The 70,319-nt window shown below is 57.8% G+C and overlaps 2 protein-coding genes across 3 annotated transcripts in view; both read right to left on the bottom strand.

Annotated features, from left to right (window-relative positions):
- The window catches only part of PUF60 (poly(U) binding splicing factor 60), a 19,679-nt gene extending 17,660 nt beyond the window's left edge, over nucleotides 1-2,019 (bottom strand). Inside the window, exons 1-2 of one of the 2 annotated variants that reach the window (XM_079533572.1) lie at nucleotides 1,927-2,019; nucleotides 104-193 (exon numbers count right to left, since the gene is read on the bottom strand). In XM_079533572.1, coding sequence (XP_079389698.1) covers nucleotides 104-193; nucleotides 1,927-2,004 — 168 coding nt within the window. In that variant the 5' untranslated portion in view covers nucleotides 2,005-2,019. The remainder of the gene's footprint in view (nucleotides 1-103; nucleotides 194-1,926) is intronic. The other variant, XM_079533573.1, reaches the window with a different exon arrangement.
- A 13,309-nt stretch (nucleotides 2,020-15,328) lies between these two features.
- NRBP2 (nuclear receptor binding protein 2) lies at nucleotides 15,329-45,047 on the bottom strand (the record flags this gene model as incomplete). Its single annotated transcript, XM_079533626.1, has 18 exons — nucleotides 15,329-15,397; nucleotides 16,179-16,234; nucleotides 17,056-17,119; nucleotides 17,482-17,535; nucleotides 22,370-22,505; nucleotides 22,679-22,729; nucleotides 22,851-22,953; nucleotides 23,088-23,220; nucleotides 24,201-24,296; nucleotides 24,649-24,704; nucleotides 25,241-25,324; nucleotides 25,563-25,586; nucleotides 26,156-26,250; nucleotides 26,325-26,365; nucleotides 27,121-27,210; nucleotides 27,595-27,696; nucleotides 27,864-27,986; nucleotides 44,931-45,047. The coding sequence occupies 18 exons, from the start codon at nucleotides 45,045-45,047 to the stop codon at nucleotides 15,329-15,331; spliced, it is 1,494 nt and encodes a 497-aa protein (XP_079389752.1).
- Nucleotides 45,048-70,319: the final 25,272 nt, after the last annotated feature.

Genomic DNA, 70,319 nt, shown 5'->3' with positions numbered 1-70,319 from the left:
GCTCCGGGCATGCCTCAGGGCTGTGCTCTGCTTCTAAGTGTAAAAAGAACTCCACCTTGTTGGGGAGAGTAAGACAGAAAGAGCATCTGGGAAGGCCTCTCACCTGCAGGTTGGTTAGCTGTTGTTGCTGGTGGGCGATGGTTTGCTTCACCAGCACACTCTTGATGCTCTGCTCCATCGCATACTTCTTTGCCTACGAGGAAATACAGGCTCTGTAATCACCAGGCGATACCACAGAACACGGAACGACGTCCGACTTCACACCATCGCTCCCCAGAACCACACAACTGGCTGCCAATGGTGCTTTTTGGTGCTCCAGCCCTAAGCACTACGGCACGGTACGTTAGGCAGCAGCCAGCAGCTCGCTAACGTCTCGGTCTGCATCTCGGAGTTGCAAGCCCTGAAATACAGCATAATGCTTGAGCAGAGGGTTGGATGGACTCAATCTGCAGCAGGCGCAATGTTAGGAAAGCAGCATGCACTACACACTCAGTATTTCCCCTCTTCCTCCCTCTGCCCCTCAGATCCCACCGCAGCACCTTACCTGCTGGGATGAGGGCAGCACAGATTGCCTCCTTCAAATCCTTTCCACTCAGAACATCTGGACAAAGAGGTTCTACGGAAGGGAAAGGGGCTCCTAACGCCCGTGCCCAGGCTCTCGGCTATGCGCTACCCCTCCCTCGCCTCATTGCATCTGTCCTCTTCCGACTCGAGGGACCCACTGCTCACGCTCACTGAAATGCTCCAGCATTCCAGCTCCTAGCCTATGGACACAAAGCTGATTCCTCTTTTTTCTTTTTTCTTTTTTTTTTTTTTTCTCTCCAGTCTTCTAGAACTCTGACAAGGCCCAAGCGTTACACCAGCGGTGTCAGAATGGTGGCTTTTTGTCAAAGGAAACCTAACACCCACAGATGTGCCTGTGCTCACGGGCCACACACTTTCAGCCAAAACCCCTCAGGCACCTGCTGTCCATGGCTGCACGTGTTTGGGAGGTGCCAGGGAACAGTAGGCTCTAAACCGTGGCTTTGAGACGCGTGCTTCGGTAACCTGGAAATGGACAAGGGGAGGATGTACATCTGTCAGCTACGGAGAAGCCAGAGGAAACGAGGCCGTCTCACACTGTGAGCCAAACACACACACAGGCAGCTTCAGCACAACGGGAACATTCACATGAAGCCTACGCACAGCAACGCCAGGCTCACCTCACCAGGATGCGGAAGGCGCCTACCCCACAGCTCCCACACCCCCTGCTTTGCTTCTCTTTCTCCCCTTTTCCTCTCAGCAGCAAAGTGGGCCGCAGGTCGGCAGTAAAGCTCCCCACCAGCTGCACAAAGCGGGTCCAGGAACAGAGCCGGACTGAAGTTTCATCTACATTAGGGCTCGGGTGGGACTGCAAATTGCTGCGTGCTGCTGGGTGTCCTCATGTGGAAAGGAGGATAAGGGGACAATAGATATCGTGTGATGCTCCTTGTGTGGATGAAATGAGAGAGCTGGAGCATATCAGAATCCCACTGCTCGTGGTGCAAGGCTGCTCCTCACGGGAACTCTGTGGCGGTTGCACATCGTCTCAGAATTGCAGTGTGATCTGAAGGCGTTACGATTTGGGTTTATAAAAAAACAAATTACAGCTCCTACCCCGATGGTAATTCCAGGATGTGCTCTCCAAGAATCATCTTTAAACTGCAAGCTAACCCAAGCAATCCTTGGGCGCAATGCTGAAGGTGTGAATGCACAGGGAGCACACGTGTTCCCCCTGCGCGCTGCTGGCAGGTGAGCTCTGCTCTTGTAACAATAAAGGCGTGTTTCAAAACACAGCAAAAAATAGCAACCGTCAAGCAAATAAAACTAAACCAAACACGTGAAACCAACCGAAGAAGAAGAAGAGTGATGGAGTGCGAGACACAGAGCGACGTGGGGTAAACTCACCTTCTGGAGGGCCTCCTGCTGCTCGGGTGTGAGGGGGGGGAGCCCCAGTTTGGCTGCTGTGCTTTGACCATTTTCCATCTTAATGGACTCCGTACCCTAAGGAAACAGAAAAGCACTCGTGGAAAAGCTGTTCTAACAAAACCACGCAGATTTTGTATTTCCAGAATGCCAACGTGCCAGTGCTGGCTAAAAAGCCTTCCCAAACCTGCTGGTGCATCATGGAAACCTGCTCTGTGACAGGAACGCTGAGGCCCCTTCCCACGGAGCACCATCCAACCCCAAGGTGACAAACAGGTTGGCAGCTCAATCTGAACAGTTCCCCAACCGTCACATTTGCAACAAAGAAAAATTAAATAGCTCCCAGCCTTCACTTCTACCACCTCCATCCCACCCCGCGCTCCGTCAAACATCATCACCATCTCTCCATCACTCCTCACACCGCTTTGTTACCCTCAGTTTCTCTTCTTCAATGTTCCCTCCGTTCTCCACATTAAAACACTGCTGTAGGTCCCGAGTCACACCACCACTGTTCTCAGCCCTGCTACGATGCACATGAGCTGCACGTGCAAAGTCCCTCACCCAACACAGGAATAAAAGGAGCTGCTGGGCTCCTGCACTAACTTCTCATGGTATCACTGATGTATGAAATCCTTCTTTGGGTTTAAGGCGCCCTACTGCCTTCATGCCGTGTTTTATACCAAGCTTCCTTCCTGTGAAACAGCCAACCCACTGTTTTACCACGTCAGGTAACAACAAGTCTCCCTAAGGCACACACGGCTCACACCTCCCTGCTCAGCACCTACCAACTCGTGTTCTTAACACGTCCCCTGCCCTCGCAGTCCCCATCACATCGCTGCTATGCTCATCATTAAAGCCTACTGATGCGTACCTCAGTTCTGCAGTTACAAATAAAGAACGTGCCAGCGGTCTCCAACAACAGCAGTACTGGGGAAAAGGAAAAGAAAAAGAAACAGACCTGCTCAGGTTCACTCAGTAAAACAAGAGCAGCTCTCCTGGCACAGCAACAAAGCCGTCCCATGGGAACAAACAACAGTTTGGATGGAAGTAACCAGCAGCTTAGCAGCAGTACTGTTCCTTCTGCTCACCTGGTCCCATTCCCCATCCATTCAAACCCAGCGCTGACTGACAGTGAAGAGTTTTCCCCTGCAGGCACAAACGCTTCTGACACATCGGGGTCCTCCCCACAGGAAGGATCTCACTGATGCATCGAGGTCTCACGGCCCTGATCCCAACACAGAGACCAGCTAAGAGCTGCTTCTTGGGATCGCCCGACGCCTCGCTCTGCCAAAAGCAAAAGATCCACGCCGCATCTGCACGCAAACTCTGCACTTCTCTGCGTTCTCTTTATGCCTCCACGAGCAAAGCAGTGCAAGCAGGCTGCTGCTGCAGCTCCCTGTGAGACGCAGGGCTGCGTTGCAGCCAGCACCAGGGCTCAGGCAGGCACACACTCGTCCCCCTAAGGAGCCACGCGCACTGCGAGAATGCTCCAACACTTTAACCAGCCAAATTCCTTCCATGGCAGTGATGGACACCACCTCAACACTAATGCAGCTCCAGTACCTTCGTGTTCTTCTCAATACAGGCTAATGATTTGATTTTTAAATTGCCATGGAAATAACAGAGGTTGCCAAGTTCAAGAGATGAACAGCAGAGAGAAAGGAAATGCCACATATCTGTGTTCTCAGCAGACACCCTGAGGTACAGAGCCAACACAGCCATCCTCGAGCCCTCCGCTGAGAAAGGTGGAAGAAAGGCCCCTCGGCTCAGGGCCTCCTCTGCATCCTGCTCACCTACAGAACAGCCAACTCCACCTGCGCCCAGAGCAGCTCAGACACAGCAATCCTTAACACCAGTGCCACCAAGTGCCTCCCCTGAGGGCTGGCACCCCCAGCTGCACCCCAAGGCCCACTGCTCCACTCACAGCCAGCACAGAGCTCTGCACCAACAGTTGGGGCTGCCCCAGGACTGCAGCTCCCTTCTCCAGAGGCAGCGATGCCACCCGTCCTCCCACCAGCAGACCTGGGGGAAAGCACTGCTAATCGGTGCTTAGCCAGCTCATTAACCAACTTCTTGTTTCTTAACCTGGGCATAAAGAGGGGTGGCATTCCTTCTAAGACAGACTTCTAGAGGTGTCTGTGCCGCGTGCCTGTTGGTGTTTAGAACACATGTGGGTAATGCCCTCAGTGATGCTCCGACTTCAGGCTGGTCCTGAGGCAGCCTCGCAGCCAGACCCACCCCTGCTGTAGGCCTCACTATGGGGACCATTCCAGCCTAGCTGACAGCCACCAGAGCACCCTGCTGGACTGGGGATTCCTTCCCACGAGGTAAACAGTGCTCATCTTCCCAACAGAATCCTGCTCACTCCTTGTGCAGAGCTGCTCTGACTTCCATTCACACAGACACACCGCACCATGGCAGAAGCTGCTTTCCTGCAGACTCAGAGGAAGGAGTGAGAACGGACCACAGCACCGCAGCGCCACAGCTGCAGCCATCCATCCCACACGAGGACTGCACCCTGGGCCTGAAGCCACACACCTGCCCTGCTCTGCTGCTCCTGTCAGCTTCGCCTGCATCATTCCTTAAAGCAGAACTCAGCTCCCCTCCCAACCCAACTGAAAATTCCAGAATGGACAAATATCCCCACCTGCCTGGCAGCAGAGAGGTACCAGGCTGAATGGAGCTCCCTCCGCATGCAAAGTGCTACCAGCATAAAAATTACCACGGAGCAAACCTCAGATAAGGACACAAAGCATGAACGTAAGCCATTCACCCACTGAGCAGCCACTTCACCCACTGAAAGGTTCCTCCCAGTTCAGCCACCAGTCTCAGAGGACCACTGAAGGCTGCCTGCATGCTGCCTCCCAGCAGGGCAGCAAGCTGCACACCAGGACAGCCAACAGAGCTGCAGGGTGAGCTCACTGACATCCAGAGATGCCCTAGGTCATCCATAGAATGCTGCACAGCAGATCCTGACCGTGTCTCAGCCTCGAGCTCATCCTAAGGGAGTTGTGAGCATTTTCTGGTATAACAGACATCAAGCAGACGTGAAATAAACTCTCCTAATGTAAAAACCCTCTGCACGAATGCTGGGACACAACATTCTGGAGTTGCAGTTGCTTCACTGGACCCCGTGGACACAACACCATGAAATAACACACAGAGACCTGGGGTGAATTAAAAAGAGCAAAAAGAAAAGCTGACACACAAATAAGAACAGAGACAGTTGGAACCACTGCAGCCTCAGGAGCACACGGCTGATCAGAAGGAAGCACTGCAGGGCCCACACTACAACTGAGAACAGGAAGCAACCAGCAAAGCCATATGGCAACGGCGATCTGTGCAGGGCAGGAAGGCTTCGCCATCTCCAGGATTAACTGCAACCATGGAACACTGAAAAAAAGCCAATGTGCTTCCCAAGCATGTGAGGGTAACAACAGCACCAGGAAAAGCCTCTGCACGATGCAGGTGGAGCTGTCAGGCAGCAGTGGGACAGCTCTGGAAAAGCAGGCTGTGCTTCACACCGCACCCCTTGCAAACTGCCTCATCCAACAGCAGAGAGCAACAGGAACATGTGTCACACTGCCAGCAGGAGGGAGAATGCGAGCTGCCTTCACAGGGAGAGAAACACAGAGTATACCTGGTGCTACGGACGCTGCTTCTGAGCGCCGCGAGGCCTTTGCCTGGTTTGAACTCCAAGAGTTCAGGCGCATCTCCTGGAAATCTACTCCAGGGCTCAGAACCTCCCTGGAGTACAAACACACATAAGAGAAAACAAAAACAGAGGCTCGTTTATTTTAGGAACCGTAGCAAGTGAGCGACACAGGAGATGAAATAAGGTAGGAGTGGAAAAAGGACTGATGGGTGGACAGTGAGGTGGGTTGAGAACTGGCTGAGTGGCAGAGCACAGAGGGTCGTCGTTGGTGGTGAAGAGTCCGGTTGGAGGCCTGTAAGCAGCGGTGTTCCTCAGGGGTCTGTGCTGGGTCCAGTCTTGTTCAACATCTTCATCAATGACCTTGATGAGGGGATGGTGGCCACCCTCAGCAAGTTTGTGATGATACGAAGTTGGGAGGATTGGCTGACACGCCTGAAGGCCGTGCTGCCATTCAGCGAGACCTGGAAAGGCTGGAGAGCTGGGCAAAAAAAAAAAACGGATGAGGTTTAACAAAAGCAAGTGTAGAGTCTTGCATCTGGGGAGGAATAATTCCATGCACCAGTACAGGCTGGGAGATGAGCTGCTGGAGGGGAGCTCTGCGGAAAGGGACCTGGGTGTCCTGGTGGACGACAGGTTGCCATGAGCCAGCAGTGTGCCCTTGTGGCCAAGAGGGCCAATGGCATCCTGGGGTGCATTGCACAGAGCGTGGCCAGCAGGTCGAGGGAGGCGATCCTCCCCCTCTGCTCTGCCCTGGTGAGGCCTCACCTGGAGCACTGCGTCCAGTTCTGGGCTCCCCAGCACAAAACAGACAGGGATCTCTTGGGAAGAGTCCAGCGGAGGGCCACCAAGATGGTGAGGGGCCTGGAGCATCTCTGCTATGGAGAAAGGCTGAGTGAGCTGGGTCTGTTCAGCATGGAGAAAAGGAGGCTGAGAGGGGAGCTGATCCAGGTCTGTCAATATCTGAGGTGTGGGGGGCAGAATGGCGAGGCCGGACTCTTTTCAGTGGTGAGTGGAGACAGGACGAGGGGAAACGGCCGGAAACTGCAGCATAGGAAATTCCGCACAAATATGCGCAAGAACTTCTTTACAGTGAGGTGACGGAGCACTGGAACAGGCTGCCCAGGGAGGTGGTGGAGTCTCCTTCTCTGGAGATGTTCAAGACCTGCCTGGATGCTGACCTGTGCGACCTGCTGTAGGGAACCTGCTTTGGCAGGGGGGTTGGACTCGATGATCTCTGGAGGTCCCTTCCAACCCCTACAATTCTGTGATTCTGTGATACTTGAGGAGTAATTCGCCAACAAGAAGCTTCACTAAAAATACTTTGTTATAGAAGTGGTTATTCCTCGCTCTGCTCACATCAGCGGCTGGAGGGCTGTCCTCATCACGGCTTGCTCACACTGCACAGCCCCACAGCGTGAGGCTGAAGAGCCACCAGCCCAAGGCTGAGACAAAGGCAGTGCTTTCATGTGCACGACAGATTTAACTCCCAGAAAAGACCTCAACATGCACAAGAGCCACCACCTCAGCTCAAGAGCCACCACCTCAGCTTGTGGCTCACAGCTGCAACTCACTCTGCAAGCCCTTGTGTGCGTGGCACCCTTTCACTGCTCCTCACCCCAAATTGCTGCTACCAGGATGGGAGCACAGCCTGTTGGCGCCACAGCAGGCAGTGCAACGAACGTGCTGCAAAACACAAAGTGTGCAGCACATCCAAGGTCCTTCCATCAGCACTGCCAGGTGTGCTACACATAGAGCAGGCAGGCATTTAAACCTCCCCAGACATCCTGTGCCCAAAGCGCTTCAGTAACCACACGTTTGTGTGAGCAACATCTGTTTCATTGAAGCAAAGAAGGAAAATCTACAGCATGCTTCAGTGATGCAATCTGGCAGCGTACTCAATTCTCCCGGAGCTCCAAACTCAACACAAGTCCAACTTTTGCAAACACAGTCCTCAAAACACACACACAAACACAAAGGAGCCACGATCCCCTGACACAGCTCTCACCATGTTTTGTAAACGACTCCCAGCTGCACCACAACTGAGCCATTAAAACCAACACTGCTCTGGGTGTTACCTTCACACGCAGCACGCACTGCCCTCCTGACCACCATCAGGGCAGATGGAGGTTGGATGTCAGGGGAAGTTCTGTGCTGTGAGAGCGGTGAGGGGCTGGAACAGCTGCCCAGAGAGGCTGTGATGCCCCGTCCATCCCTGGAGGTGTTCAAGGCCAGGTTGGATGGGGCCCTGGGCAGCCTGGGCTGCTGTGAAATGTGGAGGTTGGTGGCCCTGCTGTGGTGGGGGGTTGGAGCTTCGTGATCCTTGGGGTCCCTTCCAACCCAGTCATTGTGTGGTTCTGTGATCTCAGCCCCTTGGCTGCGACTGCCCAATGGAGTGTCAGTGTGCCAGCCACGAAGCACAGCAGCTGGGAGGACAAGGCCCAGGGCTGGCTGCACGGCAGCATGCTGGGGCACCCAGAGGTACTTCACTAAGGCAGCATTTGCAATGAAATGACATCAAGAGCCAACAGTCCAAGCTGCAACGTGCAGGGACATTCCCACAGCACTGCTCTCACAGCAAAGGTCTGCATGGTGCAGGTGCACCTGCTGCTCTCCAGGCCCTAAAGAACAGCTGAGAAGGGCTCAGCGTTGGGCTCTCAGACACTGCTCAGCCTGAGTGACACGTGGGCCGTGGCAAGAAAGGAAGAGATGCCAATACAGACACCATGCCATGTGAAACACTGCGTCACCTGTCTGCCTGTCCTGCAAGCAGAGACATACGGCCTACAGTAACAGCAGGGATGAAGGGCTCCAAAAGAAGTGCTGAGAAGTAAATGCAGATGGAGGAGAAGAAACAGCAGAGCTGCCCCAGGTAAACAACAGAAACACTGTGGGTAAGGAAACGCCCTGACAGAGCCTTGGTGCCAAATGACTGCATGTGGCATCAGAAAGTTAGAGCTGGAAGATCAGCTCAGTACAAAGCCTGTGTCTACATGAAGTTCAGGTGTGGGAAATGAGGGTCCATTTTCTCAGTGACACAGAGATCAGGGAAAGACCAAGCTGGGGAATGAGGGATGGAAGAAGCCAGATGAAGAGAGATTTGTCTGCTAAAACGACGTGATGCTTACATAAAAAGCATTCAACAATGTGAACTGAATGCCTGGTAAATCTGTGGCACCAGATAAGCACGCGATGAACACGAAAGCGATCCGACATCGTGCAGCTTTCCCAGGATTTATAGGACCCAATTCAATCTCCTTAAAAGATGTGTTGCTTTTGACAAAGGAACATCCCCTCCTTTCCATTTTTTACTGTTTTCCCAAGTAACTGCTTCCAGTACAACAGCAGAGCCCATACTCTGAAAGTCCCCACTCAGAAAGTAAGCTGGGAACAAAACCTGTGCTTGCAAAACCCCAGAGCTCCATTTGTTTGCCTGCACTGAACTTATTTTTCCTTCACTCTCCAGCCTTTCCAGCCAGCCACCAAATCTCAATTGGCCCTGAGCAGAAAAGCACTGCGGCTGCACTGAGAGAAGCAGTTTGTGCAGCAGCACTGGCCTGACCCCAGGCACATCAGAGCAGCCTCCCTGCCAGCACAGAGGGGAGACCTGAAGCAGCCAGAGGCACCAACACCAAACTCAGAAGGAAAGGTGCCACTGATCACACAGCACGACTGACAGCTGGGATGTTTAACTCAGTCTGGATCTTAAGGACTAGAAACAAGTGTGGGTCAGTACAGACACGCAGTGCCTCCAAGCCCAGTGAATTAACACTGCGCTGGATGGTCGGATCCGGCCGGTTCCCAATAAGATCGGAACAAAACTCACATAAAAACCACACAGACCATTAAGAATCCCTTCATGCCACATCCACACCTCTGAGAGCTGCATGGAAACGGGCCTCCATCGCCCCCCTGGGCAGCCTGCTGTAACTCACGAGCGCTCTGTTTGTGAAGAAGTCACAAACCCAAAGCACGGGCGCCATTCCTCATCTCCCATCCCTGTCACAAGCTCAGGTGTCCCTTCAGCCCCAGGACTGCTGCTGCCAATTTCTGGCGTTCACCCACACATCAAAAGCTGCCTCCCAGCTGCTGCTGCCATGGACAGCCATTAGAGGAACCTACATTGAATTGAATGTCATAGAGCCAAAGTTAACTCTCAGTGTTATAAGAGTAACACCAGGATCATTAAGGCCGGCTTGGGCTCCTCGCAGTGCTTTGTCTGCGACAGGATTACAGCCCTCTGAGTGGGAACTGATGCTGCAAGCTGACTGACTTCAGCTTGAATGCTCAGGGTTACAAGGCAACAAAACAGAAATAATCCAACTCCTCATGCTTACTGCGTGCTGCTCCCAAGAAGAGTCAATCCAAACACCAAATCTGTAGGCAAGCGACCCAGGAGTTGATTTCACAGTGTGAAATCTTACTACTATAAGTAATATAAATAGGTAATGCATATCTACATAGAATCTCTGGAACAATTCCATTACTTTTCTGTCTGTGTTGTAAGGTAATTTCCAGAATGGAGCTGTGGCTCTGACAGCCTGACTGCAGCCACCCCACCACTGCACTGCATGCAGCAGAACCAGATGGAGGCTTGCTGTTTTAAAGCTGCCACGTTACTTTCCCATTGAAAAGGTGTATGTTGCTGTTTCAAAACATCCAGGGACCAAAACATGGAGGGACAGCAGAGCAATTGGCTGAAACAACATGCTGGGAGACAAAGGACAGTCATTGCCTCAGCTCTGAGGGAGAACTAACGTTTTACTCTCTTATTTCCTGAGCAATGCAACATTCCTTTCATTCTTCATCATCTTAGGAATCAAATTTAGCTTTACATGCTTAAAGCTTGAATGCCCATCCCCAGAATTAATTTGGCTAATTGCCTAGCCTAACGAAGACCTCATTAAACAAGACAGGAATCAAACTGTGAGTTATTTGTATTTACTGCTGATTCTGAGCGCCAACATTCATGAAGTCAAACAAGGAGGGCTCTAAGAAACACCTCCTTCATAGTACAAAGGCAGACCCTCGTGTGGGCTCAAGGCTAACAGCTTTAGAATCAGTTCTGTTCACAACAAAAAACCAACGTTTTAAAGAAAACGACGGCGGGGTGAGGAAGCAGAAAGCACAAAAACACTGCGAAGCATCCCGCTATGTCACACCAGTGGTCCAGGCAAAGCTGTGAGCATCAGATGGTGTCTGGGGGGCACAGCACCACGGCCACCCCTTGGGTAGCTCCCCAGCATCCAGTTTTCACACCACGGGTTCCCCCAGCGGTGCGACACAGCAGAGGTTTCATGTTTCCATTTCACACAATTCCATTTACAATTCTGTATTTTGCAAAAAACAAACACAAATCAGTCCAAGAAAAGCTGAACGGCACCTGAACGAAGCATTTAACTTCCAAAATTTGAGATTTCGCTCACATAGGAAACAAACAAGCCTCTGAAACAAGACTTCTGGTTCCACACCGCATCAGCGGTCTTTCCTCGAGAAGAAATCTACTGAACCTTCCAAAAACACGACGGACTCCTACAGTGATCGGCGGGGCTGGGATCCCTTCGCGAGCAGATAACCTGGCAGCAAACACAAAAACACCGACGCCTCAGCGCACGGAGCCCCTCCATCAGAGCTAAAGCCAACAGCCCAACCTCGGGGCCGTACCCTACGAGGCCCTACCCTTCCTCAGGGCGGAAAACATCCTAAAATACGCTAAAATCCTCTCATGACAACGGCGAGAACTTAATTCCCCAACGAACCTCGAGCACCGGGAGCGACGTGCCGGCCCGCAGAGCCGCAGACCCGGCCGGCAGCGCAAGGACAGGCCGCAGCGCCGGCCTGATTCAGCGCGGGGCGAGCAGAGGGCCCCGAGCAGCAGCCGGGCCTCGGAGAGCCGCAGGACGGCCCGAAGGAAGCCGAGCCGAGAAGGGCCGAGGCGAGGAGAGCCGCCCGCCAGATCCGGCCCGGGTCGCACGGAGCAGAGCCGGCGCGGGCTGAGACTCACCAAGGAGATGGTCGTTGTGGCCGCCATCTTGTCCACCCCGTCGGCGATCGGCACGAAACTCTCGCGAGAACTTTCAGGAGCGCTCAGAGGGGTAACTCTCGCGAGAGGTCCTGTAGAAAGACTTGGGAGAACATCTCGCGAGAATGCGGGTGAGAGCGGGCGGGACGACGGAGTTGGCGCCAGCCTCGCTCTGCTTCCGCTTCCGCTGCCACCCACCCGTGGCAGAGCGCCCCCTGCGCGTTGGGCGGAGCGCTGAGCCCGCGCTGGGTGTTGTAGGCGTGCGCTGGATGCTGATGCGCGACATGGGGCAGCTGCAGCACTGTGACCTGTGCCGTTCTGCTCTTCCTCTCGGGTGGCCCAATCTTTTATGCACAGATTTAAATGCATGGGCGAAGTCAGACCAGTAGAAATGCCGTTTCTGCCGCAGAGGGTGGAAATGCCACAGGAGTTTTAGGGATCCTTAAGGTTCTGATCAACGATTCAGAAAGTTCAAGCCAATAAAGCTTCCCGAAAGCCGTGCGACGACTTGACATCTCAGTGCTGATGGTCAGGAAGTTCTGCACTGCAAAGCATCTTTTTTTCAGCTAGCAGAAAAGGTGCAACGTCTGAATCAGAACACAAAACCGATCGGCCTTCTTTCTAGCCTGAATTTGAGAGCAGGTAACCACTGGCAGGCATTCATTACTGAGGCTCAGCCGATCCCTACACTGTGCAATTGCTAATGACTGTAGATCTTCCAGAACACCTTCTAGTAGATCTAACAGATCTTCTAGCAGATACTGTGCAGGATGCAGAGCACGTGGCAGCCGGGTGGCCAAGGAGGCCGATGGCATCCCGGCTTGTGCCAGGAACAGTGCAGCCAGCAGAGCGGGAGGTGCTCATCCCTCTGTACTCAGCTGTGGTGAGGCTGCACCTCAGCGCTGTGCTCAGCTGGGCCCCCACTGCAGGCGAGACACCGAGGCCCTGCAGCGTGCAGAGAAGGGCAGCGGAGCTGGGAGGGTCTGGAGCACAAATCCTATGGGGAGCGGCTGGGGGAATGGGATTTGTGCAGCGTGGAGAAGAGGAGGCTCGGGGGACCCCTATTGCTCTGCAGTGACCCGGAGCACTCAGAGAGGGAGGCTGTGGTGAGCTGGGCTCGGCCTTTGCTCCCGCATAGCAGCGACAGGAGAGGGAATGGCCTCAGGCTGAGGCAGGGCAGATTCGGGTTGGATTTGGAAAAACTCCTGCTCAGGAAGCTGCACTGGGGGGCGGTGGAGTCACTGACCCTGGAGGTGTTGAAGGAACGGTTCGATGTACTGGGGACGTGGTTCTGGGGGCAGTGATAGGCGGGAGGTTGGGCTGCGTGATACAGATCTCTTTTCCAACCTTTGTGATTCTGTGATTCTATGTGCCATACCACAGCTATGATACACGGACAGGAATTTCAGGCATTGTGAGCTGACAGACCTGACCATCGGTGCCAGGGACACATCCCCCCCTTGTCTGGCAGGACTTTTGTCTGACTTGCAAACACGAGGGCAGCATTTCCATTCTTGTGCTGGTGACAGCTCTGCAGAGGCGGCCATGCACGTCTCTCTGGATGCTGAGCTGTGGGCCTGCAATACTCCTGCAGCAAAGGAGGCCCACGGCCACCTGGGCTGCCTTGGGAAAGCCTCATTAACTGGCTGAGGGAAGAACCCTCCTCTGCTCTGCTCTGATGAGGTTCCCTCAAAAGCACAGAGCCCATGAAATGGAGCGAGCCCAGCGCAGACAGCCTAGATGGCAAAGGGCCTGGAGGGTGCACGGTGGGAGAGTCTGAGAGCTGGGATGGCTGCACATCAGCGTGAACAGATGCCTGATATGTGGGTGAAGACTCGTGGAATCACAGAACAGGTTGGGTTGGGAGGGCCTTTAAAGTCCACAGAACGATCGAGTGGTTCGTATGGGAAAGAACCTTAAAGATCATCCAGTTCCAACGCAAGAAGCTGGAGCTAGGCTGTTCTTGGTGGTCCCAGCACCGGGGCAAGAGGCTGAGCAATGGGCCCAAATTGAAAAACAGGGAAATCTTTTTTTCACTGAGGTTGGCTGAACACTGGTTATCTGCAGGTTATCCAGGCAGGCTGGATGTCTCCACCCCTGGGGGTTCTCAGACCTGACATGGCACTGGGCCACCCAGCACTGGGCTGGAGGACCGCACAGGGCGGCCCTCACCAACCTCAGATCTTCTGTGGCGCTGCAACTGCTGCCTGACGTGTGCATGAAACACCCTGTGGCTGCCAGTTAACAGACTTGTAACTGCTGAGTGCAGCCAGCAGGAGGGAGATCCATCGCTCAAGCTGAGCTGTAATGACATTCAGAATTGAGAATGAGGGTGAAGGGTGCTAAAGAAGAGCTCACCGGCTGAGCAAGGAAGCAGCAGCTGGTGTATGAAGGCACTTCTTAGTTTGCAAAGGCAAGTGCAAGCTTGTTCAGGACAAAGCAATTTCTGCATCACGCAGCTGAATGCTGCTTTTCCTGCAAATGCCTTCTCTATCCAATTTACCCGTCTTTGCTGGGTCAGCGTTGAACTCGAGGAAGCTGCTTCACTCTTCTTAACTCTAAGAGTGACCAAGAGACCACCGGGTGCTCGCTCAGCAGACCAGCTCCTGCCATGAGATAAGCTGCTTGCAATGGCTTTATTGATTTGTCAGTTCTGTCAGGCTGGCACAGCGCAGCACGACTGGGGAACACGGCACAAGTGTCAGCTCGGTACAGCAACGCAGCACGGCGGCCCCAGCCACACAGCCAGTGCAGCACCACGCGGCACGAGGCGGGCGATGGAAGACTTGGCACAGCGCAGCGCGGCAGCAGGGCTGCTCACAGCACAGCTTTCACTACACGAATAACTTCTATTGGTGATTTTTACCAATGGAACCCGATGGGCAGCAGCTACGATCGCGCCTTTCTACGCACAAGCGATGGAAGTTCCGAACACCCCAGGACACGCAGGGAAGGAAGAGACATAGGGGTTTTTCCCCTTAGGATACCATAAGATTTTTGAAGGCCGTGAGACAAACAGCAGTGAAAATGGTTCTGTTCAGCACCAGTGACGTTTCTGCTGTTCCCTGTGTTGGGATCCAGCTGGGTTTGGGGTTGCTGCAGTTTCTTCTCCTGCAGCGCCAAGTCCAGCTCACAAAGTCCACCTGTCAGCTTACAGCAAGATGCGAGCTTCTAACTGAAAGGCATCACAGCGGTTCAGCTGTGTGTGGGAAACCTTAACAAAACAGCAGGAAAAGGAGATAGAGGATGGAACGTGGCAGATGGCAAACTGCGCTGGAGCTTTCCTCCCTTCTGCACCCATCACCGGCCGGCAAAGAGGAAAAAAGAAAGAGCTTTAGGACCCGCAGTGAGAAAAGCTTATCACTCCCAGAGGCAAATGCATCAGTCTGTGGGACTCTTGCAGCAGCTCCACATCTTCACAAACACCATCAGCGCTTCCCCAGGCCCCACAGCTACCCTGGATTGTCTCTCCAGGAGCAGGGGCCGGGGCACGTGCTGGTGCAGAGGCCATTCCTTGTGTTACAGCTGGTTGCTATTCCGCTTGCTGTTGTCTTTCCACGCCACAGCAAAGGCATACAGACTCTCACGGACTGCAAAGATTCAGTCTGGAGTGGCCCCGCTGGAGGAGTTGGTTCCAGAGCCCATGGCTGCTCCTTGCTGGGTACGTGCCCGTCCCCACAGCGCAGGGACCCCACTGCCCCAGGGGTGACTCACAAGGGAGGAGACCGGTGCTTGTGGAAGGCATTTTCCAGGAAGTTAGCCAGTTTCTCACAGTCATCCTAAATATAGAAGAAAAAGCAAGCCGACAGATTAGTTTGCCACGCTTTTTCCAGCACACAGGAGAAAGCACTCTGCTGTTTCAGTTCCAAGCTGTGCAGTTGCTGTGCTCAGGTGAAGAAAAGAAGGAAGCCTGAATACACTTTTTTATTTCCAGGCCTACTCACATTTATTTTTCAGTGAGTGAAGCTAACCCCTGCCTTGTCTGATGTCAACATCCAGAATGAGAAATGCTTCAAAGCTTTGCCTACAGCCCCAGACTCCCCAACTCGTACAAAACAGAAAAATAAACGCATTTTTCATTTTCCCCACACTCCTTTGCCCTGAGGCCACGCTGCCCAAATGACTGCGCAGCTCTGCGTTCCTCCTTGAGTCCGTCTGCAGACACCAAGGAAGAGCCTGGAAGAAGCAGTGCTGCTGTAGGGCACTTCTGACAGGGAGAAGTTTGCAAAGTGACCTGAGAGCAGCTTGGGCTGCTGGGTCCTGGCTGCTTCTCCCTGGCACGGCTCAGGCTTTCACATTCAGAAAGGCAGGGAGTTGATGCAGCGAGTGTGGTGAGCTGTGACTGCTAGATGGCTGACCCTTCAGAACAGCAGGAGCAAAGTGTGGAGCCCAGAAAAATCAAGCAGAGAAGCACTGAGCAAGGGCACGAGTGCAGCACAGAGCTGCAGCCTGGGCCCTGTGGCCGCTCCTGGCTGCAGATGGGGAATAAGGCAGGAGGCATCAGGCTGTGCGGCACACAGCGCGCGCGCTGACAGTGGCACGGCGCACGAGCAGCCTTACCTCGTGGATGAACCCGTAGTGCACCAGCTCTGTGGCGAGGTCCTTGGAGTTATCAGCTGCAGAGGGAAGGAACAGTGAGAACGTTGGTGCATCCCAGCTCGTCCCCTCCCAACAAAGCACACCTCTCCAGCCCAGCTGCGCCCCGTTGCGCATTAGGGGCACGCACTGCATGCTGCTGCTCACAGTTCTGAGAACGCTGGGGCCAACAGAGCAGAGAGGGGAGTGGGTGAGAGGCAGGACTGAGCTCCAGCCCCACATCACACAGCACAATGCCTTGGCAGTGTGTCACTGGCAGGTCTTTGAGCTTGCTATGGTTGGGCTCAGCATGAAAAGGAAGCGGGCCGCTTCCTGCAGGTAGGAACAGGAGGAGCTGGCGGAGCAGCAAATCCTAAGCGTCAGTTTCCAAGCTTTGTGTTTTTGTTCTTCCTGTAAGGGACTCCAGCTGTGCAGCCTGCAGAGGGCTCCTGCACACCTTAGGAAGGAGCTGCTGTGTCAGACTGACCCCAGGAGAAGTGCCCTGCCCCAGGGCCATGGGGTTCCCCCAAGAGAAGAGCGCAGCAGCTCCTTGGAAGGTGCTGTGGAGACTGCCCCAGAGCTGGGAAAAGGCAAAGAATGCACTCATTCACTGGGATTGCCCCAGTCACACATCTCTGGGTTCGGTGCACGCTCCTGATGGCCACGGGACTCACAAAGCTCACTTCAGCTGCAGGTTGGCACCGCGTGCCAAAGGGAACAAGAACGGTGCCACAGGGATATGAAGTTTGGTCTGCTCTCCCAGCACAAGGAGGGGAGAAGAGCTGAGTGCAAGCACAGTCTGTGCCTAGCCCTAACCCCAAACCTGACCAGGGCTTCATGACCAAGAAGCAAGGAGACCTACTGGGCAGCAAGTCGTAACTCAGCTGTCGGTGCAGCTTGTCCTCCAGGATCAGCAGGAGCGTGAGCTGCAGAGAGAAGAGAGAGCTCTGTACATTCATTGTAAGAGACAGTAGCAATGCTGGAAGCTGCTGGCAGGGTGAGCAGGGGGATGCTGGTCAATGCCAACATGTGGGGTGTCTTTGGGGCACAGTTTGGGTGACTCAGAGAGATGCTCTCTCTGTTAAACTGGAAAGAAGCAGAGCTAAGAGGTGTCCAAAGACGTCATGGACTGCTGTAGCTTTGCTCTTCTCTGGGCTTCTTTTGCCTCGGACAGAAAGTTGGTGGGACCCACAAAACCTGTGGGTCCTGCAGCGAACTGAGACCAAGCTGTGCCGTGCTGCAGAGAACAGATGCTGCTCGTTGCATCCTGGTGGGGCTGTGCACTCACATGCCACTGAGTCTTGTCCTCATTCAGCTCCATGTTGCATTGCATCTGCACCACCTGGAAGAGGCCAAAGTGAGCGTCAGCCTTGAACTCCCCCAGGTCTGCTTTGCTCCTGTTTTCCAAGCACATCTCTCAAAATCCCACTTAAAACACAGCTACCAGCCTGACCTTCTCCTCTGCCCGCATCTCCAGGTGCTGCTCAGAACAGCCGAGGGCTCACTGAGCCCAACAGCCGGTCACAAACTGCCATCAGCTGATGAAAGGTTGGGTGGGAGCCCTGCAGGAGGTGCATTTCAGGGGCAGCATTACATCAGGATGAATTCCTCTGCTTTATTTGTCTGGGTGGGTTTTCCCCTTGAGGCTCTGCCCAAACTCTTGGTTACTAACTCTTGGTTAGTGCTGTGCTTTAGTTCATGTCCCTGAGGGATGACAGCTTCTTAAATCAGACAACAAACCAAACCGAAATGTTAAATACTACTGAAATGGTGTGGAGTTCCTTTTGGGAACGCTGCATTGCACTGCAGCACACTGAAATTAAACAGACCAGTACGGCTTTCCCTTAATAACTCAGCTTCAAGCTCCAGCACGACGACGCACCCAAGGCGGACGCCCCTTCCTTACACTGAGTAACTCCACAGATGCTTTGTTTGTGTGCAGAACTGCCCCACATCCTGCACACATCACTGAGAACACCGATGGTAACTGAGTGCATCGCTGCCACCTGCTCCCAGCTCTCCCTCCCCAATGCCCACAATCATCATCCTGTGGGAAGGGACATCAGGAGCTCTCCAGACCCCCCCCCCCCCCGCCCAAAAGAAGGCAGTGAGATCAGAGGAGGCTGCCCAGCATCACTTTGCTGCCCTCCTTTGAGCTTGCTGCAATTTATCGGTGTCTTTCTGTGTTGTCCAGATGCAGAACAGTGGCAGCGTGGATGTTCCATTGCTGAGCACGATCCGACTCAGCTTATGCAGTTTTATTCACAGTCTGCTGCATTCAGACAGATCTTAGCAGTCAGAGGGAACGAAGGCATTTGGCTGCTGAAGAAAGCAGTGCTCTGGGGAAGCACAGGGAGTTCTCACCCTGAACTCCTGACCTGCTCCAGCAGCCGTGCTCCCTCTGAGATGGACATTTCCATCAATCCTCACCTCCTGTAGCTGACTTTGTGCTTTTGATGCAGCTCAAATATTTGGTTCCAGAGCAGAGGAGGTGATGGCTGAGCTGGGAGCTGTGCAGGAACCGCGCGTCAGTGCTGCCTGTCTCATCTCCTCTCACTCTCACTTCTCTTTCTCAACTCTTTTTCTGCTTTTCACATCTCTTCTGCTTGCTAAACGGAGCGGTACAGATGGAGGCCTCCATCAGGCTCCTCCACTTGCAGCACTGGAACCTTGCACCATGCACCCCTGAGCGCCTTCTGCCACCTTCCCCAGCCTGGCTGCTCTCTGATCTCATACCAAAGAGCTGAGCCTACAAACAAGTGTGTGGGCCACAGGAACATCCAATGGGTTGATGTGCATGCCATAGCCACGGTCCTAGGCAAACTGCTCTGGGTGGCACAGCTTGAGGAGGGAGATTGGACACCGAATCTCAACTGTGATCCCACGTGAAAACACACAACCAATTGTTCAAAGCTCTTAGGATACATCGGAGTCGTGCAGAGACCATGAAGGAGTCTCCTGCCAGCCCAAGCTGAGCCACTGAATCATGGAAACAATGAGGTTGGAAAAGACCTCCAAGATCCCCACGTCCAACCCCATCCCATCCCATCCCATCCCATCCCATCCCATCCCACCCCACCATGCCCACTGACCATGTCCCCATGTGCCACGTCTCCACCATTCTGGGACGGTGACTCCCCAGCCTCCCTTTGCAGCTGTGCCACTGCATCACTGCTCTTTGCAGGTGAAATGCTTCCTAACGTTCCTAAATCGCACAGGACAGCGATGCTATCTCCAAAGTTCAATCTAGGAAGCACTCTGCTCCACACAGGTTCATAATGGAGTGAGGAAACATCTCCCTGCAGTGCATTTAGCATGCCTAAAGAGGCTGGAAACTTCCACTTAGATTAACTGTAGTGAGTGATAGCTCATCAACATGGGTTCTTGATTGTGCTGCAACACCTTTTGGATACGGAGGCAATCATAGAATCACGTAACCCTAGAATGGCCTGGGTGGCACAGAAGCACAACGCTCACCTGGTTCCAAGCCCCTGCTGTGTGCAGGTTGCCAACCAGCAGCCCAGGCTGCACAGAGAACCCACAGGGTGCCATAAGGATCCAGAGTGAGCCACAATGATCCATAGGGTGCCACAGAGATTGATAGGGTGCCATAGGGATCCATAGTGAGCCACAGTGATCCATAGAGTGCCATAGGGATTGATTGGGTGCCATAGGGATCCACAGGATGCTACAAGGATCCACAAGGTGCCATAGGGATCCATAGTGAGCCACAGTGATCCATAAGGTGCCATAGGGATCCACAGGGTGCCATAAGAACCCGCAGGGTGCCATAGGGATCCATAGTGAGCCACAGTGGTCCATAGGGTGCCACAGAGATTGATAGGGTGCCATAGGGATCCACAGGGTGCTATAAGGACCCATAGGGTGCCATAAGGATCCACAGGGTGCCATAGGGACCCATAATCATAGAATCACAGAATCCCAGCATGGCCTGGGTTGCACAGGAGCACAGTGCTCACCTGGTTCCAACCCCTGCTGTGTGCAGGTCGCCAACCAGCAGCCCAGGCTGCCCAGAGCCACATCCAGCCTGGCCTCCAATGCCTGCAGGGATGGGGCATCCACAGCCTCCTTGGGCAACCTGTGCCAGTGCCTCACCGCCCTCTGGCTCAAAAACTTCCTCCTCAGATCCAACCCAAACCTCCCCTGGCTCACTTTAAAGCCATTCCCCTCGTCCTGTCACCACCCACCCTCGCAAACATCACCCCAGGCAATGCCTGTAACCAGCAGCACCAGCACCCTCTGCGTGGCACTGAAAAGGTGGCTGAAGGGCAGAGCTATTTCCAAGCCCACCCATCAGCTGAGCTCCTGTGCTCAGAAATGCCGCTCAGGGCTGCATGGGTGCCCTCAGGTCCGTCCATGGGCTCGCTGGGCTTCCCTCTGCTCCTCCCAGAGCAGTCAGCGCTGCGGTCACCTTCCTTTGGCCCTTGCAGGTTTGTCCAGATGCAAGATTTCATGCAATGAAACTCAGATGGCCGCTCCCCTCTCAACCCCGCTAAAATCAATGCGTGTTTTTTCACCAGCTGCTTCTGGTTAAGCCAGACCACGCACCTGCAGAATTGGGGCACTGGATGAAAATGCTCCATATGGCAAACGCAGAGGGGGAGACAGCATAAATGCTTGGGTTCACGCTGACGTTCCTCCACTTGATCCAACTGAGCAGCGCGGCGCTCTCTAAAAATAAGCCCGGAGCGCTATGAATAAACCATAAGTTAAGTGCTCTGAGAGCTGATTTACGGCTGCGATGGAGCCCAGAAGAGATGCTTTGTAGGAGGCGTTTCACAGCATCTTGCAGGAACGAGAACCAGTTTGGGGCCTGCGTAGCATTTTTAACCTTAATTCAATGCAAGCATGGAGTTGCACTCCTAACATCCACGGCAATGCGGAGTGCCACAGGCGATCGACGACGAATGGCACGATAGCATCAGCGCAGGGAAACACCCCGCACAGGGAATAAGGACAAGAACGTTGTTGTAAGGAACAGAGGTGCACACAGAGCTATGCCTGATCCCAAAGCCCTGCAGCTCAGCAGAGGGAAGCCAGCTGAGCCGTGCCGTGCCAGGGCTGCGTCCTGCTGACAGCAGCCAACCCTCCTCTCCCCCTGCACTTGTCAGCAAAGCGCCTCCACTGCCTCCAATCTGGGGCTTCCCGTAGAAGACGGCGATGAAATGGAGTGAGTTCGATGGAGAGATGGCAAAACCGTGCAGGGCTGCAGCACTGGGAAGGGAGGCAGAGGGAGCAGGACTTGCTCTGCCTGATGGCTTTGGGGAACCCGATGGCAGCCCACCTATAGCTGTGGGGTGCTGAGAGGACGGAGGAACCGGGCTGTTTGCAGAGAGAAAGGAGAGAAGAGATAGACCTAACCAGGGACGTTCTGGATGGAGCCAAGGAAATCCTTTTTCTTGGTGACAATGTTCAGAAGTGGACCAGGGGCCCACGGAGGCCATTGGATCACCATCCCTTGAGGATTTCAGGACCCACTTGGACTCCTGATGTCCCTTCCCACCTGAGCAACTGCATGGCAGAATGGGACCCAGCACTGGATACCAATTTAGGTCACGCAGCAGTGATTAATCCAGGAAACCACTCCTGAGACCAGAAGTGGATTCAGCACTCCAAAATGCCGTCAGAGTCACGGTGCCCACCCTTCCTGCAAACAACCCTGGGACAAACACACACAAAGCCCTTGAATTGAAGATGCTGAGTGAAATCCAACAACGTGGGAGACAGAGATGATCTCACAGTGTTTGTTCCTGGCACCTGGAACTGACTCCAGGACACTAACAACACAGGAAACGGTGAAAGAAGACTTTAAAACTAAGCTGCCACCACAGGATCACTGAAAAGAAGAGCTGAAAGGGTTCAGGATGCCAGCCCAGAGAATCATAGGATCATGAAGGTTGGAAAAGACCCCTAAGAACACCAAGACCAACTGTCAACACAACCCCATCGTGCCCACTCACAGAATCATCAAATCACTGAGGTTGGAAAAGAACTCCAAGATCCCCACATCCAACCCCATCATGCCATCCCCCCATGCCCACTGCCTGCGTCCCCAGGTGCCACATCTCCACAGCTCTGCAACACCTCCAGGGATGGAGACCCCCCCTGCTTTCCTGTTCCGACACCCACTGTGGTTGTACCTGGCCTGACCTTACCTTCCTGGTCTCCACATCAAAGGGCTCTGGCGTAGGGGTTTTGGCTTTCTGAGGGTCCTCTGGGGGTTGAGAGAGTGCCCGTGGGAGGGCGTGGGGTCTGGAGACAGCGAAATTCATCAGAGGGTAAATCCCATTCCTGGTACAGACACAGAGAGAGGAGACAACCAAGTGAGCCCCGTCCTCCTGCCGCACGCTGAAGGTCTGTTTGTCCATGTGGAGAGCCACAGAGGGGCTCAAACGAGCGACTAAGCACGGTCCTGCCAGTGGGATGCTCCATGTAATGGGATCTGGGGACGTCCCAAAACCCACCTGACGTCTTCTAAGAACTTGTCGAGCTCAAGGAACGAGACCTCAGAGTACCTGGGAGGGAAGGATGGGAATGTCACTGCGAGAGCAGGGCAGCAGAGCAGCACGAAGGGCTGACAGCGTGGTCAGGGTGGATGCAGGTCCCGGACTCACAGCTTGTGCTCCAAACCCTCACCTCCACTGTGCCCCGGGCCGACCCTCACGCCGGATCTCTGCCATCACCATGTTCAGGTCCAGCTCCTTTATCTTCTCCTCCACCACGTTCTCTGGCATCAAATCTAGGGCAGAGCCAGAGAGGGGCATCAACCGGGAGGTGCTGCAGGCTGCCATCCTCCAAGGCTCCTCCATCCCCCCAGCTCTGCGGGGACAGGAGCACGAGCTCAGTGGGGCAGGGCAGCCTCCTGTTACTCACACTGGTTGTTGATGAAGCAGTGTGCTGCCAGCAGCTTCAGGGAATGGACCTCGAAGAGCACGCGGTGGAAGAGGAGGCTGTTGGCCGTCGGCCGCTTGTCGGGGTTGAGGGTCAGGCACGACAGAATGAACTCCTGAGGGTCAAACACAAAGCATGAACTGGCAGCAAAGCCCCATTCCACGTCTGTTCCAGTGCTTGGTAACTGCTGGCGAAGAAATCGTTCCTAATATCCAACCTGAACCTCCCCTGGTGCAACGTCAGGCCGTCAGCTCTCATCCTACCCTACCCTACCTACCTGGGAGAACTGTGGAATCACACAAGAGAACGGGGGGAATAGGCATGCACACATGGTGGAATGTTTTGGGGATGAACATGGAGGGAAACAAAAGACGCGTGCTGCTGTCTGAGCCCCGTACTGGGCTCATACTTCAGCCTGCCCTGTCTTCTCACCAAGACCTGTCCATCAGATATTGATAAGCGTTTATCAGATCCCCTCTTGGCCTCCTCTCCCCCAGGTGCACAGCCCCAGGGCTCTCACACTCCCCATCAGGAGATGTTCCAACCCCTTCCCGTCTCTGCACCCTTTGCTGGGCTCTCCCAGCAGTTCCCAGTCAGCCCTGAACTGGGAGCCTCACATTGGGTGCAGCGCTCCAGCAGTGCCCCCCCAGAGCAGAGCAGAGTGGGGAGAACCTCCCTGCCCTGCTGGCCATGCTCTGTGCAATGCACCCCAGGATCTGCTGTCTTTTTGGCAATCAGGGCACACTGCTGGCTCACAGTCAGCCTGCTGGCCACCGGAACCCCCAGGTCCTTCTCTACAGAGCATGCACACGTGTCTGCATGTGCACCTACTGGGATCTGGCACCCAGCCTCACTGCTGTTCCCAGTGGGACAACGTGGGGACAAGATCTCATTATGACCAGCCGTGGGGACAAGATCTCATCATGACCAGCCGTGGGGACAAAATCTCATCATGACCAGCCGAGCACGAAGGTGCCCTTCAGCCTGCCAGACTGCTGCCCATGCTCCCAGGAGGCTGCTCCAGGGCCACCTGAACCATGTGGGTCCGGCTGTGTCCCGGTGGCTCCGTCCCACAGCTCGGCTGCCCGTACTCACCCTCATGTTGGGGTCATCCAGAGAATGCCGTGCCCGCATGATGGCCTCCTCCGAGACCCGCGTGTCACCGTTGGTCTGGATCTCCAGCACTGCCATCTGGGGAAGGAGGAGCGCAGCTGTGTCTGCAGGCAGCCAAGCCCTGGCTCAAGTCCTCGGGGCCCATTTCTCTACCCCACTGCTGCACAGGTGACACCAACAGCCCCACAGCCCCCTCACAGCAGCACTGAATGTCCCTGTCCCATGTGCTCCTCCTCCCTGGGGGTGCCACAGCTGAGCCAAAGCAGCGGTGGATGCTCTGCTGAGCCCAGCTGAGCCTCCACCTCCATCAGAGACCCACAGCCAGGTGTGGGGAGCTCCCGGGCAGCCAGCGGGCCCCACGAGGCACAACCCTGCCCCACAAGTGGGGATCCCGCAGGTTCCCAGGCTCTGCAGCAGCCCAGCCCCGTACCTCCAGTGCGCACATCCCAAAGGAGAAGATGTCCACGGCTGTCCCGTCGGCCTTCTCTGCAGAACCAAACCAGGAGCCCATCAGCCCAGTTGTGGTGGGATTTCTCCCCCCTCACCGGGAGCAGCTGACGTCCCCACCTACGGACCCCTCTCCCCACACACTTCTATCTGTGCCTGCTTCCCTATCCCGCCGCCCAGAGCTCTACACAAACCTTTCCAATTAACTCAGAAGACCCGAGACAGGGCTCATGCTGTGTGTGCACAAGGCACAAAGGCTCCGCGCTCCTCTTTCCCACTCACTGCAACGCTTGACATGCTGCTGAGCGCTTCTGAGCCAGAACAGCGATCTGAGGTCGTGCTGAGACCTTGTTCTGAATCACCAACATCCAACCCTCAGCCCATTGCCATATTCTCCCTGTGGGCACAGCTATTCCCCACAGCTCCGCACTGATCAGTGCCTCATTTCACCTACAGTCACAAGATCTTTTGGCTGAGAGCTTTAGTTCTAAAGGCACCAAACTACAAACCCGCAGCGGCCAAACACTGAACCACAGCCCTCCCACAGCCTCCTCCCCAAACTGAGCCCCACTCACGGCCGTATTCAGGGGGAAAGAAATGCAAATTGCGCAGCTCTTCCCTCTCGATCCGAATGGGGCTCCGCAGGTCGTCTGGAAGGGCTGCAGGGGGATGAGAAATAATCTGAGGCACGGCACTGCAGTGAGCACAGATGGGACTTTGGAGCGTGTCCCTGCCTGTGCACACAGCAGTGTGGACCCACTCCCCCAGGAGATGCCACCGCAACGGCGGTTCCCCCTCCTGCCTGCAGCCCCAGGACCGCTCCTCGGTGCCCAATGGGGACAAAACCCACCCGGTGATGAGATGGATGTGCTGGAGGGGGAGCAGAGGGACACTCACCGTTGGCAAACACCCGGTGCCACACTGCCGGTCAGCGCCGATGCCAAAGGAGACAAGTGAGAAATGTAGAGCAGGGGACACAAACAGAAGACAAGGTCACACCACACCTCAGAGCCGTAGAATCATTAAGGTTGGACGAACCACTAAGATCATCGAGTCCAACCCCGCCCCATCCCCACCATGCCCACTGAGCACGTCCCCGAGTGCCACATCTCCATGGCTCTGTAACGCCTGCAGGGATGGTGACCCCAGCACTTCCCAGGGCAGCTGTGCCAATTTCTGACCCAGCGTTTTAGACTGCAGTGGGGACCCAACACTGAGCACAGCACCGAGGTGCAGCCTCAGCACAGCTGAGTACAGAGGGATGAGCACCTCCCGCTCTGCTGGCTGCACTGTTCCTGGCACAAGCCGGGATGCCATCGGCCTCCTTGGCCACCTGGGCACGCTGCTGGCTCATAGTCAGCATCCCCAGTTCGTTCTCTGCTACAGGGGGCACTGCACACGTGTGATGCTCAGTAATCCATCAGGGGACTCTCCGCTCTTACCCCTCCCCACCCCATTCCCAGTCCCAGAGCTTCAGGGTCGCGTCCTACCGGAGCCGATCTTGATGAGCCCGTTGTGCTGGATGAAGATGGTATCACTGGTGAGGTTGCCGTGGATGATGGGGGGCTCACAGGAGTGGAGGAAGCTGAGGGGCACAGAGCTGCCCTGAGCACGCTGCCCAACGCAGCCCGCGGCGGGACGGCGAGGCAGAGAACTTACCTGAGAGCGGACAGGATCTGCGTGCACCAGCGCTTCCAGGCCTACGGCAGAGAGCAGAGCTGTGTGAGACAATATAGGACCCCCCTATCGCCCCGCAGCTGGGAACCCGGCCCCCCCGCTGCCCTGCAGGGACCACAGCTCGAGGATGAGCCACGCGCTGTCCCAGCCGTCGCAGCCTCCTTTCCAGCCCTGGTTCAGCAAACACCATCAAAGCTGAGAACCTCAGTGCTGCGATCCTCAGTGGCAGATGCAGCTCTGCAGGGCACCAAAAGCCATGGCAGTGTGGACACACGCACCGCAGAGGGGCAAAAGCTCGCCGTGCTCATGGGGTCCGTGCACACGGTTTGTGCCAACAGTGAATCCCAATTCTACAGCTGCACTGCTGTGGCAGTGAGCTCAGACTTGGGGGAGAGCAATAGAGTCCAGCACAGATCCCAGAATCACAGCTGGGTGATGCAGGAAGCGACCAGGGGATCATAGAGTCATGGAGGTTGGAGTCCCCCAAGATCGTGTAGTCCAATCTCAACCCATCCCCACCTTGACCATGTCCCCAAGAGGGCATCTCCATGGCTCCTGAACACCTCTGGGGGAAGATGACTCCCCCGCTTCCCTGGGCAGCTGTACCAACGCCTGACCCTTCTGGAAAGAAACTGTTCCTAATATCCAACCTGAACATCCCTCGGAGCAATGGGAGGCCACCGCCTCTCATCCCATCACTGCTTTCTAAGAGACCTGAGACCCCTCCCAGCAGGCACAGAGCTGCTCCCTCCCGTGGATGCGCTCCTAGGGACCCTACCCTGGCATTCATGGCCTTGTGGTTTTTCTTGGTTTTCTTCAGGAACTGTTTCAGGCTCCCCGAAGACACATATTCTGTGATGAAAATGACCTGAGGGGGGACAGAGGTGTCGGTTGCTGCCCAGCTCACGTGCTGCACCGCGTGAGGCTGAGCGTCCTGCTACGTATCCTGGGGGAATCACAGAATCGTTAAGGTTGGAAAAGACCTCCAAGATCATCGAGTCTGACTGCCAACCCTTCCCCACCCTGCCCACTAAACTATGCCCTGGAGTGCCACATCTCCACGCTTCTGGAAACCTCCAGGGATGGAGACTCCTCCCGGGCAGCCCATGCCAATGCCTGGTCGGTTTCAGAGAAGAAATTTCTCCTCATTTCCAACCTGAAGAAGAGGAATCCTGGGAGCAGGGTGAGCAGAGGACCCCGGGATCCCACCGCCATCCCTCCAAGCCTGGCATCCGACCCCCGCATCCCCTACCCGTGCCTTCGAGTCCTTCACATCCAGCCAGTATTTATGGAGCTTCACGATGTTGGGGTGGTCCACCAGCACCAGCTGCTCAAACATGGTCTTGATCTTCTCCTGTATGCAGAGAAAAGACAGCTGAGATGGCAGCTCTGGGGGCACGGCAGGACATCACAGAGAGCACAGGAAGGTGGGGAGCGGCTCCAGGTCGGGGAAAAGCTGCTTTTGGAGTACAGAAGACACAGGGAGCCGTGGGCACATTCCTCACCACCAGGGGTGATTACCTCGTGTGCTTTGAAGGCCTTCTTGTCAGTGAAGAGCAGCTCATTCCACACCACCTCCACGCCTTCCTCCGTATCCATGGCGAGGAAGGTGCTCTGGATGCCCGGCATGTTGCCCTGGTTCACCTGCAAGGCACAAGAATCTGTGAGGCCGTCCATGAGTGCGCCCTGCCCGCAGCTCCCACCCCACGGACAGACTCACACCCAGCACTACATGGATGTGCACAGATCTCCTGTTCCACGATCCCCGTCCACAGGACGCTCAAGCTGGGACACGGGGAGCACCCAGCCCACTGCCTGCCCTGCCCGGCCCTCAGGACTCCCATTCCTGGGGGCTCAGGTCCCTGGGACACGAGGGCACAGAGCAAAGCCAGACATTGGGAGCAGCTCCCAGCACAGCAGGATGTCACCGTGAGAGCCACCCAGCTCCAATTCACACCCCATGCGGACCCCGCATCCCAGCAGACATCGGGGAACGTCCCACGCTCTCAGCTGATGGCTGCAGACACAGTGGACAAGGCAGACTGGAAGGTCCAGACTAACCAAAGGCCTCATCAACATCAAGGAGGCTGTGGATGCCCCATCCCTGCAGGCATCCGAGGCCAGGCTGGATGTGGCTCTGGGCAGCCTGGGCTGCTGGTTGGCGACCTGCACACAGCAGGGGTTGGAGCCAGATAAGCACTGTGCTCCTGTGCACCCCAGGCCATTCTAGGGTTTCTGTGATTCCATGATCTCAGGGTGACTGCGGCCACACCACAACCAGGGGTACATCTGATGAGCTCCCATCCCCTGAGCTGTGACCCCACACACAGCAACTCTGCCAGGCTGCAAACTGCATCCAGCATCATCATCAGCGACATCAGCGGTGGGATGGAGTGCACTCTCAGCAACTGTGTGGGTGACACCAAGCTGTGGGGTGCGGCCGACCCAACAGAAGGAAGGAATGGCATCCAGAGGGACCGGGGTGGGCTGGAGGCCCACAGGAACCCAGGGAGGCTCAATAAATCCAAGTGTGAGGTCAGCACCTGGGTCACAGCAACCCCGCTATCAGTGTGAGCTGGCAGATGGAAGGGCAGAGCACGGCCCTGCCGAAAAGGATTTGGGGTGCTGGTGGTTGGCAGCTGGGCTCACAAGAATCACAAGAATCACAAGGTTGGAAACGACCTATAAGATCATCCAGTCCAACCGTCTCCTCATCACCATTGCCACCACTAGTACTAAACCACAGCACGCAGCTCCTCATCCAGACGCGTCTTGAACACTGCCAGGGACGGTGACTCCACCACCTCCCTGTGCAGCCATTCCAGTGCCTGACTACTCTCTGAGAGAAGAAGTTCTTCCTTATGTCCAACCTGAACCTCCTCTGATACAACTTGCGGCCATTGCCCCGTGTCCTGCTCGTTGCCTGGGAGAAGAGGCCAAATCCCTCTTCACCACAACCTCCCTTCAGGAGGTTGTACAGTGCAATGAGGTCTCCCCTGAGCCTCCTCTTCTCCAGACTAAACATTCCCAGCTCCCTCAGCCGCTCCTCGTAAGGTTTGTGCTCCAGACCCCTCACCAGTTTTGTTGCCCTTCTCTGCACACGCTCCAGGATCTCAACATCTTTCCTGTAGTGAGGGGCCCAAAACTGAACACAATACTCGAGATGCGGCCTCACCAGTGCTGAGTATAGGGGGATGCTCACCTCCCTGCTTCTGCTGGCCACACTATTTCTGATGCAGGCCAGGATGCCGTTGGCCCTCTTGGCCACCTGAGCACACTGTCGGCTCATGTTCAGCCGAGCATCAACCAACACCCCCGGCTTGAGGCAGCACTGTGCCCTCGCAGCCCAGAGAGCCAGCCGTACCCCGGGCTGCATCAGAAGACGTCCGTGTTCAGTGCAGAGCAGTCGGACCACACGGATCCTACAGCTCCCTTCCAACTCGAAGCATCTACGATTCCGTGAGGGGGGTTCTCCCCCCCTCCCAGGAGCAGAGCATCCCTGCACACCATCAGCCCCCGCATCCCCCTCCTGGTGGATTTGACCCCCCGCCTCTTCCGGCACGGCGCGGAGCTGCCGGCGTGCGGATGAATGCAGGATTGTTCTGCTGCTGCTCGGGGCTCGGACGCTGTGGCACGGGGCGGCTCGTGGGCACAGCGCTGGGGGGGTGTGCGGCACCCCGGCTCATTGGCAGGGAACAGATGGGCGCCCGTGGCCCAGTTCCTGCTGCCTGGGCACAAAGAGCTTCTATTACTTGTTCCCTCCCGCTTGCAGGCTCCGCGTGCCTCGCACAGAGCTCAGCAATGGAGCCAGCTGGCCCGGGCTCAGCCTGCATGGGCTCAGCCTGCCAGGGCTCCACGCCGTCAGCTGTGGGGACAGGACAAGGGGGTGGCTTTAAGGTGAAGGAGGAGAGATTTGGGTCGGATATGAAGGGGAAATCGTTTCCCCAGAGGTGATGAGGCCTCAGCTCTGCTGCCTCGAGAAGTGTGGATGCCCCATTCCTGGAGGGGCTCAGGGCTGTGGATGGGCAGCGGAGCGGGGGGGCACACAGGGGCTGAGGGTCCTTTCCAGCCCAACCAGTCCACGGTTCTGTGATCCTTAAGGACTTTTCCAACACATCCCATTACACAGTTTTGTGATCTCATTATAGAACGGCCTGGGTTGCACAGGAGCACAACGCTCACCTGGTTCCAACCCCCTGCTGTGTGCAGGTCGCCAACCAGCAGCCCAGGCTGCCCAGAGCCACATCCAGCCTGGCCTCCAATGCCTGCAGGGATGGGGCATCCACAGCCTCCTTGGGCAACCTGTGCCAGTGCCTCACCGCCCTCTGGGTGATCTTTAAAGTCCCTTCCAACCAATCCATTCTATGACCTACAATTGCATGAGTGCTGGAGGGAGGGCTGAGGGAAGCCCCTATGCTTCCTTCAGTGTCCACTGAAGCTGCTCTTCTGCCCACCTCAAAAATCACCAATGGAAAAACATCTCATGGTCCTGAGAAAAACCCCAAGCTGACACCAGCGAGCAGCCGCTGTGTGCCGAAGGACACAGAACTCACCCTGAGCAGCAGCCCCACGCATGGAGCTCCCAGCTGCACCACTAAATAAATGCTGTCTGTGATCACAAAGGGCAAAAGCAGCGGCCACAGCCACTGCTGCCATCTCACCCTGCGCCTCTCAGGGCTCTCTCCCATCAGTTCTGTGAGGCAAAGCTCCTCCTGCACCGGACTGGGAAATTCTGTGCTCGGGTTGCTTCCAGAAAGGCCCTGGCAGGAGCTGAGGCTGCGTGGGGAGACCATGGGGACGGGTGAGTGGAGCTTACGACGGATCAGATTGCATCTTACAATAAATGGCTCCTTTTGTGCTTCTCACATTACGGAGGCTGAAACTGCAGACAGAAAAAGGTTTGGTGATGGAGCGCCGGGGCCGTGGGGGAGCAGCGGTTCTATCAGGGGGGGCTGGGGATGCTCACAGCAGCACCCGGCTGCCCCTCTGTGTTGCAGAGATGCTGATCCAACCCAAATCTCCCCGCTGCCACTTGAGGCCGCTTCCTCACATCCATCATTACCCGCAAAAGAGACCGACCCTCTTCGCCGCAACCTCCCTTCACGTCCCTGCAGATGGGGTCTGCCCTCAGCCTCTTCTTGTGCAGCCCAGGCAGCCCCAGCTCCTTCCCCTGCTCCCCTTGTTGCGTTGTCTGCTCCCTTCTCCAGCTGTATTGCTATTCTCTGCCCATGCACTCTCACCAGTGCTGAGCACTGAGGCTCCCTGGTTCTGATACAACCCCGGATGCCGTCGGCCTTCTTGGCCCCGTGGGCACAGGGTCAGCTGGCCCTCACCAGCTCCCCTAAATCCCTTTCCCATCCAGATCTGGCCTCCTGTGTGCACTTAGAACAGCACCAACCCAGGGGGGGGGAAGGGGGGAGGGAAGGCCGCCTCCTGCCTGCAGGAGCTTCACCCAAAGCACTTCCAAAATTTGGCACGGCTTTGCTGCTTTGTCTCCAAGGCAACTGAGCAGGGCAAAGCCTCAGCGCTCAGCTTGAGCAGCACGGGGTCACGTCAGCATCCTGGGCTCCCTGGGCAGAACAAAACTCACCAGCAGCGGTGCCGATGCCTCAGTTATTCGGTGGCCACGGGCATCTGCTGTGCCACAGGTCCCAACCCCGTGGCATGGAGCAGAAGCCCAGCTGGGGACGTGCAGGGCACAGAGGCGGCGATGCTCACAGCGGGCAAAGCCCACGTGGCTCCCTGTTGGGATTTCTGGGGCTGAGCAGGGAATGCTGTGCCCGGGAGAGCAGAGCAAATCACAACCCGCTCCTCTGCTCTGGGATCTCATTAGAGCAGGCAAAAGCAAAATCTGCACGTGGGTCTTTAGAGACTTTGTTGGAGCTACGGATGGCACAGAGCTGCACAGGGACACCTCAGTGCAGTGCCTGCGCCCTCCGAGCAGCGCATGCAGGGACGCAGAGCTGCGTCCTGCGGTGGGGGGAAATGCTGCAACACGGGAATGATGCTTCCATCCAAGTAAAAAGGAAAAGGAGCTCAGAGGGCTGAAGCCACACGGACAGCTGTGCTGCTCACTGAGGGCTGTGGGTGACAGAGAGCATTGGCTGCATGCGGAGCGCAGCTGGAGAAGACCTCCAAGATCCCCAGATCCAACCCAACCCACCGTGCCCACCTCCTTCAGTGCCACATGCACACAGTGCCGGAACACCTGCAGGGTCGGTGACTGCCCCACTTCCCCAGGCAGCCTGTGCCACTGCATCACCACTCTTTCCAGGGAGAAACTGTTCCTAACATCCGAGCTGACCCTCCCTCGTGCGATGCGAGGCCGTCAGCTCTCACCCTATCGCTGTTCCCTGGGAGCAGGGGCCGATCCCCTCCTGGCTCCAACCTCATTTCAGAGGGTGGGAGACAGCGGTGAGGTCTACCCCGAGCCTCCCCTGCCCCAGGTTGCGACGTGCTCAGCTGCCGTGGGACCTCAGCTGGCAGCAGGTGACAGCAGCTGATGGCTGACATCCACCCTCTGCTACCTGCGGTTTGCAGCAGAGCAACAGCCTGAGCCCACAGCGCGGAGCAGCAGCAGGACGAGGGATCTGAGCTGCCAGATAAACCTGTTTTCTCTGCACGATCGTGTTACACAATGAGCAGGTGAAGGGAACACATGAGATGGAAAATATTTTGATCCTAGTGAAGCATTTGATCCCGCTCTCACAAAAACAAGCGCTCAGCACAAGTTCAGAGCCGGGTGGGCAGAGGGTGAACAGGCTGCCAGCTGCAGGACTTAGCTGAGCCAGGATGGAGGAGAGCCATGCGCAGTCACTGCGAGCTGCTGCAGCTCAACGCCGTGCTGCGATGGAGAGAAATGCTAGGGTGAACAACGCCTGTCCTGCACAGGTGGACCTCAGAGAGGAGAGAGGTGACAGAACCACGGGCAGAAGAAGAATCATAGAATCATTAGAGTTGGAGCAGACTTCCAAGGTCTTGGAAGGTTTGGAGACCTTGCAAGGTCTCCAAATCCAACCCCGACACCGAGCCCACTCATAGAATCACAGAATCATTCAGGTTGGAAAAGGCCTCTGAGATCACCCAGTCCAACCATCACAGCTCTACCACCGCAGGAAAGGTGGGGGCCAGGTGCCTTTCTCTCCATGCTGAAGCCTGCCTTCCTTCTTGCCTTGCACCTGCTGCAGCAAATCTGGGATCCCTGACCTCTGTTCCACTGCTGAGCGGGCACAGAAGTCTATTTTTCCACCGCTCAGATAAGAGCCAGGCACAACGCTGCGGGCTGAAGGCAATGCCTGGTTGGTACCAGGGCAGAGGACTTCCTCCTGAAGGGCAAAGGAATCATAGATTCATCACAAGCCATGGGGTGGTTGGGTTGGCAGGGTCCTTACAGATCACAGAGCCATGGGGTGGTTGGGTTGGCAGGATCCTTGTAGATCACAGAGCCATGGGATGGTTGGGTTGGCAGGGTCCATACAGATCACAGAGCCATGGGATGGTTGGGTTGGCAGGGTCCATACAGATCACAGAGCCATGGGATGGTTGGGTCGGCAGGGTCCTTGTAGATCACAGAGCCATGGGATGGTTGGTATGGCAGGGTCCTTACAGATCACAGAGCCATGGGATGGTTGGGTTGGCAGGGTCCTTGTAGATCACAGAGCCATGGGATGGTTGGGTTGGCAGGGTCCTTGTAGATCACAGAGCCATGGGGTGGTTGGGTTGGCAGGGTCCTTACAGATCACAGAGCCAGGGGGTGGTTGGGTTGGCAGGGTCCTTGTAGATCACAGAGCCATGGGGTGGTTGGGTTGGCAGGATCCTTACAGATCACAGAGCCATGGGATGGTTGGGTTGGCAGGGTCCTTACAGATCACAGAGCCATGGGATAGTTGGGTTGGCAGGGTCATTACAGATCACAGAGCCATGGGGTGGTTGGGTTGGCAGGGTCCTTACAGATCACAGAGCCATGGGATGGTTGGGTTGGCAGGGTCCTTGTAGATCACAGAGCCATGGGATGGTTGGGTTGGCAGGGTCCTTGTAGATCACAGAGCCAGGGGATGGTTGGGTTGGCAGGGTCCTTGTAGATCACACAGCCATGGGATGGATGGGTTGGAAGGGTCGTTACTGATCACAGAGCCGTGGGATGGTTGGGTTGGAAGGGTCCTTGTAGATCACAGAGCCATGGGATGGTTGGGTTGGCAGGGTCCTTACAGATCACAGAGCCAGGGGTGGTTGGGATGGCAGGGTCCTTACAGATCACAGAGCCAGGGGATGGTTGGGTTGGCAGGGTCCTTGTAGATCACAGAGCCAGGGGGTGGTTGGGTTGGAAGGGTCCTTGTAGATCACAGAGCCAGGGGGTGGTTGGGTTGGAAGGGTCCTTGTAGATCACAGAGCCAGGGGGTGGTTGGGTTGGAAGGGTCCTTGTAGATCACAGAGCCAGGGGGTGGTTGGGTTGGAAGGGTCCTTGTAGATCACAGAGCCAGGGGGTGGTTGGGTTGGAAGGGTCCTTGTAGATCACAGAGCCAGGGGGTGGTTGGGTTGGCAGGGTCCTTGTAGATCACAGAGCCAGGGGGTGGTTGGGTTGGAAGGGTCCTTGTAGATCACAGAGCCAGGGGGTGGTTGGGTTGGCAGGGTCCTTGTAGATCACAGAGCCAGGGGGTGGTTGGGTTGGCAGGGTCCTTGTAGATCACAGAGCCATGGGGTGGTTGGGTTGGAAGGGTCCTTGTAGATCACAGAGCCATGGGATGGTTGGGTTGGCAGGGTCCTTACAGATCACAGAGTCATGGGGTGGTTGTCTTGGCAGGGTCATTACAGATCACAGAGCCATGGGATGGTTGGGTTGGCAGGGTCCTTACAGATCACAGAGCCAGGGGGTGGTTCGGTTGGCAGGGTCCTTGTAGATCACAGAGCCATGGGGTGGTTGGGTTGGCAGGGTCCTTACAGATCACAGAGTCATGGGGTGGTTGGCTTGGCAGGGTCATTACAGATCACAGAGCCATGGGATGGTTGGGTTGGCAGGGTCATTACAGATCACAGAGCCAGGAGGTGGCTGGGTTGGCAGGGTCCTTGTAGATCACAGAGCCAGGGGGTGGTTGGGTTGGCAGGGTCCTTGTAGATCACAGAGCCAGGGGGTGGTTGGGTTGGAAGGGTCCTTGTAGATCACAGAGCCAGGGGGTGGTTGGGTTGGCAGGGTCCTTGTAGGTCACAGAGTCATGGGATGGTTGTCTTGGCAGGGTCATTACAGATCACAGAGCCATGGGATGGTTGGGTTGGCAGGGTCCTTACAGATCACAGAGCCATGGGATGGTTGGGTTGGCAGGGTCCTTGTAGATCACAGAGCCAGGGGGTGGTTGGGTTGGCAGGGTCCTTACAGATCACAGAGCCATGGGATGGTTGGGTTGGCTGGGTCCTTACAGATCACAGAGCCATGGGGACCACGACCTCACATCTGATCCCCGCATACCCACACTGGGGAATGCTCCAGCACCGCCTCTCACATCCTTATTGCCCAGTGCCAACGTGTGGAATGGAAAAGCAAACCAACAGTTTTTGCACCATTTTGTGACATGGCTGTGGGCACCTCCTTTGTCCCAGCAGCTCCCTGTGTGTATTCCCTGGTTGCAGTGGAGCAAAACAAGGAAGGAGATGAGGGGCACGCGAGGTGCGCAGCCCGAGAGGCTCCTACACGCTTGGCCACTGCACACAAAAATACCTGCAGGCAAAAACAAGCGGAAGGGCAGAAACGAGCTCGGCAAAAACAGGAAGGGACAGAACACGGAGTGTAATTTTAGCAGCCCTCCTTGGCATGTGGGCCGAGGAGCACAGAGGGAGCAGCTGTGCGCATGTGGGACACGGTGAGGACAGGAGCAGATGGGCAGCGAGGAGCGCAGCACGCAGCCACAAACTGCAAACTGACGCCGTTCTGGTGGGGAAAACGGATGGAAATCAAGCAGTGCTTGCTGCAGGAGGAAGGAGACCCACCTCAGGCAGCCAATATCAGTGCCTGCCCAGCACCGAGAACACGGAGCGGGATTGCTGTGGCTGGGGAGGATGGAGGGATCCCAGGGAAAGCTGCACGGAAAGCAGAGCCGAAACAAAAGCAGAAGCACCTCTGTGCATCACCCACACAGACTGGGAAGGGTGGGAGGAGGACGGCGAGAGCGGCTCAACGTTTGCTTTGCTGCCAAACTGAGCAGAGGCTGCGCTGCCTCCTTCCAGCAAAGGTCACCCGTCGGTGAGCTGCGCCGTCCTGCAAACAAACCCCCTCTGCAAATCGCCCCTGCGATGCCCACGCCTCCATGTGAGCACGGAGAGCTGCGCTGCCACAGAACCGGCTGAGCTCAGCGGGCTGCCAGGACCCCCGCAGCTCAACAAACTGCAAACAAACGCCCCCCAAAACTGAGGGAAGGAAAACAGACGGTGTGTGGAGAAGGAGCAAAGTCCTTCAGGCTCCTCGGTTGTGCAAAAACAAAGCAGAGCCCGGCAGCCCGGAGCCCTCCCTCCCAGCAGGGCTGGCAGCAGCACGGCTGTCAGAAATAGCTCCGGTGGCAAAACTTAAATAGCTGGAGGCTTTCCAGCAGCACACATCGCAGCGCTGCTGAGCCTCACCGCAGCCTCCAGGAACGTTCAAAAATGGGGAAGCTGCAGCCTGCGTGCAGACGTCGGGTTGTTTCCCTGCCTTCTGTTTTACTTTGGGGTTTTTGGGAACGCTGCTGAGCCTCCCCACCTGGCACATTTCTCACTCCATTCTCCCTAAAACCTGCTTTTGCATTTCTCCTCTTCCTACTGCTCTTTCTTTTGCTTTTTTTTCCCCGCCCGTCGGGCATAGAGGTGAACCAAAGCTCAGAGTTCAGGGCCCACGCAGTCGTTAACCCTTTCCTGATGGGCACCAACGTGTCCAAAGGAGGAGATGCAGGGCAGAGCTGCAGCAGCAAATACCCCAGGGGCAGCAGCCCCCTCCCATTGGACACGTGTTTGCAAAAGCAGAGCCACGCGGATACGAAAACATTCATTTTGAGCAACACAGCATCAGTTTGCCAAAGCCCTGCATAACTTCCAGCAGAAACAAAGCGCTGCTTTGCCGGCCCCGCTGCTCCGACTGCTCAGGAGGGGTGGAAAACAGTAAAAGCAGTCACCAAAGCGATGGTGAAAACAAACTCTTCTGAAATGGAAACGTCTGCGACAGCAGCGCTGCTGTGAGAGCAGCGAGGGGGAGGAGGTGAGGGGGCACCACCTGAGCTGCTCTGACACGAAGGCATGGAAGGGTTCGCGGCTGCATCTCCACCTCTGTTGCAGAGCACTTGAAATGCTTCCGCTTCCTCATCCAGAACTTCACGTGCACCTTAACGAAATGCAACAGGAGAACGCAGAGGAAGCCGTGACGTTACTCACTGCTGATCGCACAGCTGCAGAGCGGCGCAACAAAGTGCAGCCCTGCGTGCATCTCCGCGGCGCCGCGTGCTGCGTTCATCATCACTGCACTCCTCGCTTGGAATCCGCGCCACAGCAGCAGAGCCCTGCGTGGGTGCCTAGGGCTCTCCTACCCTGCTGGACACAACAGCAGCACCAGCACGGCACCGTGCATCCAGCACAGCACAGCACCATGCATCCAGCACAGCACCATGCATCCAGCACAGTACAGCACAGCGCCATGCATCCAGCACAGCGCCATGCATCCAGCACAGCGCCATGCATCCAGCACAGCACAGCACCATGCATCCAGCACAGTACAGCACAGCACCATGCATCCAGCACCAGGCATCCAGCACAGCACCACACATCCAGCACAGCACAGCACCGTGCATCCAGCACAGCACAGCACCGTGCATCCAGCACAGCACCGTGCATCCAGCACAGCACCATGCATCCAGCACCACACATCCAGCACAGCGCAGCACAGCACCATGCATCCAGCACAGTACAGCACAGCACCATGCATCCAGCACCATGCATCCAGCACAGCGCCATGCATCCAGCGCCATGCATACAGCACCACGCATACAGCACAGCACCATGCATCCAGCACAGCACAGCACCATGCATCCAGCACCATGCATCCAGCACAGCGCCATGCATCCAGCGCCATGCATCCAGCACCACGCATCCAGCACAGCACAGCACCATGCATCCAGCACAGCACAGCACCATGCATCCAGCACCATGCATCCAGCACAGCGCCATGCATCCAGCGCCATGCATCCAGCACCACGCATCCAGCACAGCACAGCACCATGCATCCAGCACAGCACAGCACCATGCATCCAGCACCATGCATCCAGCACAGCGCCATGCATCCAGCACCATGCATCCAGCACCATGCATCCAGCACAGCAAAGCACCATGCATCCAGCACAGCACCATACATCCAGCACAGCACAGCACCACGCATCCAGCACCACGGATCCAGCACCACGGATCCAGCACAGCACAGCACCATGCATCCAGCACGGCACCAGCATGGTACCATGAATCCAGCACAACACCAGCACAGCACCATGCATTCAGCAGAGCATCAGTATGGCACCGTGCACCCAGCACAGAACCAGCACAGCACCACGCACCCAGCACAGCACCATGCACCCAGTACAGAACCAGCACAGCACCATGCATCCAGCACAGCACCAGCATGGCATTATGCACCCAGCCCAGCACCAGCCCAGCACCAGCACCCAGCACAGCACTGCACAGCCACCCAGCACGCTGCATCCAGCACCTAGCACAGCACACGCAGCACCCAGCACCATGCACAGCACCGTGCACCCAGGACATAACACCAGTACCCAGCACCCAGCACCATGCACAGCACCGTGCACCCAGCTCAGCAGAGCACACCGAGCACGTAGCACCATGCACATGGCACAGCATCAGCGCAGCACTGCGCACCCAGCGCAGCACTGTGCACCTAGCATAGCACCAGCACAGCACAGCACAGCACAACACATCCAGCACAGCACACCTCTGTGCACCCAACAAAGCACCGTGCATCCAGAACAGCACCAGCACAGCACTGTGCACCCAGGATGGCATCAGAACAGACCAGCACAGCACCAGCACAGCGCCACGCATCCAGCACAGCACAACTCTGTGCACCCAACAAAGCACCGTGCATCCAGCACAGCACCAGCACAGAACAGCACCAGCACAGCACAGCACTGTGCACCCAGCATAGCAGTGCACACCCAGCACAGCACTGTGCACCCAGCATAGCATCAGAACAGACCAGCACAGCACCAGCACAGCGCAGCACAACACAGCACCACACATCCAGCACAGCACACCTCTGTGCACCCAACAAAGCACCGTGCACCCAGAACAGCACCAGCACACTTCTGCACACCCAGCATGGCACCAGCACAGCACTGTGCACCCAGCATGGCATCAGAACAGACCAGCACAGCACCAGCACAGCACAACTCTGTGCACCCAACAAAGCACCGTGCATCCAGCACAGCACCAGCACAGCACAGCGCCATGCATCCAGCACAGCACAGCTCTGTGCACCCAACAAAGCACCGTGCATCCAGCATGGCACCAGCACAGCACTGTGCACCCAGCATGGCATCAGAACAGACCAGCACAGCACCAGCACATCACTGCACACCCAGCACAGCACTGTGCACCCAGCATAGCATCAGAACAGACCAGCACAGCACCAGCACAGCGCAGCACAACACAGCACCACACATCCAGCACAGCACACCTCTGTGCACCCAACAAAGCACCGTGCACCCAGCACAGCACCAGCACACCTCTGCACACCCAGCATGGCATCAGAACAGACCAGCACAGCACAGCTCTGTGCACCCAACAAAGCACTGTGCATCCAGCACGGCACCAGCACAGCACTGTGCACCCAGCACAGCAGTGCACACCCAGCACAGCACCAGCACATCACTGCACACCCAGCACAGCACTGTGCACCCAGAATAGCATCAGAACAGACCAGCACAGCACCAGCACAGCGCAGCACAACACAGCACCACACATCCAGCACAGCACACCTCTGTGCACCCAACAAAGCACCGTGCATCCAGCACAGCACCAGCACACCTCTGCACAGCCAGCATGGCATCAGAACAGACCAGCACAGCACCAGCACAGCGCCACGCATCCAGCACAGCACAGCTCTGTGCACCCAGCATAGCATCAGAACAGCACAGCACCAGCACAGCACAGCACTGTGCACCCAGCATAGCAGTGCACACCCAGCACAGCACTGTGCACCCAGCATAGCATCAGAACAGACCAGCACAGCACCAGCACAGTGCAGCACAACACAGCACACCTCTCTGCATCCAACAAAACACCGTGCACCCAGCACAGCACCAGCACACCTCTGCACACCCAGCATGTCATCAGAACAGACCAGCACAGCACCAGCACAGCGCCATGCATCCAGCACCCAGCGCAGCTCTGTGCACCCAACAAAGCACCGTGCATCCAGCATGGCACCAGCACAGCACTGTGCACCCAGCACAGCAGTGCACACCCAGCACAGCACTGTGCACCCAGCATAGCATCAGAACAGACCAGCACAGCACCAGCACATCACTGCACACCCAGCACAGCACTGTGCACCCAGCATAGCATCAGAACAGACCAGCACAGCACCAGCACATCACTGCACACCCAGCACAGCACTGTGCACCCAGCATAGCATCAGAACAGACCAGCACAGCACCAGCACAGCGCAGCACAGCACCACACATCCAGCACAGCACCAGCACAGCACCACACATCCAGCACAGCACACCTCTGTGCACCCAACAAAGCACCGTGCACCCAGCACAGCACCAGCACACCTCTGCACACCCAGCATGGCATCAGAACAGACCAGCACAGCACCAGCACAGCGCCACGCATCCAGCACAGCACAGCTCTGTGCACCCAACAGAACACCGTGCATCCAGCATGGCATCAGAACAGCACAGCACCAGCACAGCACAGCACTGTGCACCCAGCACAGCAGTGCACACCCAGCACAGCACTGTGCACCCAGAATAGCATCAGAACAGACCAGCACAGCACCAGCACAGCGCAGCACAACACAGCACCACACATCCAGCACAGCACACCTCTGTGCACCCAACAAAACACCGTGCACCCAGCACGGCACCAGCACACCTCTGCACACCCAGCATGGCATCAGAACAGACCAGCACAGCACCAGCACAGCGCCACGCATCCAGCACAGCACAGCTCTGTGCACCCAACAGAACACCGTGCATCCAGCATGGCACCAGCACAGCACTGTGCACCCAGCATGGCATCAGAACAGACCAGCACAGCACCAGCACACCTCTACACACCCAGCATGGCACCAGCACAGCACTGTGCGCCCAGCACATCACTGCACAGCCAGCACAGCGCTGCACACCCAGCATGCAGCACCACGCACCCAGAACAGCAATGCAGGACCCATGCAGGGCCACGGCTGTCCTGCAAAAGCAAAGGAAAGAGCATAAATAACGAGAGCCAATCATCAGGGCAGCGAGAGGGAATCCCTGCGGCGGCGAGGCGTGTTGCGCTCGTGGAAATCAGAATGTTCGCGATACAGAAGGGCTGTGTGTGCATTAGGAAACAGCAGCCACAAACATCGGCGTGTTTTCTTCCTGGAGCACGACCGAAGCACCAGCAATACGCAGCCACGTCTCACACTCAACTTCCCCCCACGTTTGTTGTCTCGGCGACGCTGCCATGCAGCTCTGCTGGCAGTGCTGCCAACGGTGCCGCGGTTGTTTGCAGCTCTGCCACGTGCTGCAGCAGAGGACATGGGGACAAAAGTCTGGGATCGGTTCTGGCCCACGGCACTGCTCCTGAAAGGGCCCCCGTGGCATTAAAATATACATCATTACGTGTCACCACTGGGTCAGCATCCACACAGAATCACCGAATCCTAGAATGGCCTGGGTTGAAAAGGACCGTGCTGATAATTGAGTTTCAGCCCCCTGCTGTGTGCAGGGACACCAACGGCCAGACCAGGCTGCCCAGAGAACACATAGGGTGCCATAGGGATCCATAGGGTGCCATAGGGATCCATAGGGTGCCATAAGGACCCATAGGGTGCCTCAGGAATCCACAGGGTGCCATAAGGATCCATAGGGTGCCATAAGGACCCATAGGGTGCTATATGGATCCATAGGGTGCCTCAGGAATCCACAGGGTGCCATAAGGATCCATAGGGTGCCATAGGGATCCATAGGGTGCCATGAGGATTCATAGGGTGCTATATGGATCCATAGGGTGCCACAGGAATACACAGGGTGCCATAAGGATCCATAGGGTGCTATATGGATCCATAGGGTGCCACAGGAATACACAGGGTGCCATAAGGATCCATAGGGTGCTATATGGATCCATAGGGTGCCGCAGGAATCCAAAGGGTGCCATAAGGATCCATAGGGTGCCACAGGAATCTATAGGGTGCTATATGGATCCATAGGGTGCCACAGGAATCTATAGGGTGCCATGAGGATCCACAGGGTGCCACAGGAATCTATAGGGTGCTATATGGATCCATAGGGTGCCACAGGAATCTATAGGGTGCTGTAAGGATCCATAGGGTGCCTCAGGAATCCACAGGGTGCCATAAGGATCCATAGGGTGCCACAGGAATCCATAGGGTGCCACAGGAATCTATAGGGTGCTATATGGATCCATAGGGTGCCATAAGGATCCATAGGGTGCCACAGGAATCTATAGGGTGCCATGAGGATCCATAGGGTGCTATATGGATCCATAGGGTGCCACAGGAATCCACAGGGTGCCATAAGGATCCATAGGGTGCCATAAGGATCCAGGGTGCCACAGGAATCTATAGGGTGCTATATGAATCCATAGGGTGCCACAGGAATCCACAGGGTGCCATAAGGACCCATAGGATGCTATATGGATCCATAGGGTGCCACAGGAATCCATAGAGTGCTATATGGATCCATAGGGTGCCATAAGGATCCATAGGGTACCAGAGGGACCCATAGGGTGCCACAGGAATCCACAGGGTGTCATAAGGATCCACAGAGTGCCACAGGGATCACACAGAATGCCACAGGGACACATGGGGCGCCACAATCATAGAATCATGATAGAATCCCAGCATGGCCAACCGGTTCCAATCCCCTGCTGTGTGCAGGTCGCCAACCAGCAGCCCAGGCTGCCCAGAGCCACATCCAGCCTGGCCTCCAATGCCTGCAGGGCTGGGGCATCCACAGCCTCCTTGGGCAAGGAGGAACACGGACAACATGGGTTGTTTTCAACTGAAAATCTGCTTTCCCAACAGCTCTCCCCACCCTTCAGGCTGTCCCACAGAGACCTGGGATCTGCAGCAGCCACTGCACACCGTGAGCCCTGGGGGATGAGGGACACCGTGACGCAGCACCGGAGCCGGAGCTCAGCACCCATTTGGGTGCAGCATTCAGGTGATGGTGGTGGGCACCTCCAGAACCCATCCCAAAAGAGCTGTGGGCTGGATGCTGGTCTGGGAGGATGCGGGACCAGCTGGGGGTGCAGATGTGGGATGCTGGATGTTGCGTCAGGCAAAGGCACTGTGAGTCCAGTGTGAGCAGGGGAGGCGGGGAGAGGGATGGAATTGTGATCCACGGAGGTGCTGCAGGGAAGGGGGGGGACACGGGATGGGCAGGTGCTGGTGGCACCACCACCACAGGAAGGTGACCCACATCTCAGCACAGATTGGGCCGGGACAGGAAAGTGATGGAGTCCCCCATCCCTGGAGGTGTTCCAGAAGCGTAGAGATGTGGCACATGGGGACTATGGGGACACGGAGACTACGGTGGGACGGGCATGATTGGGGATCTTGGAAGCCTTCTCCAACCTTAATAAGTCGATGCTTCCGTTTAGGGACGTGGTTGATGGGCACAGCGGTGATGGGTTGGAGGGTGGATTTGGGGATCTCGTCCAACCCGCACGGTTCTCTGATGTCTGACTCTGAACGAAGGGCGCTCAAAGGCAGGGCAAGAGCGCAGGGAGCCGCACCGGGCTGTTAGCAGGACATACAGAGGGGTTTACTGTGGGCCGGGCCCTTTTCTGCCATCGCCGTCCCACCTCCGCCCGGGGCGAGGATTTACCCCGGCTCCGGCGCCGTCTCCGGGCGCCCCGATGGGGGCAGGGGGGGAATTCGGGCTCCGTTTCCAGGGCACATCGCACGGGTACGGGGGGACGCGGCTGGGGGAAAGAGGTCCGAGAGCGACCCCGAGCTCCGCGGGACGCGGACGGGCACCGCGTAAGCGCCGTGCGGGGCCCCTCCGGAGAGGACGGACCGGATCCTCCGCACCGGAGGCGGCGGCCACAGCGGTGCTCCTCCGCGATTCACCCGCGAACACACCGCGCTGCCGCCGCCACGGGACGCGGAGCGCCGCTCTCCGGGACGGCCCGCACCGGGACGACCCGCACCGGAGCCACCGCGCGGCGCTCACCGCACCGGGGCACGCCGAGCCCCGCTCCTCACCGCGCTCTCTCCGCACCTCTCCCGCTGCCTTCCCCCCCCCTTCCCGCACCCCGCGGGCCGTTCCCGCACCGCCCTCCGGTGGATCCCGCGGCACCGCCCGCACCCGGGGGGCTGCTCCCGGCCCCCACCTGCTCGCGGCGCTTCTGCCACCGCCCGCACGGGCTCTCCTCCAGGATCTCGCTCTCCTCCTCGCTCTCCTCCTCTTTCTCCTGCGCCAAACGCGCGTCGGGCTCCGGCACCGCCATCCCCGCACCGCTCCGCTCCGGGCTGGACGGATCGGGCTCTGTCCCCCCCCTCCGACGCGAGGCCGCACACGGACCGCCCCCGGACCGCCCCGCGGGGAGAGGAGGGGCCGCCCCGCGCAGCGCCCGCCCCGGGGCTCGGAACCTCGGAATCGCTGAGGTTGGAACCCATCTCCCAGATCCAACCGCAGCCCAGCCCCCCGTGCTCGCTGACCGCGTCCCCAAGGGCTGCATCTCCCCTGTTCTGAAACACCCCCAGAGATGGGGACTCCCCCTCCCTTCCCTCCCCGGGCAGCTGTGCAGTGGCATCACCGCTCTTTTGGACGGGAACTTTTTCCCAGTACTCAAGCTGGAGTCAAATCCATCTCTCTCCGATGTGGAGATAGGGGTGCGGGGTGGGACCGTACCAAAGGCGTGCCTGCGGTGTGCTGCAGCCGTCGGTCTGATGAAGCCAAATGCTGCGGTTTGCCCTTCGAGGATGTCCGACCTCCATCCCACCCCGTGTCCGTGCAGCCTGCGGCAGGGCTGGGACTTACAGAAGCACAGAAAGGCAGAACGGTTGGGTCGGAAGGGGCCTCGAAGAGCACTGAGCTCCAACCCCTGCCGTGGGTTGGCTGCTCCCCACCGGCTCAGGCTGCCCAGGGCTCCATCCGCATCCTCTGGCACCTACAGGAATGGGGTCTCCACCCCATCCATTTCCAAATTGAAAGGAGAAAAAATAAAGGAACAACAACAAAAACCCAACAGAGCCCCAAGCAGAGCTCCGTGGCCAAGCCTTCATACCCAGTGCGTGACACAAGCCGCAGCAATGCCGCACGCCGTCCCCATCCCTTCCAGCCCTCTCCTTGCCCCCACCTCCACCGCTTCCCCCTCCTCATCCCCTCTCAGTGGGGTCTCCCTGCTGACACCAGGCACAGAGTGGAGCTCAGGACCTTCCTGCCCCATCAGTGCTGTGCTGGGGGGCAGAGCCGGCACAGAGCTGCAACCCCCCGCCGGGCCTCGCGCTCTGCAGCAGGAACCATTCAGCTGCATTAAGCAAGGAACTCCCCAGCTGTGCTCATTCCTCTGTCAGTTCCTGGCTCGTTTGCTGTTTTTCCTTTTCTTTCTGGCCGTTCTGGTTCCTTTCAGCACGTTCATTATTTGTCCCACCCTGCTCGCTCCACCCCGCTGCCTGGTTGCTGTTTTGGGAGATGTTCCCTCGCCGCAGCCCAGCCCCGTCCTGTGGTTCTCAGGTGGGGCTGTGGCCCTCGCTGGCATCTCCAGTTGCCAGGAGCCTCCCTTGTGGGTTCACTGAGCACCACAAGGACACAGGCCTGGAGCCCCCAGCACAGGAAGGACGTGGAGCTCTTGGAGAGGGTCCAGAGGAGGGCACCGAGGGGCTGGAACAGCTCTGCTGGGAGGAAAGGCTGAGGAAACTGGGCTTGTTTGGCTTGGAGAAGAGAAGGCTGCGGGGAGACCTCATGGTGGCCTTCGGTGCTTGGAGGGAGCGGATAAACAGGAGGGGAACGGCTGCGTGTGAGGGCGGGTGGAGGAACGTCAGCGTGAACCCAAGCATTTATGCTGTCTCCCCCTCTGCGTTTGCCATATGGAGCATTTTCATCCAGTGCCCCAATTCTGCAGGTGCGTGGTCTGGCTTAACCAGAAGCAGCTGGTGAAAAAAACACGCATTGATTTTAGCGGGGTTGAGAGGGGAGCGGCCATCTGAGTTTCATTGCATGAAATCTTGCATCTGGACAAACCTGCAAGGGCCAAAGGAAGGTGACCGCAGCGCTGACTGCTCTGGGAGGAGCAGAGGGAAGCCCAGCGAGCCCATGGACGGACCTGAGGGCACCCATGCAGCCCTGAGCGGCATTTCTGAGCACAGGAGCTCAGCTGATGGGTGGGCTTGGAAATAGCTCTGCCCTTCAGCCACCTTTTCAGTGCCACGCAGAGGGTGCTGGTGCTGCTGGTTACAGGCATTGCCTGGGGTGATGTTTGCGAGGGTGGGTGGTGACAGGACGAGGGGAATGGCTTTAAAGTGAGCCAGGGGAGGTTTGGGTTGGATCTGAGGAGGAAGTTTTTGAGCCAGAGGGCGGTGAGGCACTGGCACAGGTTGCCCAAGGAGGCTGTGGATGCCCCATCCCTGCAGGCATTGGAGGCCAGGCTGGATGTGGCTCTGGGCAGCCTGGGCTGCTGGTTGGCGACCTGCACACAGCAGGGGTTGGAACCAGGTGAGCGTTGTGCTCCTGTGCAACCCAGGCCATGCTGGGATGATTCTATGATTATGGCACCCTGTGGATCCTTATGGATCCCTATGGCACCCTATGGATCCCTATGGCACCATGTGGGTTCTTATGGCACCCTATGGATCCCTATGGTTCCCTATGGATCCCTATGGCACCCTGTGGGTCCCTATGGCACCCTGTGGGTTCTTATGACACCCTATGGATCCCTATGGCACCCTATGGGTCCTTATAGCACCATATGGCACCCTATGGATCCCTATGGATCCCTATGGCACCCTGTGGGTTCTTATGGCACCCAATGGATCCCTATGGTTCCCTACGGATCCCTATGGCACCCTGTGGGTCCCTATGGCACCCTGTGGGTTCTTATGACACCCTATGGATCCCTATGGCACCCTATGGGTCCTTATAGCACCATATGGCACCCTATGGATCCCTATGGATCCCTATGGCACCCTGTGGGTTCTTATGGCACCCTATGGATCCCTATGGCACCCTATGGGTCCTTATAGCACCGTATGGCACCCTATGGATCCCTATGGCACCCTGTGGATCCCTATGGCACCCTATGGGTCCTCATGGCACCCTATGGGTCCCTATGACACCCTATGGATCCCTATGGCACCCTATGGGTTCTTATGACAACCTGTGGATCCTTATAGCAGCCTGTGGATCCTTATGGCTCCCCGTAGATCCCTATGGAACCCTATGGATCCCTTTGGCACCCTATGGCACCCTATGGGTTCTTATGGCACCCCGTGGATCCTTATGGCACTCTATCAATCTCTATGGCACCCGATCAATCTCAATCAATGTGGGTTCTCTGTGCAGCCTGGGCTGCTGGTTGGCGACCTGCACACAGCAGGGGTTGGAACCAGGTGAGCGCTGTGCTCCTGTGCCACCCAGGCCATGCTGGGGTTCTGTGGTTCTATGATACGGTGCCTGCAGGGACACCGTGCCACAGAGCACCCGATGGCAGTTCGTGCCATCCCATCCTGCCTGTGTAACACCAGCCCCCCCCCCCCCCAGAGTTACACCACTGCTGCCCATTGGTGCGCCTGTGAGCTCCTGGGTGACCCCATCGTGCACCAGATGGGCCCTGTGGGTAAGGAAGTTAAGGAAGTCGCTGCTTCTTATTAGAGTGTGAAGGTTTGGCTGGCAATAAGCACGGGGAATAGAAGGGCTGGGGACAGACAGCAGCACACGCTGTGCCCCAGAGCCCTTCCTGCAGCACCCGTCCCCACGCGTCCCTGCGGTGCTCCGGTGGATGCTCTTATCTGTGGGTCACACACAGAATCACAGAACGGTTGGGCTGCAAGGGACCCCAAGGATGACGAAGCTCCAACCCCCCGCCACAGGCAGGGCCACCAACCTCCACATTTCACAGCCCAGGGCCCCATCCAACCTGGCCTTGGATGCTGCCTTCTTGCTTGCCACCGTTGCCCATTCCCAGCCTCAGTGCAAACCCTGTGCTGGGAAGCACCTCCCGCCTCCAGGAGCTGCCCTCAGCAGGTGGGAGCTCAATCCCAGCACAGGCCAGGCGTGGGCTGAAGATAAAAAGCAGTGCTCCAAAACGTGGAAGGGAAGAACCTGAACAGAGGGTGTGAAGAGCTGAGGGGGTCTCAGCGGGGTCACTGGGGAGATATTGCTGTAAGAAAGCAGTGAAGCGTGGCATTGACTGCAGGGAGGTCACAGACGGAGTTGTCGTGCAGGGAAAGTTGGAGGAGCAGCCTCCAAATGTGGCGGCAAACGATCCGAATTATCTAACGAATCCACAACAGAAACGGCGACAAATTGCCAGGGTGAAACGTTTGCCCGGTGGGTTTGGAGGAGAGCAAAGTTGTCGTTGCTGGAGCGCTGGCTGCGGTGCAGATGGCAGCTGGCCCCGCTGTGCAGCGCTCACAAATTGTGCAAGAGGGAGACGAGCGGAGCTGGAAGCACTTGGAGGTGCCACCAAGTGTGGGCACACTCAGCTCTGAAGGTGCAAAAGGGCACAGGAAGGGCAGCAGAGCCTGGGCACAAAGCAGAGCTGAAAGCTGGGAAAGCAGCTGAGCGGCTGGGCAGAACGATGGCAGAACAGAAACGGGAACCCGCAGCCACACGGAATCAGTATTTGGGATGCCTGATAGAAAGGGCTTTGCAGCAGCGAGGGCAGGAATTCTTGATGGCGTTTCTTAGGGACAGCGCTGTGGAATTCATCGCCGTCGGGTGTTTACGGCAGCCAAAGTAGAAAATGATTTTCAAAGCCATTAGGCAAATTTGCGGGAGGGAAATTGATTGAAGGCCATTAAACGACGGGATGCAGACGCAGCCTTTGGCTCAGGGGGGCCCCGAGCTGCGCTGTGCCAGAAGCTGCAGGCCTGCAATGGGGCAGTCGCCGCACGGCCCCCACTTTTCCCCTTGGGGTGAGCCATCAGAAATGGGACGCAGATGGGATCGGGGATCTGTGGGTCTGCCCAGGGGCGCTGCTCTCTGCTGCCTGCTGTTTTCTGGGGAGGAAACACTTTCCATCCACACGAGGCCTTGGTTGAGCTCGGCTGTGGTTTGCACTCACGCTGGCTGCATCCTGGAGCCGCAGTGCTTCCCGTGCACAGGTGGCTCCTGCACAAATCCTGGAGATCCTTTGAGGAATGTAAATCCCCTCCGGCAGCACGGGATTTCTGAGGTCCTGCATTCCAACCCCAGCTTTTTGAGTGCAGCGTTCCCAGCGCGGCACTGTGACGCCGGGTCAGTGGATGCGCCGCTGCAGTGATCCTGCCCAGGGCCATCAGTGCCCATCGCTGCACAGCGCACCCACATCCATCGCCTTTTCTTCACCCCTTTATCCTCAGTGCCCCCTGCACTCCTGTATCTTTTGATCTTTCTATGACATCCTTTCTCCTCACTGGAAAAATCATAGAATCATAGCATCACAGAATGGCTCAGGTTGGAAGGGACCCCAAGGATCACAAAGCTCCAACCCCCACCAAGCAGGGCCACCAACCTCCCTGTTTCACAGCAGCCCAAGCTGCCCAGGGCCCCATCCAACCTGGCCTTGAACACCTCCAGGGATGGACGGGGCATCACAGCCTCTCTGGGCAGCTGTTCCAGCCCCTCACCACTCAAACACACAGTGGAGCCTCCTTTTGCCTTGCCTGTCCACATTCAAGCATCAGCTGCCTGCTTTTCATCTCCTGCTTGTCCTGCCTGTCTCAGGTCCGGGTTGGTCAGACATTTCAGACGCCGCTGCCCCAAGGACTTGGGTTGGAACCGCACCGCTGTGCTTTCAGCCGTGGTTTGGATGGAGGAGAGTGGGGATCTGAAAGCAGCTTCACAGAGCGGTCCCCATATGGAGCAGTGGGGCAGGAGCTCCTGGTGCTGTTCCACGTGCAAGAACTGTGCCCACCCTTCAGCTGGGGTCTGGAGCAGGTGACCCCTGGAGTTCCCTCTGCCATTCTGCGATTCGGGACCATTTGGGCTCACCCTGCATTTCAGCTGACCCAGTTTGAGGGGATCCATGAGCCCCTGTCAGGGTTGGTTCACAGGCGGCGCACTGCAGAGCGCTCCACCGCCTCTGGATCGGCAGCCAAATGCAGGGATGAATCTGGATCCCCCCCCCCCCTTTCTGTTCCAGGGCTCCAGCAGTGCCAACGTGGGCAACGCCAAGATTGGGGCCGGATCCCCTGCCCCCCTCCCTCCTTCCCTCCCTCCTGGCTACTCGAGGCCCTTTGCTTTCCTTGCGTTTACGTCCATGTGATGGATGGGGTTGGGACGCGGTGACGCCGTGTGGCTTTGCACAAGTCGCACTTTGTCACCGAGTAAGGGTCAGTCCGGTGGCAAACAGCCTGTGGGAGTGGACAAACATCCTCTGCGCTGCCTCCTTTCAGCACTCAGCAGCTCCTGCCGGGCAAACATGAGGCAGCAAATGAAGGATCTGTGTGCCGGGCTCTACCTCCTCTGCACAAATGCACAGCCCACGTGTGCGCGACCTGCTGCCAACCCAGAGCTGTGCTCACAGCAGGGCACACTGCGTGCATTAACGCTGCAGGACCGCAGCCCTCCTGGGAGCAAAGCGGGGCAGTTTCCTGAAAACCCCTTCTGACAGCAGGCACTGCTGAGAGCATCTCCTGCTCACCCTCCAGAGGTGCATCCTCTGCAGGCATCTGGGGAGGGGTTCAGGAAGCTGGGAGGGCTGGGCTGTGCCCCATGGAGCTGGGAGGGCTGAGCTGTGCCCCATGGAGCTGGGAGGGATGGGCTGTGCCCCATGGAGCTGGGAGGGCTGCAGGCTCTGAGCTGTGCCCCATGGAGCTGGGAGGGCTGCAGGCTCTGAGCTGTGCCCCATGGAGCTGGGAGGGCTGCAGGCTCTGTGCTGTGCCCCATGGAGCTGGGAGGGCTGCAGGCTCTGAGCTGTGCCCCATGGAGCTGGGAGGCTGCAGTCTCCAAGCTGTGCCCCATGGAGCTGGGAGGGCTGAACTGTGCCCCATGGAGCTGGAAGGCTGAGCTGTGCCCCATGGAGCTGGAAGGCTGTAGTCTCCGAGCTGTGCCCCATGGAGCTGGGAGGGCTGAGCTGTGCCCCATGGAGCTGGGAGGGCTGAACTGTGCCCCATGGAGCTGGAAGGGCTGAGCTGTGCCCCATGGATCTGGGAGGGCTGAACTGTGCCCCATGGATCTGGGAGGGCTGCAGTCTACGAGCTGTGCCCCACTGAGCTGGGAGGGCTGAGCTGTGCCCCATGGATCTGGGAGGGCTGCAGGCTCTGAGCTGTGCCCCATGGAGCTGGGAGGGCTGAGCTGTGCCCATGGATCTGGAGGGCTGAACTGTGGCCCCATGGAGCTGGGAGGGCTGAGCTGTGCCCCATGGGATCTGGGAGGGCTGAGCTGTGTCCCATGGAGCTGAGAGGGCTGCAGGCTCTGAGCTGTGCCCCATGGAGCTGGGAGGGCTGAGCTGTGCCCCATGGATCTGGGAGGGCTGGGCTGTGCCCCATGGAGCTGGGAGGGCTGCAGGCTCTGAGCTGTGCCCATGGAGCTGGGAGGGCTGAACTGTGCCCATGGAGCTGGGAGGGCTGCAGGCTCTGTGCTGTGCCCCATGGAGCTGGGCTGGGAGGGCTGCAGTCTCCAAGCTGTGCCCCATGGAGCTGGGAGGGCTGAACTGTGCCCCATGGAGCTGGGAAGGCTGAGCTGTGCCCCATGGAGCTGGGAAGGCTGTAGTCTCCGAGCTGTGCCCCATGGAGCTGGGAGGGCTGAGCTGTGCCCCATGGAGCTGGGAGGGCTGAACTGTGCCCCATGGAGCTGGAAGGGCTGAGCTGTGCCCCATGGATCTGGGAGGGCTGAACTGTGCCCCATGGATCTGGGAGGGCTGCAGTCTACGAGCTGTGCCCCACTGAGCTGGGAGGGCTGAGCTGTGCCCCATGGATCTGGGAGGGCTGCAGTCTCCGAGCTGTGCCGCAGGCTCTGAGCTGTGCCCCATGGAGCTGGGAGGGCTGCAGGCTCTGAGCTGTGCCCCATGCAGCTGGGAGGGCTGGGCTGTGCCCCATGGAGCTGGGAGGGCTGCAGGCTCTGAGCTGTGCCCCATGGAGCTGGGAAGGAAGGAAGGTTGCATGCTCTGTAAGGTCTCAGTGCTGCCGTTCTGGGCTGTGGCACGTTCCTGGCAGCTCCTGCACATCCCCAGCCCGCCACATGTGCTTCCATAAGAGGAAAGCCAAGCAGCACAAGTGGCAGCGCTCCATGCAGACGGGCAGAGCTGGACACGCAGCGTGGCTGTGAGCCACATGGAGCACACGCTGTTCTGCTCGCAGTGAGCTAAAATTGGAGAGGCTGAGGCCCTGCGGGTGAGCGGGGCGTGCAGGTGGCCGTGGGGAGAGCAGAGGGGCAGCGGCACAGAGGAGTGAAAGCAGCGCTATGGGGCACAGGGGAGGTTGGGGCCAAACCAAACCCCAGGGGTCTGGAGGAGCACTCTGAGCCATCGGCAGCCGCCGAGGTGTGCGGGTGCTGCTGGAACAGAGGGCTGCTGCCTTTTGTTCTCTGCTTGTAGCACAAAGTTTGCTTGGATTCTGTCCGACCGAACTCCTTCCTTCCCTCCTCGCAGCAGCTGAAAGGGCTCAGGGTGCTCAGAGCCCCAGCAGAGACTTGGTTGCAGTTTCCTGGTGTGCTGATGGACGGTGGGCTGAATGGGAGCCAGCAGCGTGCGCAGGCGGCCAAGAAGGCCAACAGCTTGGATCAGGAATGGTGAGCAGGACTGGAAATCGTCCCGCCCTGTGCTCAGCCCTGCTGAGGCCTCACCTCGAGTGCTGCATTCAGTTTTGGGCACCTCAGTACAGAAGGGACATGGAGGTGCTGCAGCAGGGCCAGAGAAAGGCAGCAAGGCTGGGGAAGGGCTTGGAGAATGGGGCCTATGGGGAGAGACTGAAGGAACTGGGGCTGTTCCTTCCATGGAGCTGGGAGGGCTGCAGGGAAAAGTCTGGGGAAAAGGAGGCTGAGGGGAGACCTGATGGCTCTCTTCCAGTACCTGGAAGGGGATTGCAGCAAAGCGGGGCTGCTCTCTTCTCACTGGTGACGGGACGAGGGGAAATGGCCTCAAGTTGTGCCAGGGGAGGTTTAGCTTGGATCTCAGGAGGAACTTCTCTACAGGAAGGGCTGTTCAGCACTGCAATGGCTGCCCAGGGAGGCGGTTGGGTCCCCATCCCTGGCTGTGTTTAACAGCCATTGGATGTGGTGCTCAGGGCCGCGATTCAGCAGAGGGCTGTAAGAGTTGGGGTGGGATGGTTGGGTTGTGGTTGGTGATCTTTGAGGTCTTTTCCAACCTGAATTCTGTGACTCTATGATTCCCAGCCCCGGGGCTGCTCAGAGCCCCCTCCTTTTGCTGCCTCCTTCCTGCTGTGCGGAGCAGGGCTGCGGGTAGCGATGCCCCGCGGAGCGCAGCGCGTTCGGTGCAGCAGCACACGCCGCGCCTGCAGGGCTGAGCTGCCCCAGGACCCCACCGTTCCCATTTTCCAACCTCTGTGTTCGGCTGCCAGGGAATTTCCTGCCCCTCAGCCCGTGGTTTCCTTTCGCAAATCTCAGCCGGTTCCTTTCCATCCCTCCAGGATCGCCTCCCCCCCCCCCTTCCGCCCCCCAGCACTCACAGCCGCCCCACAACCTCCTGTCCTGAGGCTGAGGCTCTGCCCCTGCCCTGCGTGGACATTCTGGCCCTGGGGAATGCCGATGGCTGCAGCGGAGCCTGAGCACCCCTACCCTGCAGCGGGCACGGGGAGAGCAGGGTGGGCACCGGCTGCACGTGGGATGCTCAGCCCAGGGGGACGTGGGGGACGTGGCCCCATCCTGTGACCGCAGGAAGAAGTTAAGTGCACATCAGAGCTGTGAGCTCCCCGTCCCGACAGCTTTCAAACACTAATTCTGACTAGAAAAAAGAAGCAGAACCAGTTATGTGGAAAATGAAGCTGGGATTTCATCATAACGATATCTTCTGCTCCTTTTCCCCGTCTGACTTCTTTCATGAGGAGAAAGTAACAGGCTGAGCTTAAAGGCGATCCCACCTTCCCCTCTGGAGGAGGAGACAAAAGCAGAGACACCCTGGAATGTTATTGCTGAGCCCCGGTTTTGTGATGTTAAAACCAAACCAGAGCAGCTGCCCCCAGCAGCAGAGCTGGTAAGCAGCAAAGGCAGACGATAACTTTGGTCTCCTGGATCAGCCTCAAGGCTGCAGCAGGGTAAGCACAGCCAAGGTCCTCCTTGCTTTGTGCTGAAAGGGGAATATGGAGCCTGAAAGCCAAACCTATGCCTATCATCAAAGGCTTTGGCACAAGCTCAGGTGTGTGTCGGCGAGCTCGGCCAACAGGTGAGGGCTGGAGCGGCTCTCAGAGCGATGGCTGGCATTGGCCCGAGAGTCACGGGAGGAAACGGAACGGGACAAAACGCAAAGTCATGCCCTGCACTCGCCAAAGAAACGTTTGTGCCACGCATTAGGAGCCTGGGTTGGGAAACGGTTGGAGAGGAGAAGGACTGAAGGCAACCAGCAGCCCCGGGATGAATGCAGACCGCAGCCCTAGAGATGCGGTGTGTTGACTCTGCTGGGACGCGTGTCCAGGACAGGCAGCGCCACGGAGCAGAGCACAACCCACAGCCATCGAGCAGACGTGCTGAACAACGCTGACGTGGGAGAGGAGCAGAGGAGAGCAGCCGAGGGAATGCAGGGAGGAGGTGGGAGCAGCACGGGGTGGCAGCGCGTGGAGCAGGAGATAAGATTGCTTGGGGTGGTTTATCAGCACGCGACAGCAGAGCAGCAGCAGATCTGCTCCAAGTGATGGATGGGCTTTGCGGGCAGAGGACATCGGTACCAAATGGCTGAATGTGGGGGGGTGGGGGGGAGGCTGGAACGACTCCTGAAGCAGAGTCAGGAGATGCCCAGCCCCTTTGGCAGACGGCTGGGGGCAGGGAGCAGGCATAGAATCATAGAATCATAGAATCACCAAGGTTGGAAAAGACCTAAAAGCTCATCCAGTCCAACCGTTCACCTATTCCCAACAGCTCCCACTAAACCACGTCCCTCAGCACAGCATCCAGCCTTTCCTTGAACACCCCCAGGCTCGGTGACTCCACCACCTCCCTGGGCATCCATTGCAGTGCCTGACCACCCTTTCTGACAAGTAATACTTCCTCATGTCCAGCCTGAATCTCCCCTGCCGCAGCTTGAAACCATTCCCTCTGCTCCTATCACTGATGACACGAGAGCAGAGGCCGACCCCCAGCTCACTGCAGCCTCCCTTCAGCAGCCATAGAGAGCAGTGAGCTCTGCCCTGAGCTCCTCTTCTCCAGGCTGAACATTCCCAGCTCCTTCAGCCTCTCCTCATCAGCCCTGTGTTCCAGACCCCTCACCATTTCGTTGCCCTCCTTTGAACACGTTCCAGGGCCTCAATATCTTTCTTGCAGTGAGGGGCCCAAAACTGGACACAGCACTCGAGGTGCGGCCTCACCAGAGCTGAATACAGGGGCACAATCACCTCTCTGCTCCTGCTGGCAGCACTGTTTCTGATGCAGGCCAGGCTGCCCTTGGCCTTCTTGGCCACCTGGGCACACTGTCGGCTCATATTCAGCCGAGCATCAATCAATACCCCCAGGTCCATTTCCTCTATGCCGTCCTCCAGCCACACCGCCCCAAGCCTGCAGCGTCACCTGGGGTTGCTGTAGCCAAAGTGCCTGCTGCCCGTGTTGGCTGTTGGGGCGGGTTGGTGCGTTCTGGTGGAGGCAGTGGGGTGAGTGGACTCTACGTCCCGCGCCTGGGGGCACGCTCAGGGGGTCTACGGCCCCCACGGCAGGGAATGCCATCGCAGTGGGGAAAGCTGCCCGTGCTGTGGGCGTGCTGCTGCTTCCTGCTGGTGGCTGTGGCTTGGCCTGACCCAGGGGCGTAGCAATGGTGTGCTGGGGGCTTCAGCTCCCCAACCCAATCTTCTCCCATCAAACAGAGAACCTCTACAGTGCTCCACTGTGGTGTGATGCTCCCGAAGGGACTGGGCAGCAGCTCCTTTCCACCCGACCCTTTCCTTCACCTACTGCCCCTGTGCCTCCAAAGAGCGTTCAGATGCTACTCAGATGCATTCCGTTATGCAACTAGCTCATAACTATGCAAATGTATGCAGATCTCTCCTTACACAACGTCCTGTTTTCATTCAGCTTCTTTTTTGGAAATCCAGCACTTCCTATGGGAGCGCAGTCGGAACCCAGAGAAGCCATCTGGAGCCTCCTGGCTCGCCGAATGGGCTGGGGCAGGGAATGGCACCGGCTCCTTTCGGAGCTCCTGCCACCATCCTCTGACAGGCAGCACCGTACCGGTCCCATGGCCCTGCCAGAACCCGTGGCACAGACTGGTGCCGTTAGCAGGGGGTTCTGTGAGGTCCATCCAGCCCCAATGCCAGCCAAGGGCACTGTGTGTGCAGTGAGCTGCATGAGAGCACAGCAGCAGAATGCAGCAGGTCGGTATCTGCTCTCCAGCTCAAGTTGTGGCTCCTGGCACATAGCTCTGCCTTGTAGCTCTGCAGGAATCCTCGGTGGCTTTTCCTCCGTGGCTTGGTCCGACAGCTTTTTGAACCAATGCAAACTTCTGGCCTTCATCCTCCTGCAAGGAGCCCTCAGCTCCACTGCCCAGAAAATACTTCCGTCAACCCAATGTTTTCTGCCATACCCCTGGTCCTTGTGTTGAACACGCGACCCCAACGCCACTGCATCCTCCTTCTCTTGGTCACCTCTTCCAGACTGTGTCCTCCACCTCCTTGTTGCCTCTTCCAGCATGTGGAGCGCGCTCTGTCCTTCCCTGTGCTTCGTCATTCTTGTCCTTGTCTGATCTCTCATGACGTGGGACAATAAGATGCGACAATGAACCCCTCAGGAGGTGCTGTTCTGTTCTCTGCTCCCTTCCCGGTAATTCACAGCAGCTCCGTTCCCTCTGGAGCAGCGTGGCTCAACCTGAAGCGTCCACGCTGCTGCACATCTCTATTCGTTGGTCTGTTTGTTAGCGAGCTCCCGCTTGTGCAGGGGCTCTCCTGGTTCTCAGACTGAGGTGCTGTAACTCTTACGTATCTGCCAGCACCTCTCTGTGCCTCCCCAGCAGGGATGGGTGCCCATGGGCCGTGTCCCCGGGCTGCAGGCTGCGTGTGGCATGCAGGGCTTGCACTGCCGTCCCCATGTGGCACATGAAGGTGTGTGGGATGGGGCCGTTCAGCCAGTCAGCCCCGGGGATTGCCTGTGGGCCTCTCCCAGCACCTTCACACGGCTGCAGAGCTCTGGAACAGGGCAGTCAGTGACACAGAGCTCTCACCATGTCTGTGTGGACGTGACATTGAGTGTCACCCTGCTGCTGCCCCCGATGGCACAGTGGGTTCGGCTGGGCCTCGGTGGGGCCAATCCTTCAGCTGGGCTTCAATAGGGCCAATCCCTCCTTTAGGCCTCAGTGGGGCCAGTCCTTTCTCTGGGCCTCAGTGGGGCCAATCCTTTCTCTGGGCCTCAGTGGGGCCAAACCCTCCTCTAGGCCTCAGTGGGGCCAATCCCTCCTCTAGGCCTCAGTGGGGCCAGTCCCTCCTCTGGGCCTCAGTGGTGCCAGTCCTTCCTCTAGGCCTCAGTGGGGCCAATCCCTCCTCTAGGCCTCAGTGGGGCTAGTCCCTCCTCTGGGCCTCAGTAGTGCCAGTCCTTCCTCTAGGCCTCAGTGGGGCCAATCCCTCCTCTAGGCCTCAGTGGGGCTAGTCCTTCCTCTGGGCCTCAGTGGGGCCAATCCTTTTTCTGGGCCTCAGTGGGGCCAATCCTTTCTCTGGGCTTCAGTGGGGCCAATTCTTTCTCTGGGCTTCACTGGGGCCAATTCCTCCTCTGGGCCTCAGTGGGGCCAATCCTTTCTCTGGGCTTCAGTGGAGCCAATCCCTCTTCTAGGCCTCAGTGGGGCCAGTCCCTCCTCTGGTCCTCAGTGGTGCCAGTCCTTCCTCTAGGCCTCAGTGGGGCCAATCTCTCAGCTGGGCCTCAGTGGGGCCAATCCCTCCTCTGGGCCTTAGTGGGGCCAATTCTTTCTCTGGGCTTCACTGGGGCCAATCTCTCCTCTGGGCCTCAGTGGGGCCAGTCCTTCCTCTAGGCCTTTGTGGGGCCAGTCCCTCCTTTAGGCCTCAGTGGGGCCAATCTCTAAGCTGGGCCTCAGTGGGGCCAATCCTTCCTCTGGGCCTCAGTGGGGCCAATCTCTCAGCTGGTCCTCAGTGGGGCCAATCTCTCAGCTGGGCCTCAGTGGGGCCAATCTCTAATCTGGGCCTCAGTGGGGCCAATCCCTCCTCTGGGCCTCAGTGGGTCCAATCCTTTCTCTAGACCTCAGTGGGGCAATCCCTCCTTTAGGCCTCAGTGGGGCCAATTCTTTCTCTGGGCTTCAGTGGAGCCAATCCCTCAGCTGGGCCTCAGTGGGGCCAGTCTTTCAACTGGGTCTCATTGGGGCCAATCCTCAGCTGGGCCGCAGCCAGGCCACAGCCAGGCCCACAGTGGGGGCCTCAATGAGGCCTCAGCAGGGTAAGCCCTCAGCAGGGGCCTCACCCAGCCCCTCACCCAGCCCCCCAGCTGGGTCAGGGTGAGGTCAGCCCTTCAGTCAGCCCCTCAGTGGGACCCTCAGCAGGACCAGGCCCTCCACCAGACACTCATCCTAGGCCTCTGCCAGCCCCACAGCAGGGACCCAGCCGGCACTCAGCCCCGCACAGCCGGGCCTCAGCTGGCTGGGCTGGAGCCAGAACCTCAGACCTGCAGCTGTCCAATGCCCCGTGCTGGGCCAGAGCTGCTCTCCGTGTCCTCCCAGCTCTGCTGTGTCAGCCCCTCTGCAAAGCCAGGCTGTTCCGGGCATGGCTGCCATCAGCCTCACCCCAGGGTGTGCTGCTCCTCCCAGCGACAGCAGACACAGGCTGGGCCCGTAGCGCTCAGCAGCCAAACCCATGCAGGCCCCAGGATGGGCTGCCCTCATCCCAAAGGATGCCCCGTTCCCACGGATGACGGGTCCCTGCAGCGTGGGTCCCTGCAGCCTCCAGTGTCCCAGCCCTGACTGGGGCACCCAGGCCTTGGCCCATGGGGTCTCACTGCCACCCGGTGTGTCCCCATGGTTCCCTGCTCAGGGCATCTTTGGTGAAGCCTGCACCGACACCAGGAACTGCAGGAGCTGCCAGCAAGTCCAGCTGGCAGGTTCAGCCATCCGGCAGGCACAGTGCCTATGACATGGCTGGCACCTGCAGGGAGCACAGAGAGGCAAAACGGAACGCACTGCATGTCCCAGTTGAGGGATTGTCCCCACCGAGGCCCAACAGAGGCCACTGAGGCCTAAAGGAGGGATTGGCCCCACTGAGGCCCAGAAAAAGGATTGGCCCCACTGAGGCCTAGAGGAGGGATTGGCCCCAATGAGGCCCAGAGGAGGGATTGGCCCCACTGAGGCCCAGAGGAGGGATTGGCCCCACTGAGGCCCAGAAAAAGGATTGGCCCCACTGAGGCCTAGAGGAGGGATCGGCCCTACTGAGGCCCAGAGGAGGGATTGGCCCCACTGAGGCCCAGAAAAAGGATTGGCCCCACTGAGGCCCAGAAAAAGGATTGGCCCCACTGAGGCCCAGAGGAGGGATTGGCCCCACTGAGGCCTAGAGGAGGGATTGGCCCTACTGAGGACCAGAGGAGGGATTGGCCCTACTGAGGCCGAGGAGGGATTGGCCCCACTGAGGCCTAGAGGAGGGATTGGCCCCACTGAGGCCCAGAGGAGGGATTGGCCCCACTGAGGCCTAGAGGAGGGATTGGCCCTACTGAGGCCCAGAGGAGGGATTGGCCCCACTGAGGCCTAGAGGAGGGACTGGCCCTACTGAGGCCTAGAGGAGGGATTGGCCCCACTGAGGCCTAGAGGAGGGATTGGCCCCACTGAGGCCTAGAGGAGGGTTTGGCCCCACTGAGGCCCAGAGGAGGGATTGGCCCCACTGAGGCCTAGAGGAGGGATTGGCCCCACTGAGGCCTAGAGGAGGGATTGGCCCTACTGAGACCCAGCTGAGAGATTGGCCCCACTGAGGCCCAGAGGAGGGATTGGCCCCACTGAGGCCTAGAGGAGGGATTGGCCCCACTGAGGCCCAGAGGAGGGATTGGCCCCACTGAGGCCTAGAGGAGGGATTGGCCCCACTGAGGCCCAGAGGAGGGATTGGCCCCAATGAGGCCCAGAAAAAGGATTGGCCCCACTGAGGCCTAGAGGAGGGATTGGCCCCACTGAGGCCTAGAGGAGGGATTGGCCCCACTGAGGCCCAGAGGAGGGATTGGCCCTACTGAGGCCTAGAGGAGGGACTGGCCCCAATGAGGCCTAGAGGAGGGACTGGCCCTACTGAGGCCTAGAGGAGGGATTGGCCCCACTGAGGCCTAGAAGAGGGTTCAGGCTCAGGGGAGACCTCTCCGTTCTCTACACCTCCGTGAGAGGAGGTCTGAGTCAGGTGGGGGTTGGCCTTTGCTCTCAGTGAACAGCGATAGGATGAGAAGGCGACGGCCTCACGTTGCTTCAGGTGAGGTTCAGGTTGGGTGGTAAGGAACATTTCTTCTCTGAAAGAGTGGTGATGCACCAGCACAGGCTGCCCAGGGAAGTGGAGGAGTTACCATCCCTTGGAGATGTGGCACTGAGGGAGGTGGTTGGTGGGCTTACTGGGATGGGTTGGGGTTGGACGTGGGGATCTTGGAGATATTTTCCACTGTTAATGGTTCTTTGATTCTAAGAAGGGGATAGGATCTTTAGCAAGGTGTGTTGTGACAGGACAAGAGCCACGTGTGCTACCTAAACCGCTCTCCCCTCAGCAAGACCTCAGCCATCCTGGGCAGAGGTGGTCTGTCCCTCTGCACTCTTCCCTAGCTCATAGTTGTGCTGCCCACAGCTCCTGCTTCGGGGTCTCTGCCCGCTCCCACTGGTGGTGATCTCTGACCCATCTGCTGTGGGTGCCGGACACACATTTCCCTGTCTTTTGTCAGTGCCCGTGTGGGTCCACAGGCACAAGCCTCCCCACGCCCTCCCCAGAATCCCCCAGCAATGCTTCACTGGGTAAAAAAAATCTCAGGGAAGCAGCAGTTGTGACAGGAAGGAATTTAACCAGGCAGCAGCATCATTCCACCGCTTCGACACCACTGCTTCCTGCCCCATAATTGTGCTAGGTGGAGAGCCAGCGCTCACCAGCCCCCCGGTGGTGTTTTCCCCATGAGGCAGAGCTCGCTCCTCCTCTGGGGCGGGTGGTGCTAGAGGCCCTGGTGCTGCCTCTTCTTTCCCTGTGTGCCTGTGACAACGGTGGTGGTGATGGTGATCTTGTTCACAGTCAGCCCTCCCGTGCCATAAATGTCGAGGCACGCTTCTCGTTTGTACTCGGAGACCTGCTTGGTGGAGAGGAGCTCCCACACCGACACCCTCTGCTCCTGGAACTGCCCAAAGGTAATGTAAGAGCCTTCTGACTGGAGGAGATCCACTGTCTGCTGGGGAAGGGCAGCGAGATGTCTTTCTTTGCTGTGTGTCACGGCGCTGCTGATAGCTCTGACGAGTTGCTCAGTGGTGAGAGTCCCGTCACGGTACAGCTCCAGGAGCTCCTGCCTTTTGTCCTCAGGGATGCAGTCAGAGGACAGCAGGTTCCACAAGGAGACTCGTCTTCCCTGGAGCTCATCCACTGCCATCTCAACTGTGGTGGACTTCAAGGCTTCCTCCCAGGTGCCGTCCTGCAGGTGAAGGCTGTGCTCTGCTTCTGTGGCGGCCATCTCTGCCCTCGGACCGCTCACGTGTGCTGACTGCTCCGCCTCTGCTGCTTCTGCCTTGGCCACAATGGTGCTGACAACGGTTTTCACCTGCTCGAGGGTTAACTCTCCTGCCTGGTACAGCTCGAGCAGCTCCTTCCTGTTCTCTGCAGGGATGTACTTGGAGTGGAGCAGGTCCCACACAGAGACCTTGTGGCCACGAAACTCTCCGACCTCCATGTCGACAACGGTGGTTTTCAAGGCCGTTTCCCATGGCTCCTCCTTGGAGGACTCATCGTCCTTCTCTCCGGCTCCTGGCACAGCGTCCTTGCTGGAGTGCTTCACTGTAATTTGGAATTTCCGGCTTGTAGATTCTTTTTTCTTAATGAGAGTGGTGACAACAGTTGTCAACTGCTCCAAGGGCAGCGTCCCGTCACGGTACAGCTCCAGGAGCTCCTGCCTTTTGTCCTCAGGAAGGTAGTCGGAGGACAGCAGGTCCCACAAGGAGACTCGTCTTCCCTGGAGCTCATCCACTGCCATCTCAACTGTGGTGGACTTCAAGGCTTCCTCCCAGGTGCCGTCCTGCAGGTGAAGGCTGTGCTCTGCTTCTGTGGCGGCCATCTCTGCCCTCGGACCGCTCACGTGTGCTGACTGCTCCGCCTCTGCTGCTTCTGCCTTGGCCACAATGGTGCTGACAACGGTTTTCACCTGCTCGAGGGTTAACTCTCCTGCCTGGTACAGCTCGAGCAGCTCCTTCCTGTTCTCCGCAGGGATGTACTTGGAGTGGAGCAGGTCCCACACAGAGACCTTGTGGCCGTGAAACTCTCCGACCTCCATGTCGACAACGGTGGATTTCAAGGCCGTTTCCCATGGCTCCTCCTTGGAGGACTCATCGTCCTTCTCTCCGGCTGCTGGCACAGCGTCCTTGCTGGAGTGCTTCACTGTAATTTGGAATTTCCGGCTTGTAGATTCTTTTTTCTTAATGAGAGTGGTGACAACAGTTGTCAACTGCTCCAAGGGCAGCGTCCCGTCACGGTACAGCTCCAGGAGCTCCTGCCTTTTGTCCTCAGGAAGGTAGTTGGAGGACAGCAGGTCCCACAAGGAGACTCGTCTTCCCTGGAGCTCGTCCACTGCCATCTCAACTGTGGTGGACTTCAAGGCTTCCTCCCAGGTGCCGTCCTGCAGGTGAAGGCTGTGCTCTGCTTCTGTGGCGGCCATCTCTGCCCTCGGACCGCTCACGTGTGCTGACTGCTCCGCCTCTGCTGCTTCTGCCTTGGCCACAATGGTGCTGACAACGGTTTTCACCTGCTCGAGGGTTAACTCTCCTGCCTGGTACAGCTCGAGCAGCTCCTTCCTGTTCTCCGCAGGGATGTACTTGGAGTGGAGCAGGTCCCACACAGAGACCTTGCGGCCGCGAAACTCTCCGACCTCCATGTCGACAACGGTGGTTTTCAAGGCCGTTTCCCATGGCTCCTCTTTGGAGGACTCATCGTCCTTCTCTCCGGCTGCTGGCACAGCGTCCTTGCTGGAGTGCTTCACTGTAATTTGGAATTTCCGGCCTGTAGATTCTTTTTTCTTAATGAGAGTGGTGACCACAGTTATCACCTGCTCCAGGGTTAGCACCTTTCCACGGTACAGCTCCAGGAGCTCCTGCCTTTTGTCCTCAGGGATGCAGTCGGAGAAGAGCAGGTCCCACACAGAGAACTCACCGGCTGGGACGTCAATGGTGGTAGACTTCAAGGCGTTGTCTTGTGCTGAACAACCATCCCCATTTTCCTCTGCTTTTTGTGGATTCCCAGCATTCACCATGGGTCTGATATTTGCAGCTTCTGTTCCGTTGATGACGGTGCTGACAGCAGCAGCCACCTGTTCCGTGCTCAGTATCCCTGCCCTGTACAGCTCCAGCAGCTCCTGCCGCTTCTCCTGAGGGATGTAGGTGGAAAAGAGCAGATCCAACAAGGAGACCTTTTGTCCCTGGAACTCACCGGCGGCGACATGGATGGTCGCAGACTTTAAAGACTTTCTCAACTGCTGCTCCTGGGAGCGCGCGTCCTGCGCCGGCTGTGACTCTCCTATCTCACCGTCGGCTGTTGCTGCGGATGAGCCCAGGTCTCCGTTTCCCGTTTCCACCCCAGTGATGATGGCGGTGAGAATGACGATCATCTCCGGGACGGTCACCGTCCCTGCTTTGTATTTCCTCAGCAGCTCCTCTCTCTGGTGATCAGAGACGTAGCGAGAGAAGAGGAGCTCCCAGACGGTGACGCTGGAAGAGCCCTGGAAGAGCCCCACGCTGACGGTGGTGCGGGCAGCCTGCAGGGCTTTGCGGGCGTCCTTGTTGAGCTGGAAGAGCACGGATCCTTTGTCCATCACGTGCAGCATGAGCAGCCCCGTGTCGGGGTCGGGCACGCAGCGGCGCAGGAGCTGCGTGTAAGTGAGGTTCTCGTGCGTGTTGGGGTCGAAACAACTTCTGGTTTGGTTCTTCGGGTTCAGGAGGAACTGGCACATCTGGTGGTCAAAGTAGCCGCGCTGATGGGCCGCCTCCACGGGCAGGCGGTCGCCGTTGGACGGGTCGATGATGCCGCCGGTGGCGATCTGGGCCTCCAGCAGGCGGGTGGCGTGTTCCTTCACGATGAACTCCTTCTGCATGGCCTGGAAGAGGGAGATCTTGTGTCCCGTGTACGGCTCCGTGTACCCGGTCACGGCTCCCTCTGCTGACAGCAGCTTCTCATAGAAATCCCTGCCGATGAGTCCCGCGCTCAGCGCCTCTTTCACTGACAGCTTTGCGTTGCTCACGGGGTCGGTGAGGAACCCCGACGCAGCCTGTGCCTCCAGCAGCACCAGGGCTGTGCCCGGCGTCAGGAGCCCCCTGATCATGGCTTCGTAGATGCTCAGCTTCTTGTTCTTCGCCTGGATGAAGACGCCAGCTATGAAGTTACTCCCATCCCCGCGCATCTCTGTGCGCCTGCTTGCGGTCGGGTTCATTGCCGTGTTGCTTGGCTTGTTCTGAAAGGCTCCACTCATCTTCTGTCTCTGGGCAACAGTCCTGCTGCCGTGGAGCACCGCGTTTGTCTGGCAAGAGAGAAAGAAAAGACCTGGTGAGACACGGGTTCCTGAGCCGTTCTCACGGTGTGAGCGAAGAGAAGCCGTGTGGCAGCCCTAAGCCTGAAAGCAGGAAGCGGCACGGACAACCTGGCCTCTCTCAGAGTCCTCCGAGGAGCTGCTAGGCCTCCTGGACACCCGGCATCTTTGGCTTCTGAGAGCTTCCTCTCCTGTTTCCTGAGCGACGCCGCTGCTGCCTGCTTTGGGCACAGGGCACAAAGTGAGCACAGCCCCTGCTCACCTCTCTCTGGCTGCTGTGCTGCCCTGGGCTTGGCAGATTTAATCAGTGATCACCCGACCAGCAGAAGTCATCACAGAATCATAGCAGGGCCACCAACCTCCCCGTTTCACAGCAGCCCAGGCTGCCCAGGGCCCCATCCAACCTGGCCTTGAACACCTCCAGGGATGGACGGGGCATCACAGCCTCTCTGGTCAGAAGCCATGCCAAGAAGCAGTGCTGACTTCCCAATGTTGCTGCCACTGGACACCGTCCTGCTGCAGAGAGCTGCTGGCCGGCGCTGTGCCTCACCTGCCCTCGTCCCCTCGTCCTCGTCACACTGCCTGGCTTTGCACTGGTGGCCTGTGAGTGTGGGCTGTGGCCACGGCCCAGCTCAGTGCTGTACAGATCCTGCTGCCCTGTGGTCTCAAGGCACCCCGGTGTGACACAGGCCGTGGGATTGGTCCACGGGAATTGGGCAGATGGATGCGGGGGGCTGTTGAGATCCAATGCAGCAGAGAGAATCTGAACTAGCGGAGACCTTCTGTAAGGCCGAGGTTTGCTGGGAGTGAGGTGTGCCTGGGTTTCTGCTGCCTCTGAGGCCCCAGGGCTGGTGGAGCCCCATCTCGAGTCCATTACGCTCTCCTCACCTCCTTAACCTGGTGCCACAGGCAATGCTCACACAGCTCTGTGGCCAGAACTGACTTTGAGGTGCACCTGGAGACGGTCTGAGGGAGGGTTGGTGGCCTGTTACCACCCTGCGACCGTTCCAACCCGTTCCAGAGCCTGGGGACGAGGGCAGGGTCAGTGGGAGGGCTGGTCTGGCTGTGTGCTCTCCCTGCAGTGTGGCAGGGATGCTCTGCAGATGTTTGGGGAAACAGCTGTAGGAAATATCTCCCGGCCCCTGGGGCTGTCGGGGGGACTGAGCGGTCGCCCTTTGTTTTTAGCTGATTGTTACGGGGATGAAATGGCGGCTGCAGCGATGTATGCGTGTGTAACGCGGAGTCAGGGAGGGCTAAGAACAGAAAGCTGCTCGGGACGCTGCAGTGGGAGCTGTTTGCAGGGGGCTTTCCCCTTCACACGGGTGCTTTGCAATAAGCGTGACAGGTCACAGTCTTGCAGTGCCCTTCATGCAGAAATGCAGCCCCATAGAATCATAGAATCATAGAATCATAGAATCATAGAATCATAGAATCACCAAGGTTGGAAAAGACCTCAAAGCTCAAATCCAGTCCAACCATTCACCTATTACCAACGGCTCCCACTGAACCACGTCTCTCAGGACAGCATCCAGCCTTTCCTTCAACACCCCCAGGCTCGGTGCCTCCACCACCTCCCTGGGCATCCATTGCAGTGCCTGACCACCCTTTCTGACAAGTAATACTTCCTCATGTCCAGCCTGAATCTCCCCTGCCGTAGCTTGAAGCCGTTCCCTCTGGTCCTATCACTGATGACACGAGAGAAGAGGCCAACCCCCAGCTCACTGCAGCCTGCCTTCAGGCAGTCATAGAGAGCAGTGAGCTCTGCCCTGAGCTCCTCTTCTCCAGGCTGAACATTCCCAGCTCCTTCAGCCTCTCCTCATCAGCCCTGTGTTCCAGACCCCTCACCATTTCATTGCCCTCCTTTGAACACGTTCCAGGCCCTCAATATCTTTCTTGCAGTGAGGGGCCCAAAACTGGACACAGTACTCGAGGTGCGGCCTCACCAGAGCTGAGTACAGGGGAACAATCACCTCCCTGCTCCTGCTGGCAGCACTGTTTCTGATGCAGGCCAGGCTGCCCTTGGCCTTCCTGGCCACCTGGGCACACTGCTGGCTCCTGTTCAGCCCAGCTTCCATCCATATCCCCAGGTCCATTTCCTCTACGCCGTCCTCCAGCCACACCGCCCCAAGCCTGCAGCGTCGCCTGGGGTTGTTGTAGCCCAAGTGCAGGACCCGGCATTTGGCCTTGTTGAACCTCATCCCATTCCCCCAACCCAGGTAGCTGCTGCGCTGTCAGCTGCACAGGGTCAGAGCGAGGGCTCCTGCAGCCCAACTCTCCTTTCCATCCTGAGCTGGAAGTGGACAATGTGAAGGATGGGGAATGAGGTGACGTGTAACATTTCCCTGCTTCCTGTGGCAGTCTCTGTTTTGGGCTCAGTGGATTTCGTGAGCTGAACACATTCGGGGTCTGTTTAGCGTTGCTGAAGGGATCTCTCCCAGGCAGGCTCTTATGAAAGCTCTGCAAGCTTTCAGCATCCCCAGCATCATTTGGTGATAAGGCCGTGGATCTCGTAAGCACGGCAACAACAAAACTCACATTTATCTGGGAACACCCATCTCCCATAAAGCTGCAGTGACTGACGTTAATGATAAGTTTAATTATCAAGGACACAGCTTAATTCCCTGATGTTTACCTAACTGGTCCAAAAGTCTCTGAGTCATTGCTTTCGATCTATTTACATATTGCATTGATGCTGGCGGAGATTGATTGATTGGCGGTGCCGGAACACTGCATCCCTGCATCACCTGCCCTGGCTCTGGGCTCCCTGTGGCTGAGGGGCTGCAGCCCACCCCCACCCCCAGCCCCATGGAGCTGCTTCCCTGCAGCTGAATCCCCCTGGAGGTGCGGGGCCGGTTGTGCCACCTCAGCGCTGCAAAGCAGAGTCACTGTCACACCCCGGAGCAGGAGACACCTATGTAGGACACGGATGTCGTGTGAACACCCCACACGGGAGGACGTTGCCCAACGGCAGGCTATCATTAGCCGTCTCTAATCAGCGCTCCTGATGCTGGGGCTGGGTTGCAGACGCAGCTCCCGGGGCAGCGGCCGCCGTCCTTTTTGGCTGTCACAGCAGCTCCAGGCCCTGATGGAAGCGGTTTCCTGGCTGGGGTGAGCCGTGGCCCCTCGCCCTGCCTGCACCCCGGGCAGCGTGCGCATCGCTGCGCCCCAGCCTGGTGCTCACGGCCCCACTGCCTGGCTCCCAGCTGAGACCTCAGCACAGCCCTCTGTCCTGTGGGCTCAGGAGGGTCCCGCAGCTCTGGCTGCTTCCCCTCAAATCCTGCTGTCCCGACACGAAGCGCATCGCGTGGAGCACCCGCTCCATCGGCCCCGGAGCCACTTCATCACTTCATCTCTTTTTAGCAAGGGCTGTGCCATACCCGGAACCCTCCTGCTCACCCAATCCCGTGGCTTCAGCTGCCCTCCAAATGGCAGCGGCAGAGGAGGGGACTCTGTAACCCTTGCAAACCCCTGGGGTCTGCACAGAGCGTGCAACTCTGGAGCTGTGCTGAGCTGTGCGGTGTCCCCGATGCGCCCAACGCCAGAGCTGTGCCAGGCTGCCCAGTGGTCCTGGTACTCCCACCTGCCCATATGGGCCGTGTCCTACCTGCTGGACACCGATCCGGAGCCGTTGCTCCCCACCGGGCTGCGTTCCTCCTCCTCCCACCGCCTCTCAGGCAGGACGAGCAGCCGAGGCCGGCTCCCCATTTAAATCCTCCGCTTCCCCGCCCCGGGGGCTGACACGCGGGCCCTGCCCCGTGCCACGAACCCAGCCAAAATACAGCTGGCCGCTGTGGCTCAGCAGCGCTGCAGCTGCCCCGAGAGCCGGCTGGGGGGCAGAGACCGATGCTGAGACGTGTGGGGGGCATCCCTGGCAGGAGGTGGAGTGAGTGATGGCCATGGAAGGCACCGAGGGCGCAGTGCTGCTTCTGGGCTCTGCTCCCACCATCTCCTGGTGCGTGATCCCGATGTTCTGGAGGCCTCTATGGGTCTGAGCTCAGCTGGGGCAGGAGCTGCAGCCGCCTCCCGCAGCCCTCCCTGCTTCCCGTGGGGGACAGAGGTCCAGCCTGCCCGCCGGTGGGGATGGGACCACGCAGGCACTTTGGTGGAGCCGGGTGGTTGTTGGGGCTGAAGTTGCTCTGGGATGGACATCTCTCCCATGACGGAATGACAGAGCAGTGGAGGTTGGCAGGGACCCCAGCGGGGCCGCCCAGAACGGCTGCGCCCGGGCCGGATCCAGGCAGCAGTTGAAGGCCTCCAAGCAGGACGCTCCACAGCCTCTGTGGGCAGTGCCTCTGTTACCACCGTGCTCCTGGAGAGCAGGGCAGCCAGCACCGGCCTGGGGGCTCAGGGCACTCGCCGGGTCGCTCGCTGGCACAGGATGTGCAGGAGCAGGGAGCGAGAGGCTCCGCTGCATGGAGCTGAGGCTCTGCCCCGCGTTTGAGCCACGTGCCGTCAGCCCACAGCCGCAGCTCTGGTGAACGCAGCTCTCCTGGTGCTTTCTTCTAGCAGCAGTGTGGTTTGGGCTGGATTGCTGCGGCGCGTAACTGCACAGCTGTGCATTGTGCTCAGAGGCTGGCGGTGCGCACACGTAAACCTCTGACCGCACCTCTGAGGTGTGCAACTCAAATGCGTGCGCGCATCCGATGGTGCATGTGCGTGGATGTGCCTGTGTGAAGCTCTGTGTGCAGCTGCACGTGTGTGTGTGTGTTTGTGTGTGTGTCCATCCCCGTGTGGGTGCGTGTGAGGTGGTGCCCCACTCAGAGGCGTTCCCAGCCCC

Source organism: Tetrao urogallus, assembly GCF_951394365.1.
Source record: "Tetrao urogallus genome assembly, chromosome: 3".
NCBI lineage: Eukaryota > Metazoa > Chordata > Aves > Galliformes > Phasianidae > Tetrao > Tetrao urogallus.
Note: the sequence above shows the minus strand (reverse complement) of the source record. Positions and strands in the feature narration are given on the sequence as shown.